This window comes from Bubalus kerabau, chromosome 15 (genome assembly GCF_029407905.1).
Source record: "Bubalus kerabau isolate K-KA32 ecotype Philippines breed swamp buffalo chromosome 15, PCC_UOA_SB_1v2, whole genome shotgun sequence".
NCBI classification, from domain to species: Eukaryota; Metazoa; Chordata; class Mammalia; order Artiodactyla; family Bovidae; genus Bubalus; species Bubalus kerabau.
The window spans coordinates 74,343,164-74,415,041 of NC_073638.1; the positions used below are offsets into that span (position 1 = coordinate 74,343,164).

At 45.6% G+C, this 71,878-nt stretch overlaps 1 long non-coding RNA gene across 3 annotated transcripts; it reads right to left on the minus strand.

Moving 5' to 3' along the window:
- Positions 1-14,541: 14,541 nt before the first annotated feature.
- LOC129629343 (uncharacterized) lies at positions 14,542-29,038 on the minus strand. Of its 3 annotated transcripts, none has more exons than XR_008703181.1 (4): positions 28,931-29,038; positions 17,566-17,825; positions 16,607-16,788; positions 14,542-16,186 (listed from the first exon to the last, which is right to left on the minus strand). It is a non-coding gene; the product is annotated as an uncharacterized LOC129629343 (long non-coding RNA). The 3 variants fall into 3 exon arrangements; XR_008703180.1 differs by lacking the exon at positions 28,931-29,038 and adding an exon at positions 24,928-25,050; XR_008703179.1 differs by lacking the exon at positions 28,931-29,038 and adding an exon at positions 24,256-24,895.
- Positions 29,039-71,878: the final 42,840 nt, after the last annotated feature.

Sequence of the window (71,878 nt, forward strand, 5' to 3'; positions counted from 1 at the left end):
AAAGCTGAGCACTGAAGAATTGATGCTTTTGAACTGTGGTGGTGGAGAAGACTCTTGAGAGTCAAAACTTGGACTGCAAAGAGATCCAACCAGTCCATCCTAAAGGAAATCAGTCCTGAATATTCATTGGAAGGACTGATGATGAAGTTGAAGCTCCAATACTTTGGCCACTTGATGGGAAGAACTGACTCACTGGAAAAGACCCTGATCCTGGGCAAGATTGAAGAGGGTAGGAGAAGGGGACAACAGAGAATGAGATGGTTGGATGGCATCACGGACTCGATGGAATGAGTTTGAGCAAGCTCTGGGAGTTGGTGATGGACAGGGAAGCCTGGCATGCTGCAGTCCATGGGGCCGCAAAAAGTCAAACATGACTGAGCAACTAAACAGAGTGCAGAAGCCATTGCATGGTTCTGCCATCTCTCTTTTCTCTCTGCTATTAAGACCAGCCAGACCCACACAGGGACAGCACTTTTACCTTTGGTTCCAGAATGAAGGGCACATGAAGCAGAACCACAGGCGACCTCTGATGGACAGCCATGCAAATAAATAATACCTTGTTTGTTTTTAGCTACTTGAGTCACTGAAGTCATTTGTTACTGCAGCTCAATGTAGCCCAAGCTGACAGATACACTTCCCAGGGCAGATTTCAGCAACCGCATCCCCTATGTTATCATTGCATATCATATGCAATCCAGTTATATCAATTATTTCACTGTAATAAAATCATTTACTGTCTTCTCAATGGACACAAAACTCCTGACAGAGGCGGTGTCATTTTAACTAGGTTTCCCCAGTGCCTTGCACAAGGCGTGGAACACAGTAAGCCACCAAGAAACATGAGTAAATAAATGGTCAAAGGATCCTAAAGCTCCGTACTGCCCTTTCCTCCTCCAGGAATGAAGCCCTCTCCTGAGGCCTTTTGCATGTTTGCACATAAATCCCCGTTTTCAAGGTGATAGCAGGTGACAAAATTAAATCAAAGAACAAGCTGCAGCTGAACTGTACGAAACTACCATCCTGAGTAACAGGAATTCGGAGGAGCATTACCGGGAGGATAGAGGGCCTTCTGAAGGGCGTTCTCAAGTTTCTGATGTCCAAGGCAACCAGATTCAACAACCCTAGCAGGCTGGAGCAGAGGAGGGCGCAGTGGACGCTGAGCCTTCCACTCAGACTTCTCTTTGGGGGCTGATAGAGCTTGTCGGCAAGGCAGTTTTCAAAAACCTATCCAGGTCAAGTTCTTAGCAGCTATGGCTGGGACCTGGAATCTCAACCCCTGGCTTGATGCCTCTCTCCTAGTGAAACTTCAGCCCCAGGCAACTGCGACCTGGAAGAGACAGCCCAGCGAATGTCTTTTAAGGGTAGCATCCAGAATCAACCTCTGGCGAGGGGAGGGGCAAAAACACCTCCCACACAGTCCCGCCCTCTGAGTAAGCCCACACCTTCCAGTGCAGGGCATTTCCAACTGGGAGAGCACAGGGTCTGATCTCTGAGTATCTCTTGCTTTTCGTAATATTTATTTCTCACCCTACTTGTGTATCCAACACACACCATCTTATCTCAGCTCCTGCGTCAGACGCACAGTAACCCAGAGGAGACAGACCTGGGCCAGGCCTTGCTGCCCAGTTACCAGGGGCAGCGAATGCGTCTTCTTGAGGGCTGAATGGAAGCAAACCACAATATTTACCCCGGGGGCGGACACGTGCTTGGGTGAAACGAGCTGGTGTTTAGGCTCCATCTCCTCCTGCGAAGCTCCTGTTTATTTTTCCACTGCCCTGTTCGAAGCGGGGTGTACACCGAAGGCGCCCTGTGTACAGTCTGTCACCCTGCTCGCGTCCGTTGCCCGCACCCATACGGACTCTAGAGGTGGGGGTCGGGGGAGGGGGCGCCCACAGGAAGAGATGGGAGATTTCAATGCTATTGAGGGCAAGCAGGTGCAGGGCGGAGGGTCCTGCAGGATGGCTGGGGACACGGGGGGTGCTGGGCGTGGGAATGACCTAGTGTGGGAGGGGGCAGGTAAGTGGGGTGCCTGGCAGTCGGGGAGGCCCAAGGGTGGCCAGCTCAAGGGGTTAAGGCTGGAAGCCAACCTTCCCGCCCCCGCCCCCAAGTGCACGCTGCGGAATTTTGCCAGCACGAAGCAGAGTCACGAGCTGAGCCAGAGCAGCGGAGCGGGCAGGACATCATCAGCGCCGGGAGAGCACGCGCGCGTGGGTGGATGGGGGGAAAGGGCTGGGAAATGGAGGTGGGGGGGGGGTCCTCGCATCCAACTGCCTCCCTCGCCGCCACCAGCCCGCCCGCCGCTGTAATTCCGCATCCCAGCTTCTCCTCGCCCCAACCCTAGGGAAAAAAAAAAAAAAAAACCCTCGAGTGTCCGGGAGAGACTCTGGGGGTACTGGGGGACGGGGCTTGCCCAGAGGGAGGCCGTCGTTCAGCCCCGGGCGCCAGCCCTTCCCCCGCACCTCCTTCCTGGCCCATCCCCCTGCCTCCCCCGCCCCCAGCTCCTCGTCGCCTGGCGCCCGCTCCCCCGGCTCCGCCGCCCGCCCCCGCGCGGGAGCTCTCTGGGCGGAGGCGGCGCGCGCAGCGGCGCGGGGGCGGCGGCGCCGGGAGGGGCGGGCGCCGCTCTCCTACGCAAGCAGCCGCGAGAGGGGATCCTGGGCGCAGGCCCCGCCCCCTCACGTGCCCGCGGCGCAGCGCCGCGTGCGGCCCGCGTGACCGGCTGGCTCCGCCCGGCCGCCCCCGCCGCAGCTCGGCGCCCACGCGTGGGAGGGAGGCCGCGGCGGCGGCGGGGGCGGTCGGGCGGCGAGAAAGTCGCCTTCTGCAGCCGCACCCCTGCCCCCGGCCCCCGCACCCGCGCGCCCCTCTCCGTCCTGAAGCTGGAGGCCAGGGTTGCTGACCTACCAGCTAGCCTGGATCTGGGGGAGGAGAGTGGAACTCTGTGAAAGGAGATCTCCCATCCCTACTCTCCAAACCCCTGAGTTTCAGGAGTAAGAGAGGACAGAGTATGGTGGTTCTTAGTGAAGAGATGGTTCCCCGATTTAAACCTAAGCTTGCCTTGGGAGGGGCAGGGAGATGAGGTTTTGAAATGAGCGGGCGTGCACTGCCCTGTTAGACCTCCATCACTGCGCCGACGCCGAGGCATCACCGCATGGGTTGGTCTCAACCACCAGACTGACGGCTCGGTTGCGTCAGGTGCCCTGGCATGCTGTATACAGTGCCGAGCATCGAGCTCAGTCCACAGGACAAGAGTCTGGTATCTTCTTCCTTCCCGGGTCGGTGACCTTGCTGACTCCCCGGGGCCCCATACCCCTCCCAGAAGTGGCAGGGGAAGCATCTAGAGAGAACCAGGCAGCAGTGGAGGCCAAGGACAGGCTAAGCACCGACTCGAGTGTCCACAGCAACGGAGAAGGAAGCCCATCATCTGTGCCTTTGCCTGTGTCCTTAAGTGACCCATGTTCCTGCCGGGTGTCAGGTGTTGAGAGAGTCCGCGCAGCCTTGTTGCCGTCTTGAAACTTGTGTCTTGCTGCTTGCTGGTTCCAAGGGCCGGTGAAACGGGGTGGGAGAGTGGCTCCGAGTGGAAGCCCCTCAAATAAGTACACAGTCTCAGGGAAAAGCAATGGATGATGTGGTCCAGAGCTTGGGAGCAAGATGCAGGAAGCCCGCAAGTGCCAGAGTGGGAGAGGGCCCTGCATCTGACCCAGGTCTACTTCCGTTTCCCCGTAGAAAACCGTGGTTTGGTTTGGTCTCTTGAATGTGGATAATATTGTCTAGAGCAAGGGTAATTCCCCAGGATGGTTCTTTTATAGAAGGCAAAACCTAGGTGTGTCCAGTTCATAGTGGTTTCGTTTCTGAATGGCCAGGGACTGGAAGACATTTGGAGACAAGAAGAGGGGTCCCCTTGGGCTGTGTCTTTAGGTGTCAGTGTATCTGGACTACTGCCTTTCTATTCATGGCTCTTGAGAAGGCCCATTGGCTCTCAGCACTCACTGTATTAGGTATGAGGGTGGTCAATAGAATTGAATGGCTACTGAGTGCCACGCAGTGTGGACAAAACAAAGGGGATGCCAGCTAATGTCCTTGATCGAAAGGAGTTTACATCTCATAGGGAAAGTCCTTCTTGAGATACATACGTAAGGAATGTGCCTATATGATGTTAAGAACCAACATGAGTGCTGTAGACAAGTGCTTTGATAGAAGGGCGGGAACAATAGAGGCCAAGGAACCAGAGAAGAATGGGGGAGGTTTTGAATAAATGGACAGGAGCTAGGCAAGGTGTCCTTGGTGCTGAGAACTACCTAAATAAAGGCAGGGAGGAAGGCATGATTGTGGGCAGCCCACTAGTCAGGTAGAAGGCTGGTCTGGCTGGAACAAAAGATTTAGGATTAAAGAAAGTTGAAGATGGCCTCAATGAAGGAATCTACAGAGGCCCAAAGCAGAAACTTCCAGGTTCCCCTGCAGCCGCTAATTACCCAATAGGCTCTAAAGCTCAGCTCTGATCCCATAAAACCCTCCTTAGGAACATGCTGTGACTCTCCATTGCCCAAACTCTCTCTTGGCACTGCAGGCTCTCTGTGATTTATCCCAAACATACCTGTTCAATCTTAACATCCTATTCCCCTATTTGCGGAGCATTGTAATCCACAGCTTGGAGAAGGAAATGACGACCTACTCCAGTATTCTTGCCTGGAGAATTCCATGGACGGAGGAGCCTGGCGGGCTACAATTCACAGGCTCACAGAGTCAGACACGACTGAGCAACGATCACTCACACTCACTCACATAATCCACAGAACTGCTGCTGGGCCCCAAGCATGCCTTCTGCTTTCTCTCTTTTGTGTCTTTACTCATCTGCTTTTCCCCTTCTTTGGAATGTCCTCTCCTCCCTCGCCATTTCTACCCACTCATCCTTGAAGACACAGCTCAAGTGCCAGCTCATCCCACAGCCAGATGTAATTTTCATCTGAGTTCCCACAACACAGTGTACTCTATCTTGGCACCTCACGTTCTCCGGCGTATTATGCATATGGAGAGGCAGCAACTTTCAAATGAGGTACTGCTGGTCCAATCACTTCTTGCCACTCTGTGAATGTCAAGTCTCATCCAAGCCATGGTCATCTCTTGTTTCAGTACCATGATAGCCTCCTGACCAGTCCCATGGCTTTCCCCTTGCCTTCTTCAGTCAGCTTTCGACACAGCAGCGAGTGTAATTTTTTAAAATGTAACTCTTCTGCCTCAAACCCTGCAATGGCCTTCCATCGCATTCAGATGTAACTCAAAATTAACATGGCCTTCAGGACCCTATGTCATCTGGCCCCATCTGTCTTTCACAGGCTCATGATCTCTAGCTACCTTGGTCTTCCTATTTCTGGAATATTCCATTTCTGCTTCAGAACCTTTCTGAAGGTTCTGGTTGACCCCTCTTTTTTTTTTCTTATTTATTTTTATTGAAGTATAGTTGATTTACACTGTTGTTAATTCCTGTTTTCCAGCAAAGTGCTTCAGTGATACACTTCCTTCTTTAATATTCTGTTTCATTATGGTTTATCATAGAATGTTTTTTTTTTAATTGGAAGATAATTGCTTTACGACCTTGTGTTAGTTTCTGGTATACAACAATGTGAATCAGCTATAAATATACATATATCCACTCCCTCTTGAGCATCCCTCCCGAACTGCACCTCTCCTCTTTGGTCCCTCTTAATGAAGTGCATTTCTTTCGGAATGTACAGGGTTTGTGCTCAAATTTCATGTCTGTGGTCAAATACCTTCTTCTTAGAGGTTTTCCCTGACTACCCTATCTGAAACAGGCCTTCCTATCCATCACTCTCCATTTCCTTACTTTTTCTTTCTTTCTTTCTCTGTTTGTTCACTTACTTCTGGCTGTGCTGGGGCTTCATTGCTGTGCACGGGCTCTCTCTAGTTGCGGCAAGTGGGGGCTACTCTCCAGGTGCTGGGCACAGACGTCTCATGGTGGTGGCTTCTCCTGTCGTGGAGCACCGGCTCTAGGACACGCGGGCTTCAGTAGGTGGGGGTCCTAGGCTTAGTTGCCCTGCAGGCATGTGGAATCTTCCCAGACTAAGGATCGAACCCATGTTCCCTGCATCGGCAGGCAGATTTGTAACCACTGGGCCTCCAGGGAAGCCCCTCAGCTTTTCTTAGGAGCCATTAGCACTCTCAGCACTATGTTCTGCTGCTTTGGTTATTTATTCATGTATTGTGTGCCGCTGTCATGAGAAGATGAGCTTGGTGAGGTCAGGAGCTTGTTCACTGATGCAGAATAGTGCTACCTAGCACATGGTAGGCGCTCGATTTGTTATGTGAATAAATGAGTGGGTGAATCTTGTTACTCCGCTATCAGCTCCTTGAAGGCAAGCGCCATGTTTTATACACTTGGCTCTCTTTCCCCAACACCTGGTTTCTGTACATGTAGGTCCACTCGGATACCCGTTGTGGGCATTTCAGATTCTATAGAATATCTTTAACTGACTTTTTCTGCATTAATGTGACTTCACCTATTTAGAAGACATGAAGATATGGTCTCTACCTAGTCCATCACCTTCAAGGAACATTCATTCCTGGAAGATAAACCCAATCAATGTCTCTCCACTGATGAGTTGGGACCTACATTGTGTGTGTGTGTGTGTGTGTGTGTGTGTGTGATGAAATAGAACAAAAGAAGGAATATCAGAGTGCATCAAAAGTTGTAACGCTAGGCATTATCTTTTACCTTAGTGTGTGTTATCTTCAGGTCATGATATAAAATGGAAATCTTACTGTTGGCCAGGGACCCAAAACTTTGAAAGTACTAGATGCTCTATAGATGGTCATCTGCAGAATGCATGCTTATAGTCTGAATAGTTAATACCTAGGCGGTGACTGTTGGCATATGTCCTCTTGGTGGTCACCATTAGCCCTACCATTGAGCCTTTAGACTCCAGGACTGGGTCACCTCAGGCCAAACAACTAACAGGGAAGGAGTAAAGCCCACCCATCAGCAGCTGATTGGATTAAAGATTTACTGAGCATGGTCCTGCCAGAGGAGCAAGACCCAGTTTTCCGTACAGCCAGTCCCTCCCATCAGGAAGCTTGCACAAGCCTCTTATCCTCATCCGTCAGAGGGCAGACAGAAGAAGCAAGAGCTACAATCCCACAGCCTCCAGAATGAAAACCACCATCCCTGAAAGCTCACAAAAATGACCACATGGATCACAGCCTTGTGTAACTCAGTGAAGCTATGAGACACACCATGCAGGGCCACCCAAGACATATGGGTCATGGTAGAAAGTTCTGACAAAACATGGTCCACTGGAGAAGGTAATGGCAAACTACTCCAGTATGCTTGCCTTGAGAACCCCAGGACAGTATGAGAAGGAAAAAAGGTATGACAATGGAAGATGAGCCCCCCAGATCAGTTCAGTCACAGTCATGTCCAACTCATTGCAACCCCATGGACTGCAGCACATCAGGCTTCCCTGTCCATCTCCAACTCCAAGAGCTTGCTCAAACTCATGTCCATTGAGTTAGTGATGCCATCCCACATCTCATCCTCTGTTGTCCCCTTCTCTTCCTGCCTTCAATCTTTCCCAGCATCAGGGTCTTTTCCAGTGAGTCGGCTCTTTTCATCAGGTGGCCAAAGTATTGGAGTTTCTGCTTCAGCATCAGTCCTTCCAATGAATATTCAGGACTGATTTCCTTTAGGATGGACTGGTTTGATGTAGATGTCAAATATGCTACTGGGGAAGAGTGGAGAAGTAGCTCCAGAAAGAATGAAGGGACTGGGCCAAAGCAGAAATGACACTCAGTTGTGGATGTGTCTGGTGGTGAAAGTAAAGTCTGATGCTGTAAAGAGAAGTATTGCAAAATAAGCTGGAATGTTAGGTCTATGAATCAAGGTAAATTGGATGTGGTCAAACAGGAGATGGCAGGAGTGAATATCAACATTTTAGGAATCAGTGAACTAAAATGACAGGAATGGGTGAATTTAATTCAGATGACCATTATATCTACTACTGTGGGCAAGAATCCCTTAGAAGAAATGGAGTAGGTCTTATAGTCAACAAAAGAGTTCAAAATGCAATACTTGGGTGCAGTCTCAAAAACAACAGAATGATCTCGGTTCATTTCCCAGTCAAACCATTCAACAACACAGTAATCCAAGTCTGTGCCCCAACCACAGCTGCTGAAGAAGATGAAGTTGAATGATTCTGTGAAGACCTACAAGACTTTCTAGAACTAACACAAAAAAAAAAAAAAAAAAAAAAAAAACCCTCCTTTTCATCATAGGGATTGGAACACAAAAGTAGGAAGTCAGGAGATACCTGGAGTAATTGGCAAGCTTGGCCTTGGAGTACAAAATGAAGCAGGGCAAAGGCTAACAGTTTCCAAGAGAATGCACTGGTGATAGCAAACACCCTCTTCCAACAACACAAGAGACGACTCTACACATGGACACCACCAGATGGTCAATACCAAAATCAGATTGATTATATTCTTTGCAGCCAAAGATGGAAAAGGTCTGTACAGTCAGCAAAAACAAGACCTGAAGCTGACTGTGGCTCAGATCATCAGCTCTTTATTGAAAAATTCAGGCTTAACTGGAAGAAAGTATGGAAAACCACTAGACTATTCAGTTCAGTTCAGTTCAGTCGCTCAGTCGTGTCCGACTCTTTGCAACCCCATGAATCGCAGCATGCCAGGCTTCCCTGTCCATCACCAACTCCCGGAGTTCACTCAGACTCACATCCATCGAGTCAGTGATGCCATCCAGCCATCTCATCCTCTGTCGTCAAGCGATTAGATCTGATAGAGTGTTTGAAGAACTATGGATGGAGGTTCGTACCACTGTACAGGAGATGGTGGCCAAGCCACCCCCAAGAAAAAGAAATGTAAGAAGCCAAACTGGGTTGTCTGAGGAGGCCTTGCAAATGGCTGAGAAAATAAGAGGATTCTTTACTGCTGAGCCACTGGGGAAGCCCCAAAGAGATATCTAGTCTTTGCCATTCTATTGTTTTCCTTTATTTCTTTACATTGTTCATTTAAGAAGGCCTTCTTATCCTACCTTCCTGTTCTCTGGAACTCTCCATTCAGTTTGGTATATCTAAGTTATGACAAACCTAGACAGTGTTTTACTGACAAAAGTCCATATAGTCGAAGCTATGGTTTTTTCAGTAGTCATGTACAGATGTGAGAGTTGGGCCATAAAGAAGGCTGAGTGCCAAAGAATTGATACTTTTGAATTGTGGTGCTGGAGAAGACTCTTGGGAGTCCCTTGGACTGCAAGAAGATCAGACCAGCCAATCCTAAAGGAAATCAGCCCTGAGTATTCATTGAAAGGACTGATGCTGAAGCTGAAGCTCCACTACTTTGGCCGCCTAATGCAAAGGGCCGACTCACTGGAAAAGATCCTGATGCTGGGGAAAATTGAGGGCAGGAGGAGAAGGGAGTGACAGAGGATGGGATGGTTGGATGATATCACTAGCTCAATGGACACAAGTTTGAGCAAACTCTGGGAGATAGTGAAGGGCAAGGAAGCCTGGCGTGCTGCAGTCCATGGGGTTGCAAATAGTTGGACACAAGTTAGTGACTGAAGGACAGCAGCAACCGAAGATTTATTATGGGTTAACTCTGTGCCAGGCAGTGGGTTATACATTTTCACATAGATTACCTTTAACAGTCCTTATAACAATTCTAAGAGCAGGGTACTATTATCATTACTATTCCCATTTTACAGGGGAGGAAACTGAGGCTTAGAGGAATTAAGTAACTTGCCCATGATCACAAGGCAACTAAACAGCTAAGCTAATGGTCCACTTTCAGAACCCTCCTTAACTGCTGTGCTGCAATATCTCCTGCAACATCTATCCTTTAATGAACTTAACTGGAAAAGCTCACCTTGTTCTGTGTGCATAAAACAAACGCTATTTACCCAGCATTCTGATGGGAGATGTTTTACAGTAGCCAACAGGAACCAATGAGGAACGTGGATCCCGGGACTTTTGTGCTGCGGAAGAGGAACACAGCCACAGACAACCCATAGCTTGGCCCAGAGGAAGATGGTGCTACCCTCCTGTCTTCAGACTTCCCTGGCAGGGTCCCCTCATTGGTTGAACCAGACATCCAGAGTTCATGGAGGTCAGCCTCCAGAAGCACAGAAGAGAATGAAGGAATTCCCAAGTGGCTCTGGAGGGGCAAGTGGAGAATCTCCAGCTCCCCAACCTCGGTGTCCAGACCCACATGGATTCCCAGGGCCTGGGAATGCCAAGTCTTGGCTCCTGCAGGACTTGACAGCTCTCCACAACTCTCACCTCTTCCCGAAGGACAAGATCTGAATGGGCCAAGTGGGGCACTGTGCGAGCTTGGGCCACACTGCAAGCCCCTCCCTTGGCCCTCTCTTTGTCCACCAGGCTGCCAAGGGAGGAAAACCAGGCCAGGAGAAGAATTGGCCCCCCTCATCCACCTAGACATCTGCACCTCTGCCAGCACTCTGGCATCTTGTCCATGATCTAATCATGGGCGAGGTCAGTAGGTCTTTATACAGGCTGGGGATTCAACTGTCTGTATGGCAGATGGCTCAGAGGGTAAAGCATCTGCCTGCAATGTGGGAGACCTGGGTTCGATCCCTGGGTCAGGAAGACCCCCTGGAGAAGGAAATGGCAACCCACTCCAGTATTCAAGATTCTGAAGAATCCTATGGATGGAGGAGCCTGGTGGGCTACAGTCCACGGGGTCGCAAAGAGTCAGACACAACTGAGTGGCTTCACTTTCAGTTTCTATGGCAGAAATCTGTTCTCTTCAAGGGGAAGGAAGCAGGGCCAACAGTGAGGCTGTGTGTCTGCGCAAGAAGGGAGGGGTGGAATGCAGCCTTCTAAAAACATGTTTCTGCTGTGCACACTTGCTCAGCCTTTGCAGGCAAGTGTGTGGCTGCAGCTGTGGCTAAAATATGAATGAATGTCGCTGTGTGCAGGTGCATGAATGGCTGTAGATTTCTGTGAATGAATGCATTTGTGATGAAGGGTGTCTGGGAGCCTTGCAAGCTGGGGTAGTGGTTTGCAGGTGCCTGGTTGGCTGGAAGCATCCACCGATCAGTGTCTTTACCACAGTCTACAGACTGCGCTGGGTTAGGGGCAGAGAGGAACACTGGGTTTTCTCGTAGCATCTCCCTGTTGCTGCTGCTGCTGTGCAGCACACGCCATAGGCACTTGCCTTGCCCTCCATGAACTGTCAGAGAGGAAAGAGGGGGAAAGACGAGGAAAACCATGTGGTCAGTCTGTCATCGGTTGAAGGCTCCTCCAAACCCCAGAAACTGTCCTTAGATAAACTCTGGCCCTACCAGCCCTCAGGGCTTCTCCTGGGTCTGACAAGGGCCAGATGGGGTTTGGTTTTCTCTGCACTCCACTCCCCTGACCTACTAGCCTGGCATAATAGAATTATGCATTTTCTGTCCTTGTCTGAAAATTTTGAGGGTGACAATATCTTACCTCTGTCTCTCTCTCTCTCAACTAGATTTCAGGGAGTGAAGGCAAGGGCCTCATTCTTTTAGGAAATAGTGATAAGCACAAATGATCGGGTGATGAGGCATGGGAAGCCTGAGTTTGTGTGTGTATCCAAAAAATTAAAGGTCCTCTTAATTTTAAGTCTTAATTTCAATACATTATGGATGCTTGTCCTCCACCCAAGACCCCCCACAACCCTTGTCATCCAAATGCTTCCCAAGAGGGCCCCTGTACACAATGGGCCTAATTAGTCCCCTCATTAACAGTCTCAGCAGAGGCTAAAGACTGAATGGGTCAGAGGCACAAGTGCGAGGAGAGAGGGTCAGAGGGAGAGGGTTGGGAAGCAAGAAATGTGGGCAATGGCCTCTATAAATTGCTTTCTCTGAAAATAGAGAAATCCAATATCCCCCCTCCAAAGTTTTGAGAGTGACACCTGTCACCCAACTTGCTTCTATGTGGGAGGCACTCTCTATGTTCCTGTATATAATTCATAGGTATGTAGAAAAATGTACGGTTGTAAAATAGTCCAGTTAAAAATGTACTGTGAACTATGTGAAGAGGGTGGTGGCTCCCCCAGACACACACACAAAAAAGCAGATTTTTAATACATGCAGACTTGAATAACATAATCTAATTATCAGGTTGAATATTTAAGTCCCCCCAATTAAACTGAAACCTGTTTTGGTGGGCTGCTATGCCTTTTCTGCCAAGCAACCAGGAGAGGAAGGAAGATCCCAGAGCCTTTGCTTATGAATGTACTGTGTCTGCTAAATGTGAATGCCCTGATGCTTTGTGTTTGTATGAATGGGGGTTGCATGTGCTGGTCACAGGCCACGTGAGACACGTGGGGTGGGAATTGTATCTTTAAAAGATGAATTGGGGAAAAAAAAAAACGATAAAGTGTGAATTGCATATATCTTCCCAGGGCGCCCCCTCTTCTCTATTACCCACCACCACGATGAGTCGCAACTGTTTTTATTAAAATTAATTCCTGGCTTTGCAAATATCAATAGATCGATATCTGCACTGTGTTCCACCCTTCACCAGGACCACACTGCTAAAAGCAGAGAGCTGCAACACAAAAGATACCGCAGTCAGCTCAAGCAAGGGGTTATTTTTAGATCAGAAAAAAAAGAGAGGAAAGAAAAAAAAGCAGTTCTGGGTTTTTGCAATCTAATTTGGTCCCTTTTCTTAAGGGGAAAAAAAATCCCATCAATGGCATTTTCCATACAATCTGATTTCTATTTGGCTCCTAGAAAAAGAAGAAGAGATCTGGGGCTGAAAATTCTGGAGTTTTATGGCTGATTCCAGCTAGTAGCCTTTCTTCACCAGGCTCCAACTGAATTAATTTGATACTATTTTTGAAAGTCAGTGTTTCTAAGGGAGACCTAATGACGCACTGACGTCAATGCAGGTCAATAGCACACGCTGCTGGAACTGGGCGTGCTACACCGAGCCAGAGCTGGAGCCTTTTCAAACAGCCCCAACTCTGCAAATATCCCAGCTTTGCAGGGGAAACAAGCCAGGGCTTGGTAGGCGTTGAGACCCCCCACCATTCTTCCCAAACACCCTCAAAATCGATGCATCTTTTCCTGATGCAAAAAAAAAGGTGGGGGGGAAGAAAATCCAAACATATAATCAGACGCACTGCAGTGCAAAAAAAAAAAAAAAAAAAAGAGAGAGAGAGGAAAAAAAGAAAAAAAAATTTAAAAATCATACCTGTCAAAGGAAACGTATGTAATCCGCACACACACATTTACGCTCAGAATGCAATGCATATCATTAGGGTCTGTCTATATATAGCCCCCGAGTGTGTGTGCATCGGGACTTAGTCCCCAGACGGGGTTTTCAAACGTGGGTGATGAGTTCTTGCTCTGATCAGTTACTCAGGAGGTGCCTGAATGTGTGGGGGTGGGAGCGTGGGAGGGGGGCTGCCTCCTCTCTCTCCGCCGGCTCCCCCTCCTTTCTTCTCTCTCTCTCTCCCCCTCCCTCCTCGCTTACCTCGCCTCTCCTCTCCCTCTATCTCTCCCTCATTTCCTTTCTTTCTCTTCTCCCTCTCTCCTTCAGTCTCCCCCACCCTCTTTCTTACTCTCCCCTCCCTCTCTCCTCTCCTTCTCTCCCCCTCCCTCTCTCTTCTCCCTCTCCCTCCAAGTCTGGCACTGAACGCGAACTGTTTTGCTTTGCTCCGGGAAGAGTGCAGACACAGAACGTGAAATCCCGAGCTTTTTTTTTTTTTTTTTTTTTTTTTGCGTGGTGCATTTAAAACGCTTCCTTATTTATATTACCCTTATTCCCTCACCTCTCCCACCCCCTCACCAGCCTTTCCAAATTTCCCTAGAAATCTCTATAAAGCGTGCGGAGGGGAAAACATTTGCACAAAAAGTGAAGGAGCTCGCCAAGGTAGGTTATACCATGCACTGTCTTGTGTTTGGCTTTTGCAAAGTTTATGATGTCAGTTGGTGGATGTTTGGAGGAGTAGAGCTGTATGACTGGCCATGATTACTGTCTGTTTCATTGAACAATTATGTTCCTACAAATCGACTAGACTTCTTGAGCAGGCTTTCCTGGGGTTGGGTGTGTGTGTGTGTGGTTTTTGCAGAGGCATGCCAGTTGGAAGACAGTTCTGTGGTGTCAAAGTGGGGAAGGGATGCTGTCTCCTCTTCCCCTACCCTGATGTTTTGTGGTGGGGGCGCGGCATGGAGAGGGATTCTGTAGTGGGAGTTTGTCCACTTTGTCATATTTGGGGTTGATTCTCATTCACTAAGTGTCTTCATTCTTGTCATTATTTTGCACATGCAATCTTAGTTCAGAAAAGGCTTCATGAAGTCAGAGCAAAGTGGGGGAGGGTGGGGAGATGGCGAGAGTCAGAGCACGGTGGTGGTGATGGTAGTACTTACATTTCTTGCATAAAGAATTTACTCTCTCATCCCATTATTTGGAGAAAAGCTGCGTCTTTAGTGGGGGCCGGCAAAATAATTTTTTTTTAAAAATCCTGAATAGCAGGTAAAATGAAATTAAAGAAAGAAAAACACCCCAAACCACCACGTTTCTATTGCAAGAGCAAAAACTGCTACAGCTCACAACCACCTGTAGAGGGAAATCTCTGTGCAGGATTTCTTAGGGCCGGTTGTGTGGAGGAAAACCGCCGGAAAAAAGCGCCTGGCAAACTTTGCAGCCTGAAGCCCGGAGAGGCTGAACTCCGCAGGGCGGAGGGTTAAACCGCGGGGGCGGCGGCGGCGGCGGCGGAGGCTGGCGCGCGGCCAGGGCCTCTCACCGCCTGGGAAGCCGCGGCGCTGGCCTCCCGGCTCTTGGGGGGCTGGTGCTGGGATGGGCCCAGCTTGGAGTGGAGAAGGTAAATAAACGGGGCGCGGGCTTGCAGGGTGTGGGCGGTGGTGCCGCGGGGTGTGTGTTTTGGGGGGCGTCCCGTGAGGTGAGGGGCCGAGCCCTGCCCGGTGCCCTGCGGAGATGGGGGGTCAGAGGCCGGTGTGCCCCGCGGAGCCCTGGTTTCCCCGCGGTCGCACAAAGCAAGGTGGTGACCAACAAGTGTTATTCTTGAGAAGATTGATTCTGACAGAGACTTCAAGGGGTTCTCTAATCTGGGTAAATCCACCGGGGCTTCATTGTGTTGTGGCAATGAGAGTCCTTCTTTGTGAGGAGGGAGAGCTTGGGCAGGGGAAGTGGAGGGACAGACAGAGGGGACTTTTTGCACATCAGTCGTTTGACCTTGGGGGGCGGTGAGCAGAGTTCAGGTCCTCCAGAGGGCTGAAAAGGCCAAATGGGATCCCTTCTCCCACCCCCACGTCTTTCATCCTGAGCTTTAAGTTTAATGGGGAAAATTCAGCGCCTGGTGTTGGTCAGACCTCGTCAATGGGAATTCCATGTGTCTGAGAGCAGGGTTTTTTTGGTGGTGTTTTTTTTTTTTAATCTCTGGAAGCAGGCAGCACTCTGAGCACTAGTACTGTATTTTCCCCTGCAAATGATCTTCTAGGAAAGCTGAATCACCTCCTCTCTGATGAGCAGCCACTTCTGGGAGGTGGAACACAGGTCTCTCCTGAGGGGGGTGGGGGCGGGGAGTCCCCCCACCACAATCTTTAAATATAGACGTCGGGGTGCCATTTGAATGTCTGGTTAAAATGCACTGGGAAATATGGAAACAATAAAAGGCAATGATTCTTTGGTGGGCTGGTAGTGGTCAAGACCACTCAGCGGGGGGGTGGGGAAGGTGCTTCTAAAGAAGTGAGTTAGTGACTTTTTCCTCCTGGGGGTGCTGGCAGGCTTACCAGATTCTCATGAGAAGTGAATCTCTTTCAGCAGACAGGGTGGGGGACTGGGGAAAGTGCGCTTGGAAATTAGAATCAGTCGTGCCCTTGCCACCTGTTGGCTAGCATAACCCAAAGGCGTAGAGATGAGGTGGGATGTGAGGTGGGATGAGACACAGACTGGGCACTAAGCCTGCTGTGGGGAAGAAGCACCAGGCAGCTAAAGGGAGCGAGTAGATGGCGACCCCGTCCTTCCGGACTCGCTGGTGCCGAGTAAAAAGAGGTCAGCGGGCCTGACATCCGCTCTCCACGTCACTCAAGGGCCTCGTTCATGAGACTGTCTCCTCGCTTTTTGGTCCAGGGGTGGAAGGGAAGAGTCTTTCACAGCCCTGGTTGCTCGTGTCACTCCTTTCAGAAGGAAGTCGAAAATCCTCTGTTCTTGAAGTCAATTGTGGTATAAAGGGAGAGCAGAGTGGTTACAGGAAAAACTGGTCCTGGAAATAGAGCCATGTGTCCCCCCACCAGCCCCCCAAACCTGCCCCGATAGCTCTCCACTCTCAGCGGTGGTCTCTTGAGGACCAAGGCCCAGAAGGACCACGTTCACCCAAGCCTTAAAGGTGTTGTCAGTCAGGAGTCCTCCTCACCCCAATCCCGCCGCCGAGACCCATGTAAACCCACCTCTCTCAGGTTCTAAGAGGTGCCCAAGCCCACATCACATGCAAACACTTATGTGTGGTGTACGTGTACAATGTGTGTCAAGACCAACCACAAGGCACCCAAATGTGCACGCGTGTGTGTTTGTGCATGTGCAGAGTTCTCTGCACCCGTGAGCTCACGGACAGCATGGACTCTCTTCACCTCTGTCACTGTGTGAAGACGCCAACGGAGAAATACCACTTCTGGTTTAGGGGTGGATCTGACGTCCCTGAGTATATGTGGTGAACCGGAATTTGCCTGGGGTTTCCTCATATTCATTCAGGAGTGTCAGTTCTCCCTGCGCACGACGTTGGAGACCACTGTTACTACAAACGGATGCCCACCTGCTTAGGAGAAGAATCAAGTCCAAGTTTTCCGTTCATTGCCTTGAATTAGCCCTGGTGCCTTGCCTCTGTTTCTCATAAGAAAAATAAGGGTAGGAGCAGGGCCAGCGACAGAACTCAAGGGGCCCAGTAAAAAAATGTAGGGCCCCTCGTTCAAATACGCAGGAAAAAAGTGTTATTAAAGGTACTAAAATATAAAGCTTTTTTCCTTAAGTCTCTCTCTTGTCATGTTTTTTATTTGCTAGTTTCATGTCGTGCTAAATAAAAATAAAATTTTCATTAGCATGAATTTTACCATCCATCTTTATACTGTGCAATGCTAGTTTTAAATGAAAATATAGGAGCATTTAATTCATTTGCAGAATCACTGAAATCACACAACTTGTATCTCATAGGTCATACCTGCGTATGTGTTTACTTCTTACCAGCACACTGGACACGTTGAACAAAACCAACTCAACTGCTTTCATCTGACTTCTAATATGTGAATGTTCTACCAGCATCTCTGAGTTCAGCTTAATGATGAGGAAGGAAGGACTGGAAGGAGAAGCAACTGTGGACTGCTCTAGTCTCCGCTTTCCTTCCATGCCATCCTTTTCAGCATAGGTGGTTGGCAAATAGAGGGAAGGAACAAGAGTAAGAAATGATAAAGTAGGGGTCCTTGGTCATTAGTGTTTCATAGAACCCCACTGCCTTATTTCTACATTCAAGCAAGTTCTGGTTCCAACAGCAGGACCTCTGGATGTTGTCCATGCCCCCCCTTCCTCATACACTCACCTTTGACTTACTTTGCATCTCACTGGGCTCCCACTGGAATTCTGTGCTCTTGGGGGAACTGCCAACCTCATGGGGGCAGCGAGGAATGGAGAACACATATATGGTGCGTGTCTTCCTACTCATGCATTCTCCTGCTGAGCACAGGGCCATGTGTGTCTACCCAAGTTGCACACCCGTGAAGCCAGCCTAGGCAAGAAGTCACCCAGATCCTAGACTGGGAGCACTGTTGCTCATTTTCCCTCCTCAAGCAAATAATCCATCTGCAGCAAAAACAGCAACAACAACAACAAAACTTCACTAGCCTCCATCTTTCCTCCATTGGGGTTTCCTCCTTCTCTAACCAAGTCTCACTCTGTGAAAAGCCCACCACTTGCTGGTGAGGGTGTCACAGCTTCGAAGACAGAATCCATCTGTTGATATCTCCCTAATTTTGCTGAAGCCTTGGGTTAGAGCCCAGGCCTTAGAAATGAAGCATCTATCCAAGTCCCACCCACCACTTTTGAGCTGGGCACCATCAAGCAGATCTTCTGCCTGATATGTACTTAGGTTTCACCATCTACAATCAAATGAAAAAATACTTAGCTTTGCTTCATGAGACATTTTGCTATTATTTACTACTTGATCAGTTATTGTTTACCTCACCACTGCTCCAAAGTCTCCTCAGGGATCTTGCGGGCTAGTGTGACAGGTTCTCAGCAATGACTTTGGTAATACATTCAATTGATGTTGACGTGGGAGAATTAGAGTTCAAGGCTCAAAGGGTCAAGAGGAAGACAGACTAAATTCCTGATGGACTCTAGAAGCAAGGGAATTTTTCCTTCCTTCCATCATCAACTGCCTCCCTGCTTCTTTACCTTGAAGGAGCAAAGCTAGAGGGCACCTCAGAAATGTGGGGTGGACTAGAATGGAAATAGGATAGCATTAGAAATTCATCCAGCAAAGAGAACGAAGACGCTACTGACCCTCCATCATTGGATCGGGGACTTTGAGACTTGAGTTTTTCAACCTTAATCTAGTTTTTCTTTTTTTTCCCTGGTCCTTCAGGTGACAACAGCACCCTTTTGCGAAATATTTAGCTTGGACTTAGCTACTGAGAATACCTAGAAAGAAGAAGAAAAGGAATTCCTCTGGTTTATTCTTTTATATAACCTTGACTAGGAGGCTGCTGCAGCTGCAGCCCAACTTAGTGACCTGGAAGGCCAGTCAATGAGGAACTGTTTGGTGTTTGTGAAAGAGCCTGGCACAGTGCTTAACCTGTGGTGGGTGCATAACAAATGCGAGCTGACTCTGAGTGCATCTGATGATTGTGACAGTATGTTATAGTGAAAGAGCCATGGATTTGGCATCAAACCGCACAGATTCGAGTGCATGGATGATCTTGAACAAATTATTTAGCTTCTTTGTGACCTGCTTACTTCACCTAAAAAGTGGGACTGTGTGCGTGCTCAGTCGCGTCCAGCTGTCTGCACAGCTGTGGAGCCCACCAGGCTCCTCTGTCCATGGAATTTTCCAGGCAAGAATACTGGAGTGGGTTGCCATTTCCTTTTCCAGGGGATCTTCCTGACCCAGGGATAGAATCTGCTTCTCCTCCATTCAGCAGGTGAATTCTTTACCATTTCACCACCTGGGAAGCCCCCCAAAGTGGGAGTGTTCACATTATAGTGTCTAATGTATGGAGAATGAAAGGAGAAGTAGCTTATCTAAACACACTCTCTTCTACATACATGATACATGAATCTACACATATTGTGCACAGAAGAAGATGTTAACTTTTTTTTTTAAACTGTGCCTTCCTCTCTGTCTCACCTCACTCAACTGTAGAGGTAGACATAAACATAGCTAGACTCTCACAGTGTCCTGAGTATAACAGCAAATAGTTCAGGGTTTGCAGCCAAACAGACCTGGGTTCAAACATATCTTGGCACTTGTATTTCATTGATTATATGACTTTTCATAAGTTATTTAAACTTTCCAAGTTTTGGTTTCTTGACACTTTAGTTCAGTCATTCATTCGTATCTGACTCTTTGTGACCCCATGGACTGCACAGCACGTCAGGCCTCCCTGTCCATCACCAACTCCTGGAGCTCACTCAAACTCATGTCCGTTGATTCAGTGATGCCATCCAACCATCTCATCCTTTGTCATCCCCTTCTCCTCCTGCCTTCAGTCTTTCCCAGCATCAGGGTCTTTTCCTATGAGTCAGTTCTTTGCATCAGGTGGCCAAAGTATTGGAGTTTCAGCTTCAGCATCAGTCCTTCCAATGAATATTCGGGACCAATTTCCTTTAGGATGGACTGATTGGATCTCCTTGCAGTCCAAGGGACCCTCAAGAGTCTTCTCCAACTCCACAGTTCAAAAGCATCAATTCTTCGGTGCTCAGCTTTCTTTATAGTCCAACTCTCACATCCTCACATCCATACATGACTACTGGAAAAACCATAGCCTTGACTAGATGGACCTTTGTTGGCAAAGTAATGTCTCTGCTTTTTAATACGCTGTCTAGGTTGGTCACGGCTTTTCTTCCAAGGAGCAAGCGTCTTTTAATTTCATGGCTGCAGTCACCATCTGCAGTGATTTTGGAGCCCAAGAAAATAAAGTCTCTGTTTCCATTGTTTCCCCATCTATTTGCCATGAAGTGATGGGACCGAATGAGAGTAATAATAGTATTCACCACAAAGAGTTATTATAATTTATTGAGTTATTTGCAAAGGTTTTGGCACATGGCAAAAGATCTATTACTGTTATTGTTATCTTTATTAGTATACCTATGGCCACTGACGGGCCCACGGAAGCATCAGAAAAGTGACTTGGGAAGCATCTTCTCATGGCCCAGTGTGGGATGGCATCTCCACCATATGACTTTCTTTCCTGGGTAGATTCTTCCTGTTCTGAAGCTAGTGTAGTTGTTCTTAGACCTTTTCACATACATACTCAGGTACTCCTCTTGAGAGATGCTGGGTAAAATCTACCTTCCCTCTTCTTCCCCTACTGAAAGTCAAAGGAACTATTCTCATTGACCCTGCCAAGCAAGGGACAGGCCTGGGATCTTCCCTGGACCTTTTCCTTCAGTTCAAAGCCCATAAACCCTTTTCTCCCAGCTCCCAGTCCTAAAAGTGGAGGTGTCCAGGTAAGGAGAAAGGGTCCCTGTCAATACTTAGCACAAGTCTGGACCTCACGAGTCTGTGTATAAGAAGATCATCTGCATTTGACTCACTGGAGCTGAGGGGCAAGACTCAAGTCTCCTCCTTTCCACTGGGCCAGATGTTCAGAGTTCTCCTTGGACATCGTGAGAGTCCCTCAGTGATTCCTTGGGGGCAAGGATGACCATCTACTCCTCATCCAGGTCTTGATTTTCAATGACCTCATTCTCTAATAGAGAACAGAAGAAAGTTATAACTTACCCAGTCCCCATGGCCTCATCAACATCATGGAGGGTCTGGTAGGCCATATATTTTGTTGTTTAGTTGCTCAGTTATGTCTGATTCTTTGGGATCCCATGGAGTGCAGCACTCCAGGCTTCCCCATCCTTCACTATCACCTGGAGTTTGCTCAAATTCATGTCCATTGAGTTGGTGATGCCATCCCACCATCTCATCCTCTGCTGTCCCCTTCTCCTCCTGCCTTCAATCTTTCCCAGCATCAAGGTCTTTTCCAATGAGTCGGCTCTTCACATCAGATGGCCAAAGTATTGAAGCTTCAGCATCAGTCCTTCCAATGAATACTCAGGGTTGATTTCCTTTAAGATTGATTAGTTATATCTCCTTGCTGTCCAAGGGACTCTTCAAGAGTCTTCTCCAACACCACAGCTCAAAAGCATCAATTCTTCAGCACTCAGCCTTCTTTATGGTCCAACTCTCACATCCATACATGACTACTGGAAAAACCATATTCTAGGCTCAGCAGATTCAGAGATCTGGATCCTGCTTGCCACCACGGCACTCACAGTTCAAAAGGTGAAAGAGGCCTTTAGCAGCCCACATTCTCCTCTCAGTAAGACTTATGCCCACCCTGAGTTCTTATGAACTTATATAGCCCTTGCCTGACCAACAAGCCACCATAGGCTTCCTTTCCCTGTTGCAGACTTCTATGTCTTGTGTCCCACTATATCAGGAACACTTTCATCGATGAGTTTATATGAGCATGTCAGTGGGTGTGGATGGATCAGCTGAAAAGAAAAAAGCGCATCTGTTAAGATCCAGGTTTTAGTTCCAGGACTTGGTAATGCTTGGGGACAAGGCCAGGTTTTTATGGGCAGTTCATACTCTTGGAAGCCCACAGGCTGATTATGTTTGAGTTGTCAGGTCCGAGAATTATAGGCCTTATCCAGACCACCATATCTTTGGTATTAGGAACAACCAAGTCTGAGAAGGGAGTGGCTTTGCAGGGAGTGACTTCACCTACCCTCACTCTGGGGCAGGAGTTAGGATCCCAATTCACTATGAGGGTGATTTGCTTCTACTTAGTTTTCTGTTTTGAATTCACTTAGATTTAAGAAACAAAAATGGTTCAGGGAGGTGAGGTAAGAGAAAAGGAAAGAGCAAATTAGCCACTATCCCTCCCTGAAAACATTTCTTTGACCACTTCCACCAAGGCAAGAGAAGTTCTCCTGCTCTATGTTAGCCTACGGATGTCTGAGCTCTCAGACTTTTATAAGCTAACCACCCCCACCACCTGTGTTTCTGGTGATCTGGATATTTGGGGACAGAAATCAATGAGTTCATTCCCTAACTTGGCCTGTGAAGTGAAGTCGCTCAGTCGTGTCCAACTCTTTGCAACCCCATGAACTGTAGCCCACCAGGCTCCTCCGTCCATGGGATTTTCCAGGCAAGAATACTAGAGTGGGGTGCCATTTCCTTCTCCAGGGGATCTTCCAGACCCAGGGATCGAACCCGGGTCTCCCGCATTGTAGACAGAGGCTAATACCATCTGAGCCACTAGGGAAGTCAACCTGACCTGTGAGCTGGCATAAACTGACTCTCCCTCCAGGCTCTAGTTCGTGACACAAATTAGAAAAACATCTCCGTTTCTTTTCTAGAATGTGGGGTCTTGAGTACTAGTAGCCTCCCTCAGCAGTAAGCACTGTATTCTCTTATCTGACCCCCCAGCCTTCAGACACCCCATGATCAGACAGCCTGACTAAACCAGGAGGCAGTTGGGTTCCCATCCAGGCTCTGCTGCCCTAACCTCGTGGACTTCGTGATTCACTTAGCCTCTTTTGACCTCATCTCTAAAACGAAGGGTCAGAGTCCGCGCACCCTGTAATTTATGCAATCTCATGACTGTTGCTCAGAGAAAGTTAAATAATTCTTGCCCTTTAGGAGTCACTCCAGTATTCTTGCCTGGAGAATCCCATGGACAGAGGAGCTTGGCAGGCTACGGTTCATGGGGTTGCAAAGAATTGGCCACGACTGAAGCAACTTAGCATAGCACAGGAGTTCCTAAGGTGTGTTAAAGCTACTGTTATCACAGTCTTCTTCTATGGTGCTGGGTCGAGTGGTCAGGGGGTCCCCAGGCCTCAGACAACAGGTTTCTATGGGCCCATTAGTCCCTGTGATATCTGGTCTTCCACACACTGTCCACAGCAAATGCAACACCAGACTGAATATGGATCCCTTTGCATTTGAGACCTATACATGCCCAGACCCTCCCCCACTGACCCTACTGGAGATCCTTCCATGAGAAGGAGAAAATCTAGCACGGGGCTCATAGCATAAGCCAGACAGCCTAGATGAGAACCCCACCTACTTAAATAGCCCTGAGACCTTGGACAAGTTCAGTCACCTCCCTCTTTTCTCATCTGTAAGATAGGAATAATACTGGTACCTGCCTCCTAGGGTTACTATGAGTAAATTGAGCTATGTGAAGTGCTTTAGGACACTGCCTGGTGTATATAGTGGTTTCCCTGTTGGCTCAGATGGTAAAGCATCTGCCTGCAATGCAGGAGACCTGGGTTTGATCCCTGAGTCGGGAAGATCCCCTGGAGAAGGCAATGGCACCCCACTCCAGTACTCTTGCCTGGATAATCCCATGGACAGAGGAGCCTGGTAGGTTACAGTCCCAGGGGTCACAAAGGATCGGACATGACTGAGTGACTTCACTGGTGTATAACAGGTGCTTGGTTAATTCTTACTGGTATTATTAGTGTTTCCCCCATTCTTAAGGCATCTGTGTCCCTAATACCCCATCCCTTTAGGTCCCTTGGAAGACTTCCAGGCATTGAAGGCAATTTCAGGGAAAACATAAATATTCTGTAAACAATTTGGCTCTGGAAGGCTCCAAGCAGGATGCAGATGAAGCAAGTTGCAGCCCGATGAAGGCTGGCTCCTGCTGAGGAGCTGGTGCCTCTTGTTTAAGTGAACTGGGCCCCAAATCCCTAATCAGAATGAACTTGTCCTGTGCATGAGCCCCAGATATAATCAAAACATTAGTAATTCTCCTGTTATTTATAATCCAGACAAAAGTTTTCTTTTGATTTGTAACTGAACATATTTCAAACCAGTTGGAACAAATTTGCTTATACTGGTGGCCCAGAACAGCAAGTTATTCCATGAGTCAAAACGTTAGAGACGAGAACATGAGAAGACAAGGTAGGAGGGACCTGAGACAGACCTGAGCCTCCTTCCTGCCAGTGGTTCTCGGGCTCTTCAAGACAGTATCATTTTTTTTTTCTCTTATCATCAGAAACCCACCTTCTCACTGGACAGCTTCCCTCTGTTGACTTCAGGAGAGGAGGGTAGTAGTAACAGTCAGGCTCGTGGGGTAATTGAAAGCAGGGCCTTTGTCATCTCGGATTGAAGAGAAGTGCCTCCTATGATGTTAGCTATACAGCCTCTGTTTTCCCTACCTGGTCCAAACCTCTGTGTCAAAAGAGCCAACACTGACCCTTAACCAGAGTTGGGCAAACAGAGCCCAGCAAAGTTACAACTCAGGGTAGATGGAGTCATGGCTTGAGAGCTGCTGATATAATCCATTACCTACTTCTACCCCCACTATAGATTATTCTTAATGGCAGGTCCCAAACAGTCTTTTCTTTTCTGGCATAAGGCTTAAATAATTATACTCTTGAACTAGGTCTCCAGCTGTCAGTCTTCCAGCTCATCCCCAGTTCTAAAAATCGAATGAAATTTCCAAAGATGTAATGAGTCCCATTTGTTCTTTGCAGCTTGGTCAGGTGTTAGATGGATTATCTTAGAGAGAGAAGAGGAAGGCAAGAGCTTCATCCTGGTGTAATTGTTTCCTCCCAAGACAGGGCACACTTACCCATGGAAATGAGGCAATGCAATGAAAAGGAACATCAGATGCTTCCATGGGGCCTGAGGGGAATTTGACAAGGTGTGTACCACGGCCCAGGCTGCACTTACCCTTGGGAAAGTCCCTGATGCTGAAGGGAACTGTTGTCTGTTCTAGAGAACCCAGCTAGGGCTCAAAGAGGGGGTCACTCTGTATTTCAGAATATAGCTAATACACTGAAACAGCTCTTTGGCTCAGGGCAGGTGATTTTGCCTCTCCAAGCCCCAGCTTTACAACTTCAAAATGGACACTGTAAAGGTACTGTTTCACTAAGACGCTGTTAAGGATTGAATGGGATAATGTAGGCATACCTCTTAGCACAGCACCTGAGGCTTGTCAATATTCAGTAAATATCAGCTGTTGTTATTCTTGATAGTGAACCAGCAGGAGGAAGGAGAGGAGCACTCAGATGCTCTTAAGCTTCCTGAATGGCAAGTCTTCATCTTATTCTGGGTTCCTCCTGAGCTCTGCATCATTCTGTAAGTAGGTGATGCACAGAGCCCCTTGGGTACCCTTTAACAAAGGAGGCCACTGCTGATCAAAACCACACTGAGCAAATGTTAATTGCAAGAAAGACTGGCAAGATCTCCCGCCATCTCTTGGGACTCCTACTATTACATTGATTAACTATGAGCCAGAAAATAAGTGTGGGGAATAAAGAAGTTTTGTCCCTTGATAGTGGGCCTCCTGGTTGACCTGAGGGGTCTGAGCAGAGAAGGAACTGTGGAAAATCTTGTCTCAGAGGCTCAGCAGAGTTCATCTTGCACCTCTTGGCAGCAATTTAGGTCTTTTATCTGAGAAGGTGTTCATCCCCATCACTGAGTTCTCAGGTGCCTGCATTTAAAGGCTCTTCGGCATAGGCAAGGACTGTTTCCTTCAGCCTGCTGCTTCAGAGCATCCAGGTTCCATGGTTGCCTTATAACAGGTTTGTAATGAGGACTTTTGGGGCTTCCCAGGTGGCCCAGTGGTAGAGAATTGGCCTGCAGATGCTGGAGACACAGATTCTGTCCCTGAGTTGGGAAGATCCCATGGAGGAGGTAATGGTGCCCTGCTCCAGTATCTTTGCCTAAGGAATCCCATGGACAGAGAAGCATGGTGGGCTACACAGCCCATGAGGTTGCAGAGTCAGACATGACTTAGGGCATGAGCAATAAGGTCTTTTAGGGACTATGATCTTTTAGATTTGATAGACAAAATGCCTGAAGAACTATGGATGGAGGGTCATAACACTGTACAGGAGGCAGTGATCAAAATCATCCCCAAGAAAAAGAAATGAAAAAAGGCAAAATGGTTGCCTGATGAGGCCTTACAAATAGCTGAGAAAAGAAGACAAACAAAAGGTAAAGGAGAAAGGGAAAGATACATCCATCTGAATACATAGTTGCAAAGAATAGCAAGGAGAGTTTAAGAAAGGCTTCCTAATCGAACAATGAAAAGAAATACAGGAAAACAATAGAATGAGAAAGACTGGAGATCTCTTCAAGAAAATTAGAGATACCAAGGGAACATTTCATGCAAAGGTGGGCACATTGAAGAACAGAAACAGTATGGACCCAACAGAAGCAGAAGATATTAAGAAGACGTGGCAAGAATAAGCAGAAGAACCGTACAAAAAGGATCTTCATGACCCAGATAACCACGATGCTGTGATCACTCACCTAGATCCAGACATCCTAGAGTGCGAAGTCAAGTGGGCCTTAGGAAGCATCACTATGAACAAAGCTAGTGGAGGTGAAGGAATTCCAGTTGAGCTATTTCAAATCCTAAAAGATGATTTAGCACTTAGCTGTGAAAGTGCTGCACTCAATATGCCAGCAAATTTGGAAAACTCAGCAGCAGCCACAGGACTGGTAAAGATCAGTTTTCACTCCAATCCCAAAGAAGGGCAATGGCATAGAATGTTCAAACTATCGCACAGTTGCACTCATCTCACATGCTAGCAAAGTAATGCTCAAAATTCTCCAAGGTAGGCTTCAATAGTACGTAAACCGAGAACTTCCAGATGTTCAAGCTTGATTTAGAAAAGGCAGAGGAACCAGAGATCAAATTGCCAACATCCATTGGATTATAGAAAAACCAAAAGAATTCCAGAGAAACATCTACTCCTGCTTCATTAACTATGATGAAACTTTTGACGGTGTGGATCACAACAAACTGTGGAAAATTCTTCAAGAGATGGGAATACCAGACCACCTGACTTGCCTCCTGAGAAATCTGTATGCAGGTCAAGAAGCAACAGAACCAGACATGGAACAACGGACTGGTTCCAAATTGGGAAAGGAGTATGCTAAGGCTGTATATTGTCACCCTGCTTATTTAACTTATATTATATCATGCAAAATGCTGGGCTGGAAGAAGCACAAGCTGGAATCAAGATTGCCGGGAGAAATATTAATAACCTCAGATATGCAAATGACACCACCCTTATGGCAGAAAGCAAAGAGGAACTGAAGAGCCTCCTGATGAAAGTGAAAGAGGAGAGTGAAAAAGCTGGCTTAAAATTCAACATTCAAAAAAGGCATCAGGTCCCATCACTTCATGGCAAATAGATGGGGAAACAATGAAATCAGTGAGAGACTTTATTTTCTTGGGCTCCAAAATCACTACAGATGGTGACTGCAGCCATGAAATTAAGACACTTGCTCCTTGGAAGAAAAGCTATGACAAACCTAGACAGCATATTAAAAACCAGAGACATTACTTTGCTGACAAAGGCCTGCATAGTCAAAGCTGTGGTTTTTCCCGTAGTTATGAATGGATATGAGAGTTGAACCATAAAGAAGGCTGAGCACTGAAGAACTGATGCTTTTAAACTGTGGTTTTGGAGAAAACTCTTGAGAGTCCCTTGGATTGCAAGGAGATCAAACCAGTCAATCCTAAAGGAAATCAGTCCTGAATATTCATCGGAAGGACTGATGATGAAACCGAAGCTCCAGTACTTTGGCCACCTGATGGGAAGAGCCGACTCATTGGAAAAGACCCTGATGCTGGGAAAGATTGAAGCCAGGAGGAGTTGATGAAATGGTTGGATGGCATCACCAACTCAATGGACATGAATTTGAGCAAGCTCTGGGAGATGGTGAAGGACAGGGAAGCCTGGTGTGCTGCAGTGCATGGGGTCGCAAAAAGTTGGACACGACTGAGTGACTGAACAACAACAAGGGACTGTGAATCTCGATCTTTGTAGGGAGAGGATGATTAGAAAACTAGAGAATATTCAAAATTCCACGGGCTGGAAAAGTGTTAGCTTCAAAAGTCTCACCCCACATCTCCTGGGATCAGCCCTAATAGGAACTTTCTATTCTGGGTAGCCCAGAGCCCAAACTTGGCATGGGACTCAAGCTGTCTCTGAAGTACAATAACCCCTCCCTGACTACTCTGAAAACAGGACTGGGTCCAGGTCTTTTGATGAGGGCTCCAATTTTCTCTAAGTAAAAGATTTCTGGTAGAGAAAAAGTTCCCGGCCTCTGAGCAGAGATTTGTTTTATAGAGAAATGAGGTAGACCGGGGAAGTTTTACTCGGGAGCTCCCTCTACTGGCTCTTTGGTAGAAATTCCATAGCAGTCATTTTGCCCTGCCCTGTGGGTAGCAATTTGAGGCATCAGAGCTTCTTGGTGCCTTGAACCAAGGAGAAAATAAGATATCCTGAGCCGCCAAGGGGGATGAAATTCCAGAGGCTGGTTTCTTCTGCCTCCTTCATAATTTCATGTAACATTTACTGGGTGCCAACTCAGTGCTAAGCATCTTACTTGCATGCTCTCATTAAATACCACAATTGCATGAGGCAGCCAAGACCTGGGAAGATGTAAATAACTTGCTGGCATCACCAGAGACTAGCAGACCCCGCCCCTCCGTGACATTCATGATTCTTAGAATTTCCCTGAGAGAGAGCAAGAGAACTCAAGAGAAGCGAGGAGCAAGGGACAATGTGAAACTGGAAGTGAAGCTTATTCTTATTACCTGATATGAATAGGTCATACCTGGTTCCAAGATTGTTCCATAAACTTCCTGGAGCTAGAGCATTCTGAGCCTGTTTTTCTGAAAAAAGATTCAGTCCATAAGGCAATTACTTACATAGCAATGCTTGTCCAATCTGTGCTCTCCGAAGCTCAGACAGAAAAAAGAAGAACTGCCACAATGACTAAGAAGAATTTCCATGACAGAGGTGAGGCCTTTTAAAATTGTGGCGCATGTTCACACCTGTGTTTTTAAAAATAAAATCCTGTGAGGTAGGGCAGGTAGCAGTACGCACATTTTCTAAGTTGGGAATTTCAGGTACCAAGTGCCGTGTTCTAGATTTCAATTGGGAGCAAATGGCAGAATCAAGACCAGAATCTTCACTCGCAGCTCAAGTTCTGAATTTCTGGTTGGTGTTAGTTGAAATCAAGGTTCTTGATCAGGCTTTTTAACTGCAGGTAATAAAGATCGTGAAACCACCTCCTTGGTTTACACACAGATCCTGTCCTGAGTCACTCCTTTCCCTGTTTCAGGTTGGTTCATGATTGAGCTCCCTCGATACAGAGTCATTTGGGAATTGGGAATTACACAAGCCGCTTACTTTTTTAAAGTTGGTCACTCACCAGCCCACATTTTCAAGGTATCTAGGTCCCCGGGAGAATCCCACATATTATTTCAACTTTCCTGTACCATGCAAAGGTGTAATCCTTTTCACTTCACGCAGAACCTTAAAGCATTTTTCCACATTGATTCTTCCTGGACATTTGAGATACGGGTAAGTCATAGGATGGGACTTCCCCAGTGGCTCAACAGGTAAAGAATCCACCTGCAGTGCAGGAGATGCAGGAGATGTGGGTTCAGTCCCTGGGTTGGGAAGATCCCCTGGAGGAGGAAAGAACCTACTTCAGTATTCTTGCCTGAAAAATCCCTTGGACAGACTATATGCAGGCTATAGTCCAAAGGATTGCAAAGAGTTGGACATTACGGGGCATGCACACAAGTCATAGGATCCCCATTCCTCTTTGGATTGAGTGATGCTTTCCAGTTTCACTTCTGTGTCTCTAAATCTACACAGTGGGACAGCAGTCACACCAGATATTACCTACTTGCCCTACCCCTGTCTCAAGACCTCCTTCTAGCTGCCCCTTTCCCAGTAGGCAGAGTGATGTCATAATGGGGTCAGAATGGTACCTGCTGATGCAAGAGCAGGCTTGCTGCAGCACCTCCTGAACAATTGGGCTGTCGTTGTCTTAACAGAGTGGTTGGGTTAAACATATTTGTCTATGATGTAACCTCCTGGCCCTCAGCTACCAGTGGAAACAACTCTTTCTGGTTTGACCTGGTTGATATCACAAGCTCTGCTTTGCCAGAAATGTGACTTCTTGATGAACAGTTGGTCTAGATCTACCAATTTGGAGTGAACCCATATTTGGCCACCTGCTGGTAAGGCTGAGCATCCCTTTACCTAACTGTAGCCGTGAGCATCTGGCCCTCGTGTCTCTAATGTCCAGAGAAACCAAAATGATACCACTGAAGGAGAGGATGGGAGAACTTGGAACTGAGTGCTCACAGGGAGCTCTGAGTTATGGAATGTAGATTGCTGACACCCTTTCCCTTTCATTCTTGCTATTATAGGAGCACCAGCGACCAAGAGGAGACCAGATGAGTTTTCAAAGCAGTCCTCAGACACCCAGGACACACCTCATCCTTTGCCTCGTGCTTTCTGCAATGTTGCTGCTCACGTTCATCTTCCTCTTAACCCTCGCCATCATCACCCCCTCTTGATCACCATCCTTCCTCCATTCACTGTCTACCCAGCTCTTTCTCTGAGGTGCCCCTCCTGGGGCAGTGGCTTTGCTCTTCCTTTGGCAAGTTCCCCTCTGAGTTATATCCAGATGGCTGATAATAGTTTCCCTGTCTCCTCCTCCTGCCTCGTGCCAGAATCAGCCCAGTACTCAGCCCCCCAGGTCAGGGAAACCACGGCAAATCCTACCTCTTCCAAAATGAAGTTTCAAGACTCTCTGGCAGAGCAGTCTCACTCAATGAAGGTACCCCAGGTATCTGAGAGTGATGTAATTGAAACCAGATGGAGGCACCATCAATCCATTAATTCTGGTCACAGAGAGTGAAAGAGCTTACTTAGGACTGATCGAGAATATGGGGGGTAAGAAAGAAAGAGCCCCAGAATTGGACTGCCCCTGAATACAGGATGAAATCATCTTGATTTTTTTTCTTCAATTAAATTTACATTTCATTCTACCATATTGTGATGGCTTCACTCTAGACATTTTCATTTAAGATCCAAGGCTTTTCTTCATGGGTTTTGAGCCACAGGTTCCTGGATGGTGAGGTAAGTGACATTTGCCAGCACTGTCTAGGATGATTGGTAATGATCTCGGAAACCCAGGGCTCGTGAGACAGGTCCACCTGGTTAGGCTGGAAGATTTTGTCATTTATTGGTTTCTTTTGACCTGAATACCCCTTGGGGATTCCCCAGCCCTGACACAGACATTGGTCTAGCCTCACAATGTTAATCTAGACTCCACATAAAACAGACCCCCCCACCCTGCCACCACCACCACCAGGATTAACCAAATCAGAATTTGTTGAGGTCAGAGTGCTCTCTCCCAATCACTACAAAAAGTGTGGTTCTCGGAAAGCCCACTGTACTTAGAAAATATATTTTCTCTCCCCCAGTTTTATTTCCACTTCTAGGGGTAAGTTAAAAACCATTGGCAGATGCCAGATTTTCACGTGTGAGCTGAACTATCTCCTCTCATGAAAAGATTCAGACTCAGCTCATTAACTCATAGCCTTGCCAATAAGTTAAAAAAAAAAAAAAAAAGACAAAACCGGCCAATCCAGCGGATATGTTAGGCCTTTCTTCCACTGCTCCATGGCCTGTATTTATTAGACTAGGACTTAAAGAGATGCAAAGCCCATTTTTTACTGTTGGACTATCAGATATAGCAATCCAAGTCTCACAGAGCAGCAGCTAATTTCAAGACTACTTTAATAGTGATAAAAAGTTCAGCTAATTTGAATTCCATTAGATCACCCCCTCCCAATGAATTTGTGATTGAGGTCTCTCTGCCCTCAGAGGTAGACAACTGTCTATCAATGACAAGATCAAGGCCAAACTCACACAGCTATCTTGAAGCACTCCTCTTTTATTATTATTTATTTTCTCCCCATGATCCAAAGTTCCGATTCTTTTCTATGTAGCTTCTGCTAAACTAAAGCACGCTGGTGTCCTGAGTCCCACCCCACCCTACTGCTTCAGCCTCAGCCCCTAACACGTGCTTGCTCTGGCTTCCTTGTCTTTGCTTAGATCCTTACCATGAAGCCCACTCGAGACACTCCCGGGTGACCCTCTAGGTCCCGATTCTCCCAAATGTGCCTTTCATCTGGCAAGGCATCAGAAAGCCTATCATCTGGTTCTCCAAGCAGTTCAAGTGGCATAGGGTGGGAAAGAAGGCATTTGAAAGAGCTTGCTCCTCGATGATGGAGGTGTGCAAAGAGCAGATATTGTCTTAACTGTTCTGATATTGAACACTGTCATCGCTTTCAGGTGGATAGAGAGTTGAGACTTTTGAGTGCTGATGCCAACAAAAGGAAAGGGAGGGGGTGGAATTCTAGTTACTTTTCTTCAGCATGCAAGTGGTCCTTCAAAACATCTCCCTTAAACCTCCAAATATGCTGGCTTCTAAGAAGTGTTTTCCAAGACTGAATGTACCTCTTGATCAGGGTAAGTGATGAAACGTGTACTTAACAGAGGAAGGGGATGGTGGAATAGCTTGTATTATGCATGCTGTGGCTCATCTCCCCCACCGTGCTAATGGCTTGGCCTCTGAAGTTTTGATAATCAGGAAAAGGATCAGGGATGCCAGTTTCTAAAAGTGTAAAGGAGGACTAGTCAACCCAAATGCAAATTTGCTACTGTTCTCACCTTCAAAGACCCTTCTAGGGAAACTGGACTGGGGAGTTCCTAACTCCTCCCTGGTACCACCCACAGGACTTCCTTAATGGAGGTGGCAACATGGTTGGCTGTAGCAGCCTGAATGGACAGAAAGTTCCCTGCATCTTCACTTCACACTGGCTGGCTTCAGACAGATCCCTTGAGTTTTGGATGAAGCTGAACCAGCTGGAACTTTCCGGTAGAGAGATTTGGAGAGGGAGGTCTCTTCTCATAGGCAGATAGCCTTGTGGCGAGGTAGGGAGAGGGAGGGAGTGGTGGTGTGCTATATTGGCTCAAGGGACTCTTAGGAGAAATAAATCAATTTCATTGTCCAGGTTACTGCTGAAAAAGTCCCAGATATCTCTAATTCCTAATGATGGAGCTAGAACTAGAATACAGAAAACTGGATATTGGAATCGAAGCAATATGATAGATGTGAGCATGAGTATGGGAACCGCACAAATACAAATATGATCAGATCCTTAGTTTTACAACTTCAAGCTCCAAGACTTTTGCACAAGTCACTTAAACTGCCTGCTCTCCATTTTCTTAGCTTTAAACTCTAGTCCATGGAATTTAGTCCAACTCTTTAGTCCATGGACTTCTCCAGGCCAGAATACTGGAGTGAGTAGCTGTTCCCTTCTCCAGGGGATCTTCCCTGAAGAACCGGGGTCTCCTACATTGCAGACGGTTGCTTTACCAGCTGAGCTACCAGGGAAACCCTTGAAAATAGAAAAAATAAGTAATATTTTGGGATTGATTTAGGTACAACCTAATGGGGTGGGCAACATCATTATAGTGATACCCATAAAACAGCCATAAGCATAAGATCATTTATGTAATAGCACCCAGCACAGTGTCCAGCACATAATAGGTTCTCAAAAACTGTTGGTTTATTCTCCCCCTACCCTGGCCCTTATTTAGGCCAAAATAGTTCTGCTCCCTGATGCAGACATCTTTGGGCCAAGAGGAATCTCTTTCCTGGATTTCTTCCCTGATAGACTCCCCTTGGTTGATTTCCTAAGAGCTGGATTTTTTTTTTTTTTTTTTTCCCTCTTCCAAACAGTACTTTACCTACTGGCATTTTTCTTGGTGCTTGGAGAGCAGACAAGAGACACGGGTGGGACATTTCTGGGCTTCATCGACCCTGAAAGAGAGAAGACTCAGTTCTTTCAAGGGCTTTGTGACAGCAGCCTACCCCACAGGCCCTCTGGAGCAGCATTAGGGGAAATGAGTCCTCTTCATGCTTGGGATGCCCAGGGATGGGTTGGCAGTGCAGAAGGCGGTTTTCATCTTGGACAGATTCCATGTCGGTCTATTAATTCTCTGGGTCCTTAGCTTGACTGCTCAGACAGGAATTGGGCACCACAGCCCTTAGCAAAGGATGGCAGGACAGCCTGGAAAGCCAAGGTCACCAGCTCCAGTCCAGGCGTGCACCAAACGATCTGACTGTTGATGCGTAGGGCAACCAGAGATGCTATCTGTGAAGGACTAACCTTCTGCAAATGTTTCTGCTGAGTTTCCTAGGTACCCCCAGCCCCCGGTGTAACCACTCAGCTTGATTAGAATAGCAAGACAGAGAAGAGAGGCATTCTCTTGTGGGGGGTGGGGGTTGTGAGGAGAAGCAAAGATACTGAGTCCATCAGACTGCCACAAGTAGTGAAGTTTTGGTTGCTACTCTCAAAAGTTCTGAGCACACTTCTTCTATTTCCAGCTCTGCCTTATTTGTTAGGGTTACATACGGGGTTTGCTGAAAGCTGTTAGGGGCGCCCAAAGTGATCTTGAATGAAGCTGCTTTGGCTTCAACATCAGATACAATAGCAGCCAACTACCATAGAAAGCCTAGAAACAGAAAGCAGCTCATGCGGTTCCGAAGTGTCTCTTCTCTATGTAGTTCATGTAGTCTTAGAAATGGTGTGGTCACATGAGTTTATGCTTACACATAGCTCATCTCATATCTCTAAAAACATAGACCTACTCTGTGCCTTTAAAAATATAGTCAGCCTAACACTCCCATTAATCCAGTAAGACTTCTTTGAAACACGTGATGGGGATGCTTTCTCTGTCCAATGGGCCACATCTAATGATCCCATGTGATAAGCCATTTTCAGTGCAAGAACCCAGGCAGACTCTCTCTCATTGATACTTCTTCTGGCTGCCTGCCTCCCCCACTGCAGCGGCATCCTCACATGCATACATACATGCATTCATGGAGCTAAAAATAAACAGCTGTTGATGGGCTGCCAGAGGGTGTCCTCCGTGCTGAGCAGGCGTCCTCTGCCTTCCTATAGTAGGCAAGGCTTAAGCCACAGACAGGAGTTGAGGGTCCAGGACAAGCTTAAGCTTAAACCAAAATCTCTGAGGCAAGTTACCAAGGCTCACAAGGCCTGAAGAGGGAGAAGAGAGGGTATTAAAGATGACACTGATTAAAGGTCAGTCCCATGACCGCACGCTGTCTCTTGGGCCTTGTGCCCCCAATCCTAGTGGTAACCTCTGGACAATTGTTTATTGGCGTAGGGGAAATCACTGACAGGGGATGTTGATCATTAAAGTTGATAAAGGAGACAGACCAGGCATCAGCATGATGTAAATAGCTTTCTGGTCCCCTGCCTCCTCTCCTCCCCTCCTCGGGGCAGAAGTTATATGAGCTGGATCTGGGATTCTGTGTAGATTTGGGGAGGGTGATTTGTGTATGTAATTGTATTCCGATCTTCCAATCTGCAAGAATTCTTGCCACCTCCACCACATCCCCAATCAATAAACCCTCTGTCACACTGAGGTGTGGCATGTCTTCTGCCGAAAACCTCAGATTCAGACACAACACACACTGAGACACACGCTCGCGTGCGCGCACACGCATTCTTTATCACCCTCATGAAACAAGCTCCTTTCAAACTGGTTTAAAAATAGCACTAATCCATTCAGCTCATTTTTCAGGAGCATTATTTTAAGAAGAAAAATAGAAGATCCCCTGGTCTTTGAGAGGTAGAAAGGCTAAAGACTCGCCTAGTCTTAAAAAGTCCTGATAATGTTGCTAGAGACTAAGCCTTTGCAGTCTTTGTTCCATTTTCTCCTCCTCCCATTCAACAAAAGTTGTTTATCGGCTAATACCCTGCCATCTGGGTATTTATAGAGGTGGGTTTCCTTTTCAGGTGGTGGTGCCAGGGCAAAGTTACAGCAGCAAGCCCTTCCCTGTCCCTGGCCTCTCCGTCGGCTCTCCGCTCCCCCCGCCCCCCTGCAGTGACTGGAGGCCGGTGGATTTGTGAATCAGCTTTCCCCTCCCCTACACAGGGGAGATCCTAAACGCTGCTGGCCATTTGCAAAAGGCTGTGTGTATGTGTGTTTAATTGCAGGTTTATTTGTTCCTGCTCTGGGAGTCTGTCTGTCTGTAACTTGGATGACTGCTCTCTGGGAAGCTGTAGCTGGCTGATTCCGTGGGCGACCGAGCAGGATGCGTGGGCGCAGGAAACAGAAGAGGGAAAAGAAAGCGGGAGGGAGAGAAAGGGAACGCGAGAGAGCGGGAGCCTTAGAATCTGTTATTTGCGTCACTCGAGGAGCCGGGGCTATCTGCCCGACAAACACACAGAATTAATCCGAGTTATAGCCAGAGCTGTCTCCGCTACAGCGGTCAGCTGCGAAAGGGAGGGGAAAGGACGCTCGCTCTGCGTCTGTGCAGAGCCGAGCTTGCCCCTGGCGGCGCAGGGCGTTTGGGGTGGGGGGCTGTCCTGCTGGGCATGCCCTCGGGGCCCCGCACGCCCGGTGCACACCAGGTTGCAGCCTTCTCTGCAGCTGCCCAGCCCAAGCCTGGGGTGGCGCCCGCCTCGGCCACCTTGCTTGTTCAGTGGCTGCACCGAACACAAAGCGTTGTCTCTGAGCAGAAGCCTCTTCTCGGCTGAACCAGACCCACCAAGAGGAGAATCTGCACGTGACGTCAGTAGCTGATGACTGACGCAGGCTGGCAAAGGAGACTCAAGGCGGCTGCTCCGCGCTGCCTTCATGAGTCTATTTTCTCCAGCCCCTTCGTAGTGAATTACTAGAACGCAAAACACACACACACACACACACACAGCGCCTTCAAAACATACATTTCCAAAGGCGGTGTGTTGCAAACACAGCGAGATTTTGCAAAGCATGGGTGGGAAACGTGGGAAGGGTATGGAGGGTTTGTGTTTTTTTTTTTTTTTCCTTTCCTCATTTGGGAATCTCCAGCGTGGACCTCATTAGACTCTAGAGCTTTTTTTGGAAGCTCCTCTGGGGATGGGGTCTAAGCACCCCACCCCACCCCCATTTCCCAAGCAGTTCTGGTCAATGGAGACCTGCAGCTCTAAAAGAATACAACCACTCCAAAGCCTTCTGGTCGGGGAGACAGTGAGGAGCTTGCAACAGGCGGAGGCAGACGGGAGTTAATGGGAGGGAGGGAGAACATAAGCAATATTTGGGTGTTTTTCTGTTTTGAAAAAATCATCTGCAGTAATGTAAGTGAGTGTGGTGGTGCAGGGAAAAGTGGGGAGGGGGCGCTTAATACACATCTAATGTTTTGGACGTAACGTTCCGGCGAAATGCCTTTGTGTGTGGAGGTTTTTTCAGTACTTGCTAAAAATAGCATCAGGGTTTGATCGTGTTCCAGAAATAGACCGAGGGCTGCACTGGGATAAAAAGCCAGCGCGGGTGGAAGAAAACCTGGACATCACCGCATTCCTCCCCCGCCCCCAACTATGTCTGGAAATTAATTGTTGGATTTTTCCTCTCCTCTCTTCTGTCTCCTTCTCTCTCTCCACTTTCTCTTCCCACCCCTGTGTTTCTCTTTCTCTCTCTTAAGGAGTTCCCGTTTGGGTAAGTAATATTATGTCATGTGCATGCCGCAGACTGTGAGTATGAACTGAGGCTTACTTTGTGCATGCCCTGGGGTTCTTTTTTGGCTGCCTTTTCACCCCTTTTCTAAAGAGAAGGGTGGGACTGAGTAGGGGGTGAGGGGTATAGCTGTGTGTGTGCATAATGAATTTGGGGCTGCATGAAAAGGAACCGAAAGGGGGAATTCTTGCAGAGCCGGGAATCACCCTGACCAATCTCTGAATCAATAGCTGCAACTCTCTCTCTCTCTATGGGTCGGCGCTGTTGAGCCCGGTTCTCTCGACTGCCCCCCTCCCTTCCCCATTTTCTCTGTCTTAAAGGATGTCCAGATACGACTTAATGGGTCATCTCTCCGCGATATTAATGGAGACGATGCGATATAGATTAAAATTGCATGGTGGGGCTGGGAGGTAAATGAAGGAAAAATCTGCGTTCCTTTGACAAACTTCCCTGCTCGCTCCGGTCCGGGAGCCGGAGGACCGCGACCCTGGCGGATCCCGGCTGGCCCAGGGCGCGGTAGCTGTCCATGGAAGGCAGGTGCTGAAATTCCTTGGTCCTTGGCGAGTTCAGCTCCGAGCGCCAGGGGGCGGGGTTGGCGCCAGTTGCGGATAGCCCCGCCCTGAATGCAGAAGCGGGATACGGAGAGGAGAGGGTTAAGGATGTTCAAAGAGGATAGTCGTGACTTCGGTGAGAGCTTTGGGGAAAAGGAGGGGTGAGTGGGAAGGCAAGGGAAAAAAATGTAAAGGAGGGGGTGCAAAGTGTTAGATTCGAGGATGAGCCAAGGCCCAGCGCTCCAGGAACCGCAAGCCGGTGGTTTACCGGCTTTCTCTGCAGAGGCCAGGCACTATCTGGGTCTCCATTCCCAGGCGCCCGCACCTTCCCGCCAGTGGGTTTGAAAGATTTCTCTCCAGTGGATGGTCCCTTTCAAATAAGAGGCTATAGGGTTACTCTATTCGGACTCTCGTCGCTCCCACTTCATACCCCCACGTTCCCACATTCTGCAGTTCTTGGGAGGTGTGTAAAGATGTGTCTGTGCGTTATGGCATTTTTCTTACTATTCCCTTTCCTTCGCGTCCTAGTCATGGGAGCCCCAAATGAGTTGGTGGAATGAATGAATTAGAAGCCAAACCAAAGCACAGGAGTTGCTGGTGCGATGCGCAGAAAATCCAGGCTTGGGAACATCGCCCAGCGCCTTCAAGCCAAAAATGCCAAAGGGTTTCTGAAAAACCGGGTCTGAAGGAAACTAGGGAGGGAGGGGGTTCTTCTCCAAGTTCCCAAATGTTAGTGGGGAGACCATCAACTCCCTGGGGTTATGGGGTTGACCCAACGTGATATACACTGCAGTCAACTCCAGTGACTTTAGTTAAACCTGGAGCCAGACAGGTGAAGAGGGAGGAAGGTTATCAGAGGCCAGAGTGTGTGTGGGGGCGGGGAGCGGGTAGGAATAAACATCACTGGGGCATACAAAGACATCCTTGCTGATTAACTCCTCGGGGAGAAATAATAAAAATGCATCCTCAAATTGGCCCACAAGGGTGGGCTGTAGACAGTGGGGGGGAGGTGGTGGTGGTGGTGAAGCTATCTTGTAGATCTGCAGTAAGCTTGTGTGCATGCAGGGATATTTTCTATACCTGTAATAATAATAAAGAAAAAAAAAAAAGGACAGTGAGGTAAGTATCTGTGAGGTCTGGCCTTCAACTGAAAGAGGAGAGCCCAGGTACTCCATCCTAACCCACTAACAGCCTATGGCTTCAGTGACCTGCCCTCCCCACCCCCCCAACTCAGGGCACCAGAGGCGCAGCCCTGGGGTGCGGGCTGGGGGTCGAGTTATTTTTACTTTAGAAGTAGTCTCTCTGGGAAGATTCCCTGGCTGAGACAGTATTCGTCAACTCATAATAGTAACAAGGGCTGTTACTGATGTTGTGGAGAATAACGCAAATAACTTCAACCCACACTTCGTCTTGACAATTCAGCTCAAACCAAAGCCGCTCGCAGCCTCCCGGCCCACCCCTCGGCCTCCTCGCCACTCACCCGGACCCACTCGTTCCCTTTCCCAAGCCTTGCTCCTCTCAGCCCCACAAGTTGCGTGGTTATGTTTACAAATTCTGCCACATTTGCAAAGGCAAGAGCTTGGGTGGGGGGGCGGCGCTAGGAGGGATGGCAGCGCAAAAAAACACATGCAACACGTGGAGCGGTGGCAAGGGGGGTCATTAAGGGGAGAGAGGACGCCCCATGTCCTCATTTCCCCCCCGGACCCCTCTCCTCATCGCTTGGCACAATGCACAAGTTTACCCCCGAACTAGATCCTATTAAATAATTCAATGGTAGCTGTGTAATTTTGGTTGGAATCAGCACGGATTCCCAAGTCGTGACTGCAAAAAGTGAGTAATGCGCGCTGGCTGCGTCATGGCTCTAGTCACAGTTCATTCCGAACTGAGAAGGAATCGTGACTTCGCCTGGAGACGTCCCCTACAAGGGAGACGGGGCGGGGGGGTGGGGGGGGGGTAAGGGAATGGAGGTGGGGGGGAAGACCTATCCAATGAAAACCGCTGCCAGGGGGACTTTTGAACTCCGCCGCTCGCTGTCTGGCTCTCCCCTCTCGGCCCGGTGCACCTCTCTCCACCCTCCCCCCCGCACCCTCCTGGCCGGCGCGCTTGCCAGCGCGCTCGCTCGCTCGCTCTCCCGCGACCCAACGAGTCCTCAACAAGTTGGAGGAAGGCAGGAACGCAGGGGTTAAGCTCGGAGAGCCGCAATTACCAAGATCGTGACCCTCCCACACAGTACAGTAACTTATATACTTACCTGGAAGAGCCCGCTCTACCGCCGGGCCAACACCCGTGGGGGGCGGGGAAGGGCGGGAGGGGAGCGGGCCGGTTGGAGAGGGGCTCCTCCAACGCTGGCTGCAGTGCGGACCGGACCGGCGCGCTCCAGGGACCTGGGGACCCAGGTAAGGAGAAGGGGTGACGGTGCACAGGTCGGCCGGCGGTCGGTCGGCTCAATGGTCGGCTGAGTAGAACTTTTTTCTTTTATTTCCCACCCCTCAGGGGGCCGTGCCGCCGTTGCGGCGGCCGCGGACTGTGGAGCCCCCTCTGGCGCGGCGGACGCGCCGACGCTCGGAGGGTGTGTGCGTGCGTCTGCCGGTCGCCGATCCGAGGGGACGCCGTGGGAGGGTGGGAGGGTCGCAGAGCTGCCGGAGGGTGATGGATGGGCGGAGGGGGTGGGCCAACACAGACTTGGAGAAGGTCTAGCTGGATTTTCTCTGGGCAAGCTTAAGCCAGAGCTTGCGTGTGCGCCCGCGCCCGCCGGCACGTCGGTTCCAGGGTGGCAAAGAACAAATATGGCAACTTTTCGCCCCAAGTTCTGGCGATGTTTTGCAACACCCCACTTAGGCTGAATCTTTCCTCCCCCAGGGGGACTACCCTCGGGGAGGGAGGTGGTCCAAACGTTTCTTTGCCCAAATCCTTCTTGGACCGTGATGGGGCGGGGTGGGTGGGGGGAGGGGAGGAAGACCAGACTGGGGAAGGGTGGCGCTGCCCTGGGGAGAAGGAGGGCAACCCCTCAAAGTTTGGCTACGTTGGATGGTGGAGGGGGCCTAAAGGGAGAGAGGGAAGAGGGAAGGAGGGATAACGTAGGAAAGAGATCTCCCTCCTCCTTCCACCCTGGTCTCCCTTCCCCTCCCCTCTCCTTCCTCCAGCAGAGGGTGGAATCTCCCGACGTTGTGGGAGCCGGCGGTCGGAGAGGGGCTCGCCTCTTGTTGTTCCTCTCAACATTCTGCAGAATGGGTAGGGAGTGCGGGGCGGGAGCTGGAGGGTGGGCTGCAGCAATGAAAGGGCACCCGAGGCAAGTGGGACATTAGACACAGAACATCTAGACGAGTTTGGGGGGGGGCGGCTAGGGTACAGAAGGAGGGACTTCACCCTGCTTATCGAGCCTCCAGAACTTTACGGGGAGTGGGGTTCAAGCCATCCTCCTTTTTTTTTTTTTTTTTTAAAGAAATAGGCTGACTACTGTGCAGTTTGGGTATATTTTCTGTTTATCTTGGCCTGTCATTTTACGTCTGAATCTCCTGGCTTAGGTCCTGTTGGGAGAGGTCGCTCTCTTGAACCCTGGCCCAATATCTCACGCCCTCGCCTGGGCTGGAATGGGGCAGGGGGGCTTGGCCGGATTTTTTGCAACAACAATATTTTAACGTGTTCCAGTCTGGGTTTTGTTAAATAATTAGAAATGGAAATATTTTTTTCCTCCCTCCCCCTTCTGGAAAAAAAAAAAAAGGAAATGTGAGCTCTCTCCTGATTGGTGGGTGACGATTTTAGTCCGCACCAATGAGCTGGCGGCCTCGTCTGTATTTATTTAGTGCTCTGGGGGAGTTTTTCTCTTTACGCAGCGCCTGTAGTCACGGCTGGAACCTCTGCTGGGGGACTAGGAGGGACAAGAGGGGGTTCAGGGGGAATCCGAACTGTACCTGTTCAGAGATCCGCGACCTTGCAGCCGGGGCTGGCGGAACCCTGAAAAGGGAAAGAGGGTGACAGGACAGATAGGCGGAGAGGCTCAGGGTGCTGGGGTACCGGAGAGGGGTGGAGGCTGGGTTCCGGGATCCCTGGTTCCCCCCTCTGTGCTCCTCCTCTCGCCCTACACACACCTCGCTCGAGGCTGTTGCGGGCTGAGTTGGGGGATCGCGGACGGTGTGGAGAAATGGAGGGGTTGGGCGAGGGGTTCGAGGAGGGGCGAGAGTCGGGCGGGCGGCGCGCGGGGTGGGAAGGCTGAGCCGCGTTGGAGCGCGCTGGGGAGACCCAGCCTGCTCGGCTCCGGGGTTCGGAGACATCCTGGGCTGAAGGCGGCGGCGGCGGACTGAAGAAGCCGGCAGATTCTGCCCTTCGCGAATCTTTTTGCGGTCTGGGCTTGCTGTACATAACTCAATAGCCGGAAGCCCTTACCCCAAAAAGCATTCGCGGAGGGCGCACTCGTCGAGAAGACGGCAGCCACCAGCGATCGCCGAAGTCCGCACCTTCCCGAAACGGCTTAGTCCGAGCCTTTCCCAGCCCTCTCCCCGTTTTCCACGGAAGAATCAGTCCTTTACCTCGCGTCCTTCCCGCGCTCCCTGAGGCTTTGGTCACCCGCCTGTCCTCCGCGCAGGTCCCCCACCCCCAACTTTTTAATCCACTTTGTATCACAGGGGGAATCGGAGCAGGCGGTGTGCGTAATGTTTTCGGAGAAGTGGGAAGAAGCTGAAATACAATAAAAGTTTACACAAGTTGTGTCTCCCCCCCCCCCCCACCAACCTCCGCCCACACCCGGAATAAGCCCATTCACCCACTGCAAAAAAAAAAAAAAAAAAAGGAATCTGGTCTTAGGGCCAAATCGGTACCTGGAATATGAATCAGTTTAGGACATTTTCTGGTTATTTTTGACCCATATGATCCAACTCTGCAATATAGGGGTGGGGAAGCCCTTAAGGGAGAGGCGGGAAGCCCTCAGCATCTCCTTTCCTAGTGGGGGACCCCGAGGTGAGGCGAGCCGCGGTGAACTGGGCAGCTCCGAAAAAGAGGGAAAATACCCAGGCACCGCCCGCTCCCCGGAGTCCCTTCTTCCCCCCACACCTGCTTCCAACCTAATTTGAAGCGTTTTGCAGCCTCAGGTCCCCCCCCATCTCGCCTTGCTCAAAACTAAGTAACACAGAAAGGGATAAAACATGTGAAAACTGGGAAAAACCCCGCAGAGAAGAAGCATTTGAGAGATGTGGTTGCACCCGAGTCAGCAGCTCAGCAGTGGCAACAGCAGCGCAGTCCTGGCCTCTAAAGAGTTGCCCCGTCCTGGGGAGCGAAGCAGAGCTGCAGGGTTAGGGATCAGCTCTGGGTACCCCCCTCCTCACCTTCCCTTCCACTGCTTGCAGTCGTGACCGCTTCGGTTACAAGTGGCAAAGATCAGGCCTTCACCATGCTCTGCGCCCCCCACGTCCTTCGTCAGCTAGAAACACTGCCAGACGCCCTTAGGGACTGAACCAGAAGGACACACAGACACACGGAGGCCCAGAGGGATGGACACGGCTAGAGGATGAGTCTAGGGATATAAGAGTCCGAGACCCGAGGGCTGCGAAGCTTCGCATTTTCGGGGAGGGCCTGAATTTCCCCCCTGCACCCCAATCACCATTCTTCCAGCAAACTAAACGCCCACCATCATTCCCTTCTCCCTGAGCGGAGCATCCAGAGTTTACCCTCTCCCGCAGGAGGAAAAAGGGCTCCTAAGTCCGAGAGTGCTGGACAGAGTCAATCTTCTCTAGCTCAGCCTGCGAGGAGGCACAGAAGGCGAGGACGCCAAACTCCAGGGATAAATCAGAGCCCCTCTCCACAGATAAAAGAGATTTTCTCTTTCCGGTTGCGTTTTCTGAAAGAGTAAAAGGGTCCCTAAGATCTGCAAAGGAGATGGAGCCAAAGCAAAAGCTCTGGGGGATTTCCTCCCTGCCTCTCACCTGGGGCCGTCTGTGGAGCGATAGCTTCGCGGAGGGAAGAGGCGCAAAAGCCAAGCTAGATTAAAAATAGCCTCACCCCGTGTCCCCTCAGCATCTCTTTTGTTTTTCTTTTTTTGCTTCTTACCTTCCCCTTCTCTCCCCAGCCAGAAAGCCCTCCTCTCTCCAAAAACCGGAACCTCCACCAGGTTTTGGAGAGAGGTGACCTGAGCGAAGTGAACTCGCACAAAACCAGTAAGAGCCGCCTGAGGGAGGGCGGCTCGAGGCTCCCGCGCCCCTGGCCCCCTCACTCCCCCCACGAGGCGAGGTGTGGGGCCGGGGCTCGGGAGCCCACGAGCACCCGGCCGAAGCCGGCGTCGTGCGCGCCCGAGCGAGTCCTCGCCTCGCCTCGCCTCAGCCAGACAACTGTTGCTGCTTTGAAGAGCGGCTGCGGCTGCAGCCCAGCTGCTGGGGCGCCCGGCCGCACACCGGGGCTGGGGGTGCTCACTCCTGATCCGGGGCGGGGGGCTTGCGGAGTGTGGGGGGGTCTCATTCCGGGTGGGATCAGAAGAAAGCACCCCCCTCCCTTTTCCCTTCACCAGGAGTGAAAATTGGTGGCTTCTTGTACATCTTTCCTTCCCTCCTAAGGGCGGCTGCTTCAACCTGAGGCCAGTGAGAGCTGTCTCTCCGCTTTCTCCCCACTTTGCCTTTGCTGAGAAAGGAGGGCAAAGTAGGGGGGAGGACCTCTTTGAACCCTCAAACTGCTAACGCACACACCTTTTGGAAAAAAAAAAAAAAAAAGCCACGTCACCCAGTAAGCCAGGGGCCTGATGGAAACTTCCAGGCACTTGCATCTGACGCAAACTCTCGAGCCTTTATATTAGGGAGAAGGGGTAGTGGTTAGAGACCCTTCCTCACTCCAGTCTGCTTCTCCATGGGGGTGGGAAGTGTCCAGGGAGTCCCTGGGGACACTTGGTCCCCGGAGCCCATCAGCTAGCTTAGTTTTTGCCCATGTCATAAAATCCAGACCAGACTGGTCTCTCGAGCTGAGGAAGGGGTGAAGACATCACGGAGCCCCCTCTCTATGACCTGCCCCCTAGTGGTTGGGTCAGGCTGGGGGTTCCACGTGCTCTCACCCTCAGGCCCAGTTTTGGTTGCTCTGTTCCTGTGGCTTCCCCCTGCCTCTCCTGCTCTATCCGTGGCTGGGGCCAAGTTTCCTCCCCTTGCCGGGCTCTTTTGCCCCTTCTGGCCTCTTTCCCAAGACGTTGTGGTTGCTTTGAATCGCTTCCTTACCTGCCTTAGGCTGGAGGCAGAGGCAGGGACTGAGTCAAAGGCGCTGAGCACACTTGCTGCAGTCTCAGACCAGGACCCTCTCCTCTGTCTCAGGACTTCTCAACCTAGGGGGCTGTGTGGGCATCTCTGGAAAGCTCTCCCCTTGCTTCAGCTCCCCTGCCTTGTAATTCTTGGCCCAGATGCACCCTTCTGCCCTTTTCCTTCCTTGTAGTCTCCCTACCCCCATGATTTCCTATAAAATGTCCCAGCCCCCAAACTTTCCCATTCTCCTCCAGAGCCAGCAAAGTAACCTTGCCCATCTTTGGCCCTTTCAGGTAGTCAAACCTGCCCTGACACCTGGACGTCTGCATGAGGGGTGGTCACTGAAGGAGGAGTTGTCAGAGGCCATAGGAGCTAAAGAGTCTGTGCAGATGAGCTCTGGAGTCCCAGGTAAGTGCAAAGATACCCCAGCCCGCGGCCCCTTGGCCTGGGCAGTGTGTGTACACTCCCCACTTGGTGATGAGACACAAGGCAGCCAGAGATCCAGTGCTTGGGGATGGTCCTCAATGGCTTAGCATTTGGCAAAGAGAAGCATCCATCATACAGGTGAGGGGGGAGGCACAGTACCCCATGAAGCAGGCCCCTTTCCTGTCTTATCCTCTAGCAGGACCTGGACCTGGGTGTTTGGAAGCTCCCCAGCCTTAAGGATTCAGAGGTGCAGGGCTTCTTTAGTGGGGCCCAGAGTTGCCCCTCTGCCCCCATGTCCTGGGCTATGTCAGGCCTCTTAGGGGCCCAGGAGAGGTGTGGAGTTGAAGGGTAATTTGCTGCTGAGCTTAGTTTTTCTGAGGAAGCCAGTACATTGAGTTATGTCTACTTAACTGGGGTTCATCACAGGAAAGATAAGAAGATTTTTAGGTTATTGATTTTTTTTGAGGGGTAAGGCATTAAACTCTAAACACATTTACTTTTACTATTAACCAGCAAAATCCTTTGCTACAGAGCTTTTGTTTAGCTGCTTTGCTGAGCTTCAGAGTCATACTGTGATTTGCATTGGGGAATTCAGTTCAAAGCTAGGCAGAAAATTTTGAAACTCCAGGGCTGTTAGATTTGTGAGGTAGGGAGAAACCGAGCTCCCTATCTTATCCTTGGCTGTTTTGTGAGCAAAATGTAGGAAGCTGCTAGAAATTCTATAGGAAACTTGAGGCTCATGGTAGAACAGAAGCACAGTCCATAGAAGACCTTCAGATCATTATACAACAGACCTATTTACTGAATTAAATGACTGCTACATATATTTTGTGAAATGTTTACTTTTGAGAATGGAACTTTAACGATAAGCTGATTGATTAGAAACCCCTGTAATCCCACCCTGTAAAGTGAGAGCAAGATCTTCAAATCACTGGCTGAACCTAACTTCTCTTAAATTCCCCTTTTGAATGTAAGTTTTCAGCATCTGTCTTAGAGCAATAGGGCTGTAGTTCATTCCAAGGGTTTAGCATATCCCCCTTTTCCCCTTTAACTGATATTTCAGTTGCCTTGTAGAAACATCTAAGAAAATAATATAGGGGGTAAGATTTTCTTGCCTGAAGGGTAACCTCTTCTAAAAGCATCTGTTGATGGGTTAAATCTCAAACTTAAATATATACGTAGCATGTGAAAGCTAGAAAGAGCTACAGATATACAGACAAATACCTTTATTTTATAAATCACGAAACAGAGGTTCAGAGAGATTAAGTGATTTTACCAAGATCACACAGCTGGGGCTCAAACCCAGGTTGTTTATTGTCTACTCTGGATTCTTCTGTCTTCACTCAGTAATTCTTAGCACTACTAAATAATACAGACTGTCCATAAACACAAATTGTAACAGATTCCCTTCCAAAATGGCTTGCATTTAGGATGCCAGGGTTCAAAGAAGAGTTTACCTAAAGGTTCTGCTGCTAGCAGTTAGCATTCTGGGGGCATCACTAGGTTAGGCAAGGCTCTCCTCTCTTGCTTCTGACATAGCCTAGACCTCAGTGCCTCCATGTGGGCCTTGATCCGCTAAGGAAGTCATCAGCACAAGAAATTTGCTGTGTCACAGAATCCGAGTACTGGTCTCTTCCAGAGTCTCTCTTAGCCTGAAGCAGTTCCATGAGGCCTAGGCCTCTCTCCCTTATTTCTTTCCTCTGGGTGGCAGCTTGAATCTTATCCTTCTTGCCTACTGGGCTTGACTGGGAGCTGTTAGGAGGGTAGTAAGGTCCAGTTGAATTCTCCCAGGATTTCTTAATTACTCGACAAGCAAGGAAGGTCCACACAAGCAGCTTTCAGACCAAGCAGGGATTCATTTGATCTTTGTCCCTTGGATATCTTTTAGAGTGCTGCAGGTCACCTGTTCTAGGACACTGGCTTAGTCTGGTCAGTTTTAAGATTTACTGCCAATGCCTGGATCTAACTCAGCTTTGCATATTTCCATCAGTGACAGCCATTTTGATGCCATTATTAATCATGCCTTCAGCACATAGGAAGAGTAGCCATGCTGTGTGTGCTGTGACCAATAAATTATTGTGGCGGCCTTTTTTTTCATAGACTTTCCGTGCTGAATGCTTCCTCACTTCTCTTTCCGGGTGTGCTCTTACTGGCAACTTCTAACTAGGAAATAAGATGCATTTCTCAGCTTAAAAGAAACAGATTGGAAGGAAGAAAAATGAAATGGAGTGAAAGATACAGTTAGGTTAAAAAACAAATCAAAGAGACTGGCAAACAGTGGAAGGCATTAAAAGAGCTAGTTCTATCTGGTCCTGACTACTTGGGTTCATGACCCTGAAAAAGCTATTATATCCTTCCCAGGCTTCTACCCCTCCATCTCTAAAGTTGGGTCCTAGAGCTCAGATCCCTCTTGTTCATTCATTCATTCAACACATGTTGAATGTTTATTGAGTCCTTACTATATATCAGGCCTTATTCTAGGCATTGGAGATATAAATAAATTATTCTCCCTTTGATAACCTAATGAAGGTATGGAGCTTCTTCCCGGAAAAACAAAACAACAAAAGGAAAGAGAAAAAAGAAAAACACAGATATTTTACATAAAATTTCAAGGCGCTCATGACTTCCCTAGGCTTCACTAGGCCCTAATTAAACATTTTTCATCTAGTTAGTCTCAGAGTCCTATATTTTACAAAATTAAGGTTTGCAGCTTAGGTTGAATCATCAAATCTTGATTTGTAGCTGTTCTTTTTTTTTTTTTTTTCTTACCTAGCAGCTCTGTGTTGTGTTTTTAATCATGGTTTTTGGCCTCCCTTTTTTGTAGAATAAATATTTGGAATTTAGTTAATACTGCAAAAGGCTAGAGTAAATGCTGAACAGAAAATCAGTAACTGAAAGGCAAAGCAGGCATGGAGGTGAGGTACAGAAGCAGATGAGAAGTTTTAATGGCCAAATCTAGCCCAGTCCTGCAGAATTTTGAAGTGACAATCCATCTTTCAGGCTAAATGTTCTTGGCAAAGTCTGGTGATTTGGCGGAGGGAACAGAGGTTGGTGTTGAAGCTGGACAGTGTAATGTCTCAACATCAGGGCTCAGAGCAAAGATGGATTTTCTCTGGTGCTTTTGACCACCAGGGAAAATCAGAGATAGACAGGAGAGGGATTCCCTGAGAAGGAAAGGAACAGTCCATTGGTTGGATTATTATGTTGGTAAGACTGGCCCTGTTGGGATGATCCTGTTGGGTTGGTAGGTTGCCTTTATATAGCATAGCTGGGGGCTTTATGGCAGGCAGTGCTGCTGAGGTCTTCAGTAAAGGAGAAATTGGAAGTCTTTAAGACTCAAAGTGGACATGGAGAGGTCAGCATGCAAAGGTTTTGCCCCACTCTAAGTCTTCCAAAGCCTCTTTCTCACCTGCTGGTAGCTCCCCAAAATTATTTCCTGCAATGAGGAAGGCCTGGCTTTTTTCATTTAGGGTGAAGGATGTTTATAGACTTTAGTGTGATCAGCTACTGATGCAAGCTTTACGTTCAGGGTGAGCTGGATGCTCTTACTCAGCGCTCCCAGGGTAAATAGCCAGTGGAAAGCACTGCAGGGAGATGACCTTGGAAGTGGAAGGTCTGGATTAGGATCTGAATTTGTAAAGACTTCTGGTAGACTGTGGGAGGATCCGGTGAAGTGTGTGAGTTTCTACTTAAGCAAGAAAGTAACAGATTGCTTCTGCTGAGGCTCAAGAATAGAAAGATCCACCTAAAGGCAAATCAGTCCTTCTCATTTTCCCAATTTCCTTATCTGTAAAATGGGAATAACAATAACAACCCTGAGATTCTGGTGAGAATTCAATCAGATTATGCATATAAAGAGCTTCACTCAGTTCTGAATAAACGTTAATTGTTGTTATTATTATGTTTTTTTCCCCCTGCCTGACACATATAGCAATGGCATACAAGGCTTATATCATGGAATCTGCAGTCATAGGACCAGAGCTATTCCCTGAGTAACAGATAAAAGATAATCTTTTCTGAAAGCATCTGTCCATTTGCTCCATAGCCTGCCAGTGCCCAGGATTACCCGACTGGGAGTAAATCAGGAGGGCTGATAGAAAAATCTTTTTCTCTACTTGATGTATCCCTACCCAAAGATTATCTCTTTGTTGTTTCATTCCCCTTTAATTCCTTGCTTTCAAGTTCTTTTTAAAAATCTATTGAATTTAATCACAATTGTTTTTGCAAATCATTCCCTTTTTGACTTAAAAATTTTTTTTGTGATCAGAGGGGGAAAAACGACTCACTGAGAATACTTACCATTCACCTTTTACGTTTGGCTTATATCCAGTCCTAAGTTTTCAGTTTAGGTGATTCCCACCGAGGAAAGAGTAAAGGAACAATAAAAGGACAAGAACAGATAACACTATTTGCTATCATCAAGGATGCTTTCTCTTTCCTTTTCACATGTATTTTCTCTTCGTTCCGTCCTTCCTCCAGCTTCACTTTTCACTGTCTTATAAATCTTTTTGTCTTCTCTTATCACCCCTCCCCACCTCAAAAAAATCTTTGCTCTCTTCTCTTTGATTCACTTAACTTGTTCTATCCGGCATTTCTTTCAAGTCTTAGTGGAAAGTTGCAGGGTGACGATAGGAAGCATCTTCACGTTTTCTGGGGTCTTCACGTTTTCTGGGGAATACTAGAAGAAAAGGGCTACTCTTTGTACCCCAGAACCTATAAAGCACATCTGAGGCCATTCCAAAAGATGTTTTTTGCCTTTGTTTGCTTTTTATGTATTTTATTTAATTTTCTTAGAAACAGGTGCCTTCTCCACAGGCCTTTCTGCATTTCCCCCACAGCCTACCCATCAACTCTACTCGAAGACTTTTCTTCTCTTTTTAAAAAACCATACTAAAAACCCCAGGGACGTGTCAAACGCAAACTGCACAGTAGTCCTCGCCATCCCTTCTTTGCAGCCTTTCAAGGGGCGGCTAAAAAGCAGCATAATTTGAGGAAGCAGTACAACTGCTTGGTCTAAGGCCACGGGCTTTGAGGCCAGTGCAATCTCGGTTTGCTTGTCAGTTCTGTTCTTTTCAGCTGCATGCACTAGAGCAAGTTATCTCTCTGAGTCAGTTTCTTCATCTGTAAAATGGGGATATTCAAGTGCCTATTTCATAAAGTTGTTGGGAAGATGAAATGAGATATCAGTTAACACACAATCTGGTACTTCAGGCGTGTAGTATGTATTCAACCAATAAGCACTGCTAGCCTGGAGAATCCCAGGGACGGAGGAACCTGGTGGGCTGCCGTCTATGGGGTCACACAGAGTCGGACACGACTAACACGACTTAGCAGCAGCAGTGTTAAGACAGGTGCCTGCAGACCCAGGGTCTAGATAGAGTCCTGAACTGGTTGAAAGAGTGAAATAGGAATAGGAAGCAGGTAACACCACCAGGAGTCATGAGGTGGGAGATGAGTCTAAAGTCAAGGAGTGCTGGGATCATCTTGAGATTTTCCTGATGTTGTGAATTGGGCTAGGAACTGGTCTGGAGCTGAACAACAGTAATAGCCTTTCAGGACAGCTGTCATTCAAACTGCAATGATTTATACCACACTGACCTTTTAATATCTCCACAGGCAAATCAGACTGCCTTTGTAAAAAATCTTGATCCCCAGGGTTGACCCCTCTTTAAAGCCCAGAACTTAGGTTGGTAGAAAAAAAAAATCAACTAAAAAAATAGTTTCACTGTTTCAAAGTGGAGTTAAGTGATTTTTTTTTTTTTAAATTATGGGGTCTCTTTTACCCTTTGAGTTTGTGACAAGAATACTTGATCAGAGATAAGAAAAAGAGCAGAAAACCCTCTTGCCAGAGATGGGTGTAGTATGAACCAAAATGAAATTGTCTGAGAAGTTCTGTAATTCTTAGCTGATAAAGGGGCAGTAAGTAAATTGGCAGCCTATACATTGAGTTTGAAAAGGAAGGGTGAATTAGAGATAGCCCTCCAAACTTTATCCTCTCGACTTCTACCACTCTGAACCTCAACATCACATCTAATGAAATGATATTTAAGTAAAAGAGGAAAATTGTTTCCCCTCAGCAGTTTTCCTTTATGCCTCTCTTTTTAAATTTTAAATTATATGTAGGTAATGGAGCACAGAATCAGTCATTTATAATAAAAATTTTTAAAGAAAGAAAAAAATTTATTGATAGCTTCCTGATTTAAAATTTGCTCATTAAAATCTTAAAGAATTAAAATTAAAATACTAAGAAAATATTTTAGGCTGTAACACTAATTTAGTATTTTCATTTATTTACAGACTTATGAAATCCTCCAGTTCATAGCTATTTCCCCCTCAAACTTGCCCTTCAGGGAGCTTGTCCAGAAAAAAACCTATTTCAGATAGTTTTACATAAGAATTATTTGCATTTAAATATGAAACAGTCATGAAAACAGTTGCTATCTCTTCAAATAATAAACAAATGGTATTTTAAAAATACAAGCTTATTACTTTTTTGAGGATTAGCTATTAGCTTTAGAATTTTTTTCAAAGTCATGCTTTAGAATTCTGAGAGAAAGGAAAATATTTTTTTCAAAGAAGGGAAAACTTTAAAGATAAACTGTAAAATGTTTTTAATCTTATGATTAAAAATCTTGCTTCTCAGTGAGCTACCTCTCAGCTTCTCTGAGATTTTAACATGAAATTTTGTTTATTTTATTTGTATAACATTAAAGATAGTTTATCCCAGTAAAGATCATTATTTAACCAAAGCTCAAATATCTAAGAAGATATTTTATTTATGATTATAAAACATTAATTTTTCATGTGGCACAAAACAAATATAATTTCCACAGAGAGATGTGTGATATTCATTAATATGCTTATTTTAGGGAGGAGTGGCACTTTCTTCTACTATTCATCAATTTATTCCTTAATATAAAAATAAGATGTCTTTTTAGTTAATCTCTTTTTTAGTTAGAAATAGAATTTTCAGTCAAAATGTTTTCTCAGATATAATTTTAAACTGACCACACTTTTTTTTTTTTTACTAACATACTTAGGAGTTTATGTTTTAGCACTAGGTCGATTTCATCTTTAATTTTTTTCTGTATATGCTCACAGATTATAAAATGTATAGATTTAAATATAACACATCAAAATAGGTTGTCTTATTTCTAATATTTATGCTTCTAGAAGGATTATACATGGCACTAAATAGGGGCTATGTATTTATTGCTATGTTTTTGGCAAAAATATTTTTTATTTTTTTTAAAAAAATGTAATAAGGCTTTGTAATAAAGTAGTAGATTCTAGAAGTTGCTTGAGGAATCATATTATAGAATTAAATAAAATTTATGGAAATTTCCCCAAAGGATTGCAATTTAAAAAGCCAAATATCCTCCCCCAAAGTATAAAAACCTAGGTCATAGAATTGCTCCAAATTAAAAAATTTTTTTTCAAAAATCTCACAGATCTTTCATTGTCTCTCATACCTTGCACCACAATCATCAACCTGTTGCAAATGTACTAAATCTGCCATAGAGAAGAGGAGACATGAGGTGATTAAAATGACAAAAAATGCCTCAAGTAGTCACTGACCTCTTCTCTCTGCCATTTTCTTGGGCCAACAGGCCCAACCTCAGAAACAATTTTTCCATATACACAAATCTTTTTCCATTTTTCCTGTTGTCTGTTAATATGCAGTCCTACAGGGGAAAATACAGCTTATAGAGCTATCTTTTTTTTTAATGGAGGTTTTTTGATAGTCAGGAAGGTGATGCCTGTTAATTCTTCTTTCTTTTCAAGGGGGTCAGAATTATGTTTTTGATGTCATGCACCCTTGGAGGTTAATTAACATTTACTGAAAGTAGGGGAAGGAGTCTGTGATCTTAAAAAGATCCCCAAAGAATGAGGTGAAAATCTGTCACTAGATTAGGAGCTGATTCGGAGAGGACAAGGTAAAGAGAGATACAGGGACCTTATCCCAGTGTCTTAGTTCAGGGCACCATCAAAACCCTGAAACTGTATGCTCGACATCGGTCTACATGTTAGTTTCATTATGGCATTTTTTGTCTGTTGCGCACGTGTATGCGCACACATACACCTATATATAGTCTCAGCAGCAGAGACGGTAGCTCATCTTCCTTACCCAGAAGGTAGAACTTAACCGCTTGTATCTGAAGGTAACCTAATGTTAGAACATAGTCTCATGCTGGCTTAGACTGACTGATATACTAGAAGATATGAATTCCTCTAAATTTCATTTAAAATTAAAGTAGTCTGCACATGAATAAGCTAAATATTGACATTATTTTTGACATAAGGTAGTCTTTTCATCAAATGTAAGTGGCCCTCAACTCTGAATTAAACCTAAGAGGTCTTTTGTCTCCTTAAAAAGACTGATGGAACTGTGTCTGACAATGCTAAATAAAAACATCTTTAAAGAAATAAAATTTTAGTCTCCAATCTGGAATATAGGGAAGCTCCAGCAATGATGTAGGAAAGGCACTCTTTAGAATGATTTAGCATCAGTATCATGTACCCCCCAAAATTACAACTGTCAAATTTTTAAATCCTGTGACAGGAGAAGGAATGCTGGTTTTATTTTCTCTTTGTAAACTACCTTGAGATCCTTCGAAGGAAAACAATAGATAATATAATTATAACCTTCAGTGTTGCTGTAACCATTATTATTTACTGTTAATTTTGTTATTAAAAAATATTGTTCACGGACAAAAAAGGAAATAGTATGAATAGCAAAATAAAAGAAAAAGTAAAACATGAAGAAGGAAAGAGAAAACTTGAGCATAGGAAATTAAATGTGCTTAAACCTGCCTCTAGTTGAGGCAGGTTTAAGCACAGTATAAATACCAAATAAAACTCTTCCCTGTTCCCCTTTCTTTCTTCAGGAATGCACATACATAAACCCAAAATTGATATGCAAGAAGCAGTTTTTAAATTGATATGTACAAGCTTATTTAAAAACTTCACTGCTATTAAATTTGCCATCATATTTGGTAAATTTAGAAATCAGTGTTTTCTGAAAGAGATTTTTTTTTTTTTTTTCCCCCAAACTAGAAACAGGATTGAAAGGAGAAAAGGTCAGTTCATCCTTCACCCTGATAATTGGATTAAGGGCTTTCTGAGTCATAAAGATCGTTAACTTTTAAAAATCTTAATTACTCCATAATGACATAATTCTTCAAAAAGTAGCAATTACTTTTAAATATCCTGAATAAAAAAATAAAAATTTGGAGGAGGATTTTCTTTCAGGAAGAAAAAAAAAAAGGGCTAGCAAATTCTACAAAAACAAACAAAAAGTTTGAATCTATTTTATTAATATATTGAAAGTATAGATTTGGAGGGAAATGTTCTTTTCGGGGAATCTTCAGCAAAGGAAAAAAATACATATTTGATTTTAGGAAAGCCATTGCAGTGAGAAAAATATTTTTAAAAGGATATATATATATATTAAAATATATGAAGAAACTGAGTCTTAAAAATAGTCTCTTGAAGTTTTGGCTCAAAATTTTAATTGATTTTCTTTTCTTCCTTTGTAAAAAATTTTTAAAAATTGTGTTGATTGAGCAATACTGATCTGAAAACTGTCCCCCTCCTTGTAGACTGGCTTAGTTTGGCCTCTAAGAGCTAATGGCTGTACTTAACTGAAGATCCCTGTTTTAAAAGAGCCCTTCTGCTTCTCCTATGTTTGCATTAAAAATATGTTTAGCCTATGAAGTACATTAGTCACTTTTCTTTTCCCTTTTTTTTTTTTTGATGTTTTATTTTCTCCAGAATTTTGCATGATGTTGCTCCACAGTCCCTCCAAAAAGTACCTAATCAAAATTTTCTTTTGTCTTCTTTTTTCTTTTTCTTATTTTATAAGTTTATTTTTCCCTGCAGATCTAATACCTTTTACTTATAGCAAACTCATAGTCCTGATATGCTAGAGCATTTTTATTGGTGCCACGGTGGCATTTCTGTATTTGAGGCCCAGTATTATGTGCCTTTGGTTAAAACAGTCTGATGAAATACTGGCACAGCACACAGTAAACATTTGATAGAAACAAAAGATGTGAGTCTGACCTTGACCCTAACAGCACCAAAGCCCCTGTTTATTCTTGGTTTTCTCTGACAGCAGAGGGAACAAAGGACACCTTATATCCTTGGGGAGGCATATGGAGAACTGTAGTGGGCCCCTCCTAAATCAAACTGAGGGTTCTCAGGTTCATCTGTATATGCACACACTTGGTATACAAGCTGTGTCTTTTCATCCAAACCTGTCTAAGGAGAGATTTAGTCCAGTCTAATTGATGGTTTTGAAAATAGCTGAGTCCAGATCAACTGGTTATTAAACAGTGAATGGATATGCCTTCATTGACACTCTGACTAAAATTGATTGTTACATGTTCCCTCACTCCCTGCAGAAGTTGATGTAACCCTGTTGATTTCTCATTCATTTGGTCAAAAGAGATCCTTCTGCATGATTAGTCAGATGCTAAATGTAAATGAAGAGAACTTATTTGTTAATGGTGATCTTTGAGTTCTATAGGTCTGTGTATTTTTTAAAAGCCATTCTCAACTGTAAGATTAGTGGATTTAAAAATAATCTTCACTAGTTTCTTATGAAGAACAACAAAAAATGGTAACCTCTAGTAAAGAGTAACCAAGCAGTGTTTTTACGGTTTGGGTATTCACATAAATTGTAAATTTCTTGAAAGTAGACTTCCATGGATTAACAGCTTTTCACCTCCCCCCTCAATGCACAGACACAAAACATTCTCAGAACACACACACACACACACACACACACACAGAAATCTATTGCCCTGTTTCCATAGTCTTCCATATTTTGTTGTACACAGATGGCCTGAAGAGTTAGCCAATTCCCAAGTCATCTCGTGTATGTTCTTTCAACATAGAATCTTAGGAACTGATCAGTACCTCTGAGGTCATCCAGCCCAAATGCCCCATTTTACATAAGGCTTCGTTGGTGGCTCAGATGGTAGAGAATCCACCTGCATTGTGGGAGACCTAGGTTCAGTCCCTGGGTTGGGAAGATCCCCTGGAGAAGAGAATGGCAACCCACTCCAGTATTCTTGCCTGAAGAATCCCCATGAACGGGGGCCTGGTGGGCTACAGTCCATGGGGTCTTAGAGTCATGGAGAGTCGGACGCGACTGAGCGGCACAGCACAGCACACAGTGTAGGGCTCTGTCTTGTCTAAAGTTCACAGAAAATTAGTAGCTGGTCCAGAGTTAGAACCGTCTAGCTTGTCGAGGTCCGACTCTGGGCAGGATAGAGATGATGCTGAGTTTCCTGGGTGGGGCCAAGAAAAAGAAGCAGAAAAAAGGACAGTGTTGTTTTCTGGCTAGGGCATTTTTCTAAGACAGAATTACCAAAGACTAAATATTTGGCACCCCTTCTCTATGCCATCCAACTGAGTTGAACAGTCTAATTTTTTCATTAAGTCTTCTAAAGGAGATGTATTTAAGTGACCTCCTGGTGAAGGTCAGAAATCAAACTATTACCCTTCTCTTTAATAGAATAGCACAACATACATTTATGAACGCCTGAAATGTATGAGCACTACCTGTTAGCAACAGAAGGATAAATTAGATGATGTCTGTGAAAGCACCTGGCAACCTTAGTAGATGTTCAATAAACGTTCATTCACTTATGACCCATAAGGACAGATTTAAATCAAGACAGATTCAAACAGCAACTAATAGAGGGCAAAATGAATTAAGTCTAACTAGAGGTCAAAACAAAGTGCCATGGCCCTGAAAAAGGAAGCCTAATTCTGATGGGGGTTCTGGGGGGTGAGGGACATGTGAGCTAAGCCTTGTATACTGAGTAGAATTTTGATACAAAGATGATGAATATAGGCATTCCTGGCGGTGGAACTTGATAATAAAGGTCTGGAATAGTGAATGCGAGGTGGATTCTGGGCTAATATACTGTGATTGGAGCACTGGATGATTGGAATGGTGAGGAGGAAAAGGAAGCTACAAAGACAGGGGCCAGGTTATAGAGGAAGCTGAATGTTGAGCAAATGACTTTGTACTGAGTTTTGAAGGCATTGCAGGATCACTGAAGGCTTTAGATGGGGGAGTTGATCTCTGATGATAATATTAGAGAGTGGTTCAAAGAGCAAGGAAAATGCAAATAAGTGACTCAACTTCATTCTGGTCATTACGAAAGACCCGTGTTTTTGTGTTCCTTTAAGGGAGGTCAAGATACTTGATATAAACTTGAGTATTGCCTGGAGAATCCCAGGGACAGGGGAGCCTGGTGGGCTGCCGTCTATGGGGTCGTACAGAGTTGGACACGACTGAAGCGACTTAGCAGCAGTAGCAGCAGCAGGGTGATACCACTTAGGTGATCACAGAGCCTGATAACTTGAGGAGCGATGTGGGTCTTAGTTGTCCTCCCTGTAGAACTCAGGGTACCTGGGGCCAGTGAGTGCCCTCCAACGAGCAGTCAAGTGATCAGATATCGTGCTGCTGTGTATGCTGTGAATGAAGTATCCTTCCCGGGGTGGAAAAAGCCCATGACGTGGGTGAAAGGAAGGCCTCTGAATATCCAGTGCCTTCACCCAGAGTTCCATTATGGTGTCTTATGTAGCTGGTCTCCTGGGTCACTTATGTTCCTTTTGAACTGTGTCTACAGATAAGGTAGTACCTCCTCTGGCAGGTGGGAAAGCCGAACCTGCAGGTGTCCATGCATATGTCTTGCTCCAAGGATACTAGATGTAGACCTTTCTGATAACAGCTGTTTTCTACTCCTGATGCTGAGCCTTTGTTTACTCATGAATCCGTTTTAAAATTAAATTAAATTTATTTATTTTTGGCTGCACTGGGTGTTCAGTGCTTTCCGGGCTTTCTCTAGTTGCGGCGAGCGGGCACTCCTCTTCACGGCTGTGCATGGACTTCTCCTTGTGGCGGCCCCTCCTGTTGCGGAGCTCAGGGCTCTAGGTACATGAGCTTCAGTAGTTACAGCACGTGGGCTCCGTAGTTGTGGTTCCCAGGCTCTAGAGCTTGGGCTCCACAGTTGTGATGTACAGGCTTAGTTGCTCCACTGGCCTGTGGGATCTTCCCAGACAAGGGATTGAACCTGTGTCCCCTGCATTGGCAGGAGGAATCTTATCCACTGCGCTACCAGGGAAGTACATGGATCCAATTCTTGACTTGGGGTCTTTCCCCCTCCAAACTTGATCTCAGTGAAGTTAATTTGCCTCCCTTGCATCTCCATTTCTGTCTGTGACAGTCCATTGCCAGTAGGAAAGTGTCTCTCCGTGGGACGCAGAGTGGGAAACAGATCCTCCTTTTATGTCACTCCACCCTGCAGCTCTTGTCCCTTCTTACTTTCCTGCCCTCTGTGCCTGCCTGGTTGCCCTTTCTGCTCCTAAGTGCCCGCCTCACTGTTCGTCTTCTTCTCTTAGTCCTTTTGGCTTGAGTTGCTTTTCCTTCGGAATCGTTTCTCATGCACACATCTCACATCTTTGCTCAAATGTCCCTGTCCGGTGCCTTCTGTGTCCGAGTGAGGTGTGATAAGTCAGACAAGGGAAATCCCTTCTGTGGGTGCAGAAAAGACTCGGTCAGACCTCAGGGTGCTGTAGATCAACAGGAGAGTAGGCCTGGGGTGTGTGTGTGTGTGTGTGTGTGTGTGTGTGTGTAAGTGTCTGCATAAGTGGGACTGCCCTGCGGTGCGTGTATCCAACAGAGCAGTTATACTCGAGGGAACACCATACACTGGATGTTTAAACATCTGGGCTCGATTTCTTACATCATTTGCACAATATCATGTTTAAGAATTAAGTGGAATCTTTTTTGTTAGTAAATACTGCATCTAATCTCATTTTATTTTTTATAATATTTATCATGCTATTTATCTAATCAACTATCTATCCACTGATTCTTTTATCTGGATAAAAATTATCTGGACTGATGTTCACCTGATGGCAATGTTGGTTATTTCTAGATGGTAGGACTTGGTGTGGGGTTTTTTTCACTTTTTTTTTTTAAACTTTATTTTTGATGCTTTTTTGCACTGCTTAAATTCCTAATAGGAAATCAGAATACTGGAATAGAATGAACATTGGCTTATATCACAACAGCCTACGTGTCCCTTAGTACTTCATCTCATTCTGGTTTGGTTTTGTTTTTTGCATTTCATACCACTGACTCATTTAATTTGTAACTGAAAATTTGCACCTTTTAATCTTCCTCACCGACTGCTCTCAACACCCTCTCCCACTCTGGCAACCACCTATTTGTTTTCTGTATCTATGACTCTGTTTCTGTTTTGTTATGTTTGTTCATTTGTTTTGATTTTTAGATTCCACAAATAAGAGAAATCGTACATTTTTTTGTCTTTCTCTGTCTGACTTATTTCACTAAGAATAATACCCTCTAGGTCCATCCATGTTGTCACAAAAGGCAAGATTTCATTTTTTAAAGGCTGAGTAATATTCCATTGTGTATATATATATATATATATCTCACATCTTTATTCATTCATCTATTTATGGGCACTGAGGTTGGTTCCATTTCTTGGTTTATTTTGAATATTGCTGCCATGAACATAGGGGTGCATATCTTTTCAAATTAGTGTTTTTGTTTTCTTTGGAAAAATACCCAGAAGTCGAATTGCTGAATCGTATGGTAGTTCTATTTTTAATTTTTGAGGACGCGCCATACTGTTTTTCACAGTGGCTGTACCATTTTACGTTTGTTCTCTTACCCTATAAAGAGGAGGAGATTTTAAAAAGCCCCAGCCAGCTCCCCAGATGCATTATTATAACTTTGTTTTTCTTTTTAAATAAAAATCACTATTGTTTTACTTTTAAAGGTACTTTATTCTTTTAAATATATCTGTGATTTTTAAATAATTTTTAGGCACATAAAATAGAACAACTAATGGAAGGATAAATGAATGGATGGTAAGAGATAGTCAATATATTATTGATGAGATACAAAATGAGGTCATACTGCTATTTTGAAATAGAATGATTGTGTTTAACTTAAATTGAAAGAAGAAAAAAGAAATTGTAGGAATCACTAAACTTCAAATACACATTTCTTTATCACAGGAAATATCATTTCTCAAAATATCCCTTCTAATTTTAAGAAGAGATTATGAAGTTCCTTAAGAAGTTATAGCCTTTATTTTTTACCCTGAATGATTTTGTTTTAGGCAGTGTTGATTTATTCCCCTCATGCAAGCACTCTTTTTTTTCCCCCACCTCTTTCTCTCTCACTTTGATTTTTATTGTTGTATCACATTATTTTGCTATTGTTTTGGTTATGTTTTTATTATATGTGCATTATCAGGTTTGGTATCATTTCTATAGCCATAATTCATATCATAGCTACTGTCTAGTATTTGTACTTTTTATTAGACTTTTTACAACAGCTTCGCCACCCTCAAGTTCTTTATTTGGATTTATTTTATAATTGGCTGGGTTTTAGTGTAAACACTTTTTTTTTTCTTCTAAAACAACTTACTGGTACTGTTTCATTGAATTCTTTTGTATATGTTGCCTATATGTTTGAATAAGGATACTGTTCTTGGGTCACCCTTTATTTCTAAAGAGCTATATAGTTATTCCTCTGTTATCTTTTTGGCATTGAATATTATTTCGGAGAAGGACGTCGGGTGATTATTTCTCATTGTCAGTAATTTACCTTGTATGACTGAATGTGTGAAAAGTGTTTTCTTTACCCTTGATGTTGTTTCGGCCTTGTAAATGTTACATTCCATATTTCTAGAACCCAGTGTGTGCTTTTCCATAGACATTTTCAGTTCTACCTGACTTAATATTATTAACTGTAAGATCTTAGCAAGTTATTAATCTCTTTATGCCTCAGCTTATCTGTTGTTCAGTCGTTGTTCAGTCGCCCAGTCGTGTCCGACTCTTTGCGACCCCATGGACTGCAGCTCGCCAGGCCTCCCTGTCCATCACCAACTCCCGGAGTTCACTCAGACTCACATCCATCGAGTCAGTGATGCCATCCAGCTATCTCATCCTCTGTCGTCCCCTTCTCCTCTTGCCTTCAATCTTTCCCAGAATCACAGTCTTTTCTAATGAGTCCGTTCTTTGCATCAAATGGCCAAAGTATTCAGTTTCATCATCAGTCCTTCCAATGAATATTCAAGATTGATTTCCTTTAAGATTGACTGGTTTGATCTCCCTGCAGTCCATTTACAACTTATCTGTAAATGTAAATAATTATGTCTGCCTCTAAAATTGGTTGGGATGATTTTAGTTAATTTGTGTCAAGTGCATAGAATAGTGTCTGGCATATAATAAACTCTATTTTAAAGGCTACTATTTTTTTTAGGGAAATTTTCTTTTGTTGGGTCTTTCAGTACTTTTTCCCACTTTATGTGTTGAGTTTGATACTTTAAAGATACCTATTATTATTATGTTTATCTTCCATGTTTATTGGCTTCTCCCTAATCTGCTTTCTCTCTTTCACATACATTTAATTATTTCAACCTTTATTCTACACCTGTGATTTTTTTTTCAGCTCTGTCTATTCTGTCCCTTTGGTATTTTTATTTATAATTTTTAAATGATATTGTTCTGGCATCCATTTGTTTCCTCCAACCTGTTGTTTCTTTTTTCAACTCATTCTGGTTTTTTTTAAATCATCTCTTGACCTCATGTTCTTACTCGGTTATTCTTTAGTTAAACACACTTGTAAAGGATTTCTCTCCTCTTTATTGAGTTATATTTTGTAGGCTGGTTATTTATGTGTCTTTTGCATGCTGTGTATGGGGTTGCACAGAGTCGGACATGACTGGAGCGACTTAGCAGCAGCAGCAGCATGTGTGTGTGTGATATACAGACTTGTTTTAGTGCCATTTCATTTTTTAAAAATACTTGTTAATTATTTGGCTGCATTGGGTCTTAGTTGGGGCATGCAGGGTCTTCTGTTGTGTCTGGATCCACCAGGAAAGTCCCTGCGTTGATTTTTTATCTTGATCATGCTTTAGCAGTTCTATCTATATTGTATTTTCTCTCTTTACTCTTACAGTGTTAGTAGTACCTTAACTATCATCTCACAGTATCATTTGGTTTTTTTTCTTAAGGTCTACACTTTAAGAGCCCTCCAGTTTTTCCTAAAGAGCAAGGGAACAGAGAGGATTCACCTGGGGCAGGCTTTGTTAGACAGTTTGGGCTCTGCTCTCCCTTTGAAGGTTCATTAGTTGTCCTGGACCAGCATTCTCAGCACCTGGCTCCAGGTGGGAGGTGGATCTCCTTTTGCTGGATAGATAACTTCTGGCTTCAGATCCCTGCCCCACTCAGGACATGCCTGGAGCCTCCACTTCTGCAGGAGGCAGCCTCCTTGTCCACTTCCCCTGCTTCTATCATTGCGATTGTTCCCCCTACTTCCCAGTGAAGAAGGAAGACACTACGCTAGTCCCAGTTTTCTTCTTACCAGGTTTGGAGTTTTAGTGAGAATTTTCATGATTGGTGTGACTTATTGTGAGAGCTTTTGAAAAGTCAGTATGCAGTTAGTGGGCATTCCATTCTGCTGCCCAGCTCCATCCCAAATCAGAACTGATTTTCTTTAAAAATTTTTTAATGTATTTATTTGCTTTTGGCTTCTCTGGGTCTTTGTTGCTTCTCAAGGGCTTTCTCTAGTTGCGGTGAGTGGGGGCTACTCGCTAGTTGCCGTGCGGGAGCTTCTCCTTGCGGTGGCTTCTCTAGTGCAGCATGGGCTCAAGAGGGCGTGGGCTTCAGTAGTTGTGGCGCTCGGGCTTAGTTGCCCCACAGCATGTGGAATCTTCCTGGACCAGGGATTGAACCTGTGTCCCTTGCATTGGCAGGCAGATTCTTAACCACTAGACCCCCAGGGAAGTCCTGATTTCCTTTTTAGCTGCCACTTTTTGAGTCTTACTTCCAGCACTGGCTACGCCCCTTTCCTTGTTGCTACTGGAGAACTTTGTGGTCACTTGACTGGGTTCTAGGGAAGGGATATCTGTGAGGCAATTCTCTCCTCATAACCAGAGTCATTCTCTGGACCTCATTCACTTCCATCTGTCTGGCCCTCGTCTCTCAGGAATATTGAGGGGCTGATTGTAAAGTTAAAAAGAACTTTTATGGAATTATATATACAAAGGTAATACATGCTCATTTCAATTAGTTCAATAATACAAAAATGTATAAATACTAAGTTCGTGTTTTCCTCCCAGCAAGTGCCCCTTTCCATTTCTGTGAGATAACAGCTTGGATGTGGGAGGTAATGTCTTTAAAGACACAAGAACCCTTTAGAGGTAAGGTGTAGTGCGAATTCATTGTACCAATAATATGCACACACAGATTTGGTCCTTTGGTAATATTAGCTAATTTGGTGGGATATTCCCAATGTGGTCTTGGAAGGCAACTTGAGAAATGTAACCTCCATGAGAGTAGGGATTTGGGCTTCCCTGGTGGCTCAGCAATAAGGAATCTGCCTGCCAGTGCACGAGACTTGGTTCGATCCCTGGGTCAGGAAGATCCCCGGGAGAAGGAAATGGCAACCAGCTCCAGTATCCTCGCCTGGAAAATCCCACGGACAGAGGAGCCTGGTGGGCTATAGTCCATGGGGTCGCAAAGATAAAAACACCACCAGCTGACACACACTGCTGACCCTCCATACTTACAGCAGCGTCTGGCACAAAGTAGCACTCATTTCATTTTTATCCAATAAATAAGCAAATGACTGAATAACGGTCCTCAGGTGTGCTTGTTTAGAAAGACACGTATGCCATTTGTCTTAGGCAGCTCAAGCTGCTGTAACAAAACACCGCAGACTGAGTGGCTTAAATAGCAGACGTTTATTTCTCAGGATCGTGGAGACTAGAAGTCCAAAATCAAGGTCCTGGTAGCTTCGGTTCCGAGTAAGAGCCAGTTTCCTGGCTTGTAGACTGCCTGCTTCTTGCTGTGTATTCCCGTTGCCTTTCTTTAGCACGTCAGCACATGTGTGTGGGGAGAGCAAATTCTGGTCTCTCTTTCTCTTCTTATAAGGGCACTAATCCCATTATGGGACTCCACTCCCTCATGACCTCCTTTAGATCGAATTACCTCCCCAAGGCTCCGCCTCCTAATTTCATCACACTAAGTGTTAGGGCTTCAACATATGAATTTTGGGAGAACACAGACATTCAGCCCATGATACTACACTCAAATGTAGTAGGTAAGGAGTGGAAAATATGACTGGCTGTAAGCTGTTTGAGTTAAGGTCTGTCATCCGGCTGTATCATCCTGATTATTTTAACTGTGGTTCTGCACTAAAAGATGGATGGGAAGGAACATTGGAACGTGGATTTTGAAAGTGAGTTGAGTCTGGGTCTGGGTTTTTCCCTGTTAAGTAAAAGGAACTATTTCCTCTCTGAGCTAACCTTAGGGTTCATTGTGTTCAGATACTCTTTTTTTTTTTTTTTTTAAATATTCATTTGGAGGAGGAAATGGCAACCCACTCCAGTGTTCTTGCCTGGAGCATCCCAGGGACGGCGGGGCCTGGTGGGCTGCCGTCTATGGGGTCGCAAAGAGTCGGACACGACTGAAGCGACTTAGCAGCAGCAGCAGCAGCACTGGGTCTTCACTGCTGTGCACAGGCTTTCTATAGTTGCGTCGAGCGGGAGTTTCTCTCTAATTCTGGAGCTTCTTATTATGGCGGCTTCTCTTGCTGTGAAGCACAGGCTCTAGGGCACCAAGGCTTCAGTAGCTGTGGCACAGGGGCTTAGTTGCTCTGTGGCATGTGGGATCTTCCCGGACCAGGGATCAAACCCACGTCCCCTACATTGTTAGGTGGATTCTTTACGACTGGATCACCAAGGAAGTTTTCCAATACTCTTGTAAATGGTCAGGATAAAAAGGAACCCTAGACAGATTGTTTTATTTCAAAGAGAATATCTTCATCATCCAAGTCTCTAGAAAGTTGTTTGGCAGACAGGCTGAGGCTGGGGCTGAGATTGCGGGAGGTTTGCCATCCACCTGACACAGCAAAGCTCCAGGCATCAAGACTGGCAGAAGACTAGTTTGGTCCATTTAAGGAGGTTCCACTGCAACTGACTCCACACACACACACAAAAGAATCCTCGATTTTCTTCTGAGGACTCTTTTTAAAGAATCTTTTCTGGGTTCTTGGTCCAGAAGGACAGTAATATTGGAAGTATACTTTTGCTGTTAATCAGATTCCATACATCCTCTGCAAGGATGAACACACATCAGTAATGAGTGAAACGAATCTTGGTTTGGTGAACTTTGAAATCTTTTTGAGTGAAAAAAAAAGTGTTATAAAATGTGTTTTTATTTTTATTAACTTTACTAAGGAAAAACCTTTAATGAAATTTTACTTTGTGTGTGTATGGTTTCCAAGTTTCTTGTCCTGTTAGGGTACTATATCTTTTTATCTCTTTTTAAAAATGTAAAAAAATTATGTTAACTTGGGGAAAAACATCATTCAGGGTAGAAGATTGGATACAGAAAGAGACATAATCTGTTGGGATTCATAAAGCACATTTTCGTTGGCCAGTTTGAAAAAAGATACTTGTAAGTGATAGGTTATAGAAATGAATTTGGAATAATTATTATTTAGAATTTGAAGTTCCATGGCTTAAGCCTTTTTTAAAAAGCTTGCTTTATTTTTGTTTGTTTTGGTTTTTGGTGATTGAGTTTTTGTTTTGGGATCACATAAATCTATGCCCTGATTCTGCTATATTGTTTACATACACTTTATTTTAATGTGTTATTTCTAATTAAAAAAATCCTTCAAAGAATCAGACCAATATTTTTCCATATTTATTTTTAGCTCAGTGGTAAAGTTATATAAGAATTTAATCCAAATTTGTCTCTGAAAATGTAGACATAATCTGTTAATACAGAGTAAGACATATAACTGATGTACTAACCTGATAATTTTTGTAGCCAACATTTAAAAACTGTGATGCTGTTTGAGTAATATTTGAAATAAATGAAATACCATGGAGCTTTTGTGTTTAAAAATCATTATTATATAACATAGGCTTAGTTTGAATTGTAATATCTCAACTATATGTTTCATTCTCATTAGTTCCCCCATATATCTTACCTTATAATATGACTGTACATGAAAAAAAAAGTGTGAATTTAAATAAACCAAAATTCTGAATATTGAATAACTTATTTCTATTCTTCCAAATTATTTAAAAATTTTTATATGGAAATAGATATTTATTTTGACCTAGACTGATACAATTTGGTGATGTGAGAAAATTCCTGGGCAAAAATCTTCAATTAAACTAGAGATCCTTTAGTCTATAAGGAAGGGCAATGTTAAAAGAACATTAATGGGTTTACGTGGGTGTGTGTGTGTGTTTAGTCGCTCAGTCGTGTCCAGCTCTTTGCAGCCCTTTGGACAGTAGCCCACAAGGCTCCTCCATCCATGGGATTTTCCCAGCAAGAATACTGGAGTGGGTTGCCATTTCCTTCTGCAGGGGCTCTTCCAGACCCAGGGATGGAACCACCGTCTCTTGCGTCTCTGCATTGTAGGAGGATTCTTTACCTCTGAGCCACTAGGAAGGCCCTTATAGGGATAAAGGCCCATTTTATTTAGATTTACTATTGTTGGAAGTTTTCCATTTTGTAAATGTAGAACTATCTGAAAATTGTGTACGGTCGCTTGGTTTTGTGATTTTTTTTTAAATGTGCTTTAATGTTTTATTGTTTATTGTTCAGTCGCTAAGTCATGTCTGACTCTTTGTGATCCCAAGAGCTTTAATGTTAAAGTGCCACAAAAGTCATCTGAAGGCAGCTACTGTTTAAAAAGATTAACAAATAAATATTTGTTGTTATTAGAATGTTGAAAAAAAGAAAACTCAAAATAGGAAAAAGTTAAAGCTAAGATTTCCGTCACCACCTATTATCCACACCAAATACAGGATTCTCCTAATGGGTTAGTTCTCCTGTCATGGTTCCACAGACCCCTGGGTCTGGGATGGGTATCATCTCACACCACAAGGTGAATCTCAGCTTCCTATGTGGAATGTGGTTATGCGATCTTCCATCTACCTCTTAAATGTGATTTGAAAATTGCTTAAAGTTGGGAACTTTTAAATAACATCTTAGAAGCTATGATGTACTCTACAATGATACCGTTTTATATTTTCTATCTAAATATAAGTCAAATTGCAACTGCCCTTCCGCCATGTCAGCTGGCTATTAGTTCTGTATTAAGGCAAGATGGAAACTTGGGCTTCCTAGACTTAGATCCTCCATTTAGGGGTGATCTTTGCAAGAAGTTTCCAAGATTTGCTGTTGGGAACTGCTGGGTATGGGAGATTCCCACAAAGGGCAAGAGTAATACTTGGCCAGGTTTTCTGTGGTCAGAATGAACAGAATGTCTTATTCCAGAAAAGTAAATCTAGCTTTTGGACTGGATGGGTAAATAGCTATGTGAACACTGGCCTGGAATTCCTCACCCCATTTGCTGCTTCTATCTTTGGTGGTCCATGGAATGAAAGTGGATTTGTTTTCTACACTTGCTGGAGCATGGTATGTCTCCTGAAGTCAACTCAGTTATTAAGTGTGTTGTCTTAGGCAGCTCACCAAACCTCTGTATTCATTTTGTCCTTTGTAAAATATGGAGCATAGTAATCGCTTATTTGTAGTACAAGAGTGGCTCTGAAATCTAATAAAATTAGAATATACTGAAGGGTATAAAGTACTATATGAGGGCTTCCCAGGTGGCTCAGTGGTGAAGAATGTGCCTGCCAAGCAGGAGATGTGAGTCTGATCCCTGGGTTAGGTATATCCCCTGGAGAAGGAAATGGCAACCCACTCTAGTATTCTCGCCTGGAAAATTCCATGGATAGACGAGCATGGCAGGCTATAGTTCATGGGGTCACAAAAGAGTGGGACATGACTTAGAGACTAAAAAATAACAACAACAATAATAAAACACTATATAGATATAAGATATTATCATAAGTAATAATTACAGACTTGCTGAAGAAATTGAGTGCCATAGTCCCTTGTGTTCTAAGTTATATGAAAGTTAACGTATGTTCTTTGTAGACTGCTTCAAAGTACACCAAAGAAATTATTCAGTCGTAAAGAGTTTTCTGTGGCATTGTGGATGCAGCTGATCTAATGGACAAGGAGCCCAGGACATCTAAACGAACTTGACTGGGAACATCTAGCAAAAGGGTCTAATGCTAGAACATCAGAGCCGGACAGAAGTAGAAAAGACCCGAGGAGGTCATTTCATCCCAGCCTCTAGCTCTGGTCAGGTCAATTCTTGAAACATTCAAGGTAGAAACACCTATTTTATTTTTCAGTTCAGTTCAGTTCAGTTGCTCAGTTGTGTCTGACTCTATGTGACCCCATGAATCGCAGCACGCCAGGCCTCCCTGTCCATCACCAACTCCCGGAGTTAACTCAAACTCACGTCCATTGAGCCAGTGATGCCATCCAGCCATCTCATCCTCTGTCGTCCCCTTTCCCTCCTGTCCCCAATCCCTCCCAGCATCAGAGTCTTTTCCAATGAGTCAACTCTTCACAAGAGGTGGCCAAAGTACTGGAGTTTCAGCTTTAGCATCATTCCTTCCAAAGAAATCCCAGGGCTGATCTCCTTCAGAATGGACTGGTTGGATCTCCTTGCAGTCTCAAGAGTCTTCTCCAACACCACAGTTCAAAAGCATCAATTCTTCAGTGCTCAGCCTTCTTCACAGTCCAACTCTCACATCCATACATGACCACAGGAAAAACCATAGCCTTGACTAGACGGAACTTTGTTGGCAAAGTAATGTCTCTGCTTTTCAATATGCTCTCTAGGTTGGTCATAACTTTCCTTCCAAGGAGTAAGTGTCTTTTAATTTCATGGCTGCAGTCACCATCTGCAGTGATTTTAGAGCCCAAAAAAATAAAGTCTGACACTGTTTCCACTGTTTCCCCATCTATTTCCCATGAAGTGATGGGACCAGATGCCGTGATCTTCATTTTCTGAATGTTGAGCTTTAAGCCAACCTTTTCACTCTCCTCTTTCACTTTAATATTCCCAAAAGGGAGTTCTCAGAGTCTCTAACTTAATCTTAGTGAAGTTCTTCCTGATGTCTGACTACACCCATTATTGTTACAACTCAAGCACATTTCTGTAGACTAGGTACTTTGAAGGTACAGAGGACAATATATCTGCATCCTGATGGAATCTAACTCTGGGCACATCACTTCCAAAGCCACCCATCTCAGATGTTCTCTGAGTGGCATGGCTGACTGAGGCTGCCATGTACGGACATGGAGTCAGTTATCACCATGCAGTTATGGCTGGGTTTCACCAGGAGGACATGTTTTTCAACAAACAATAACTTACCTCCTATCATAGGTCATTAGGGTTTATAAAACTCTTTCTCAAATATTAGTGCCTTTGGCTCTCACAACAAACTCAACTGTCACTGTGTCTGCTTTGAATATAAAGAAACTGATGCTTGAAGAGTTTGAATCAGATCTGTGTGTTTGCGGACTTCCCTGGTGGTAGAGTAGTTAAGAATCCACCTTGCAATTTAGGGATGTGGGTTCCATCCCTGGTCAAGGAACTAAGATCCCACGTGCCATGGAACAACTGAGCCCTCAATGAGCCCCAGCACTCTGGAGCCTGTGAGATAAAACTAAGACTTAATGCAGCCAAATCAATCAATAAAATCTTAAAAAAAGAAAAAAATTTCTGTGTTCATCCAGTAACAAGGATGAGAAGGTAGGTCTCAAACACGGGACTTTTGCCTCCAGGTGCAGAACAGTAATCAGGGCTTTCTGGAGAATTTCCTCATGTCCCCAGTAATTCCATAAACAAATCGGGATAACCAGTGCTCTAGGCAAGAGAGGGAGTAAAACTGGGATCACCTATGACTTCTAAATTGAGGCCAGGCAATTAGTGCTCATTCTTATAGGGATAACTCCCTTCAGGGAATTACACGCACCTACATAACAATAGAATGTCTTGGAAACAATGCTTTCCAGCCACTGCCTTGGGCGTCAATGTGGATAGTGCTGCATGAGCTTGGGCAAATTATTTAATGTCTCCAGAAGGTGTCCTGTATCCATAGACAGGGAATTGCAATAGTCCCTACATCAGATGATTGTGTGGACATTAAGTAAATTAATGTATGGAAAGCATTTGGCTCAGATGGGAATATGTTCAATGAGTAGTATGTATTATCTTAGTTATTATTGTGTTGAGACATTTTGTTTCACTCTCAAAATGTCCTGGAAGTCATATTGCTTCCTTGTGTGAATCCTTGGCCGGGAGAGTTCAGGGAATCATAGAGAGAGGAGTGATGGGAGTACTGGTATCTATATACTTTGTGTGTGTGTACATGTGTGAGTCCTGTGTAGCATATCCTGGTATAATAGGCCTGAAAGCCATCAATTAAACTATAAAAATTTCCAAGAAGAGAAGGTAGATGTCACAGATAGTTTTCTCATAGTCAAGCATTTTATTCATGTCAAAGCCCTTTACACTCTGATTCAGAGACCATGTGATTTTATTTAACTCTAATATATATATATATTTAACAAGCACTTACTCATTATGGGCTTTCCTTGTGGCCCAGCTGTAAAGAATCCGCCTGCAATGCAGGAGACCTGGGTTCGATCCATGGGTTGGGAAGATCTCCTTGAGAAGGGAAAGTCTACCCACTCCAGTATTCTGGTCTAGAGAATCGCACGGACTGTATGGGGTCGCAAAGAGTTGGACACGACTGAGTGTTTCACTTCACTACTCATTATTTAACATGTGCCAGACCCTGGTTTAAGTGCCTAACAAAAAATAACATCTTTGATTGTCATGACAAATATAGAAGGTAGCTATATTAATATACCCACTTCCCAGCTGAGGTAATTGAGGTGCAATCATATAAATGTAAATCCATCTATAAAATAATATAAAAAGCATAGAATTATTGAAGTTTATATATTTGCATAGTACTACATACTTTCTTCGGAGAAGGCAATGGCACCCCACTTCAGTACTCTTGCCTGGAAAATCCCATGGACGGAGGAGCCTGGTGGGCTGCAATCCATGGGGTCGCTAAGAGTCAGACACGACTTCACTTTCACTTTTCACTTT